Here is a 72,089-nt window from a genome sequence, read left to right on the forward strand (position 1 = left end):
GACTCCCAGAGCCCCACCTGGGGCCTGGATGTGGATCTCTGCATCCACTTCTGTCAGTCATTGGATGAGAATTCTAGCACAACAGTTAGGGTGCTTGGCTATACAATCACCAGAGTAGGTCAGTTTGGGCTTTCTCTCGACCATTGCCAGTAGTCCATTGTGGAGGTATCTTTGTGGATTTCTGGGGACCTCTTTAGCACTTTACTTCTTCCTATTCCCTATCATGATGGCTCAGTCAGGTTAAGAGCACTGACTGCTCTTTCAGAGGTCCTGAGTTCAATTCCCAGCAACCACAAGGTGGCTCACAACCATCTGTAATGAGATCTGGTGCCCTCTTCTGGCCTGTAGACATACATGCAGGCAGAACATTGTATATGCAATACATAAATAAATGATTTTTTTTTAAAGACACTTGATTTTTTTCTGAACACTTTGAGTTTTTCTCTATTTAGCAGGATGTTTGTTGTATATAGCCATTATTAGGTTAAGATATGCTCCCTTCATCCATGGTCACTTTATGAATTTTACAATGAAGGGAGGGACTTTGTGAAAGGCTTTTTTTTTCTTTTTGCTTCTAATTAGTTGATTGTATGATTTCTAGATTTGAATCTATTCATGTGATGGATAATCCAAATTAATAAATATAGAAATGAAAATGGGGACATTACAAAATTCATTCATGAAATTTGGAAAGTTTTAGGACATTAAAAAAAGAAACCCTCTGTTCCATTGCATTGAAAAATATAAAAAATGAATTTCTAGGTGCATACAACATACTAAAATTAAACTAGGATGAAATAAATAGCTTAAACATATTCACAATCAATAATGAGATTGAATCAATAAAATGTCTCCCAACAAAAAAAAAAAAAGGTCCAAGACGAGATGAATTCACTGCAGAATTCTAGCATAACTTCTACTAATACTACTTAAATTAATCCATAATATAGAGAAAGAAGGAAGCCTTTTACACTCTTTTTATGAAAACAGGATTACCCTGATACCAAAACCAGGTAAAGACATCAAAATTTGAAAATTACATGGATTAATCTCCATGCTTAGCATAGAAGCAAAATATCTCAATAAAATACTAGAAACTGAATCCAAGATATCAAAAATAACTTTCATCACAACATTGGCCTCCTCACTCTGGAGATGCACGGATGGTTCAACATCCATAGAAGGGAGCAATTAGGATCAAAGAAGATTCCTCCTGGGCCCAGGATACAGAAGGAAACAGCACAGTACATTATTTTAAGAAAAATGAAACTAATTATCAACGGAAGATACTATCTAGTGAAAAATATTGTTCAAGGATGAAGGCAAAAATCAAGACCTTCTCAGATAAAAGAGAACTAAGGAAATTTGTTAACAGTTGCTGTATGTTAAACATGACTAAAGGAAAATTTATGTAGATAAAGAGTCATAAAAATGGATACTAAATAGAAAAAAAAGCAAATTTAAGCACAAAAATATCACTACTTACATTAAGAATAAATTGTTTATGGGTAGAGAGAAGGCTCAGTGGTTAAGAATAAATTATTTAAATACACAAAATGAAAGGTGGGAAGTGTGGCCCAAGTACATGCTGTTGATAAGAAATTCATTTCAAATATAATACAAAAGCAAGTTGAAAGTAAAACCATGGAAGAAAGTTGTACTAGACCACATAAACAATCAAAAGACTGTCTGGCTATGATGGTGCCATATAAAGTGATTCAGACCAGAGAAAACTACCAAAAACAAAAAGGAATGTTATGTAATAAAGGGTCAGCCTTTAGGAGGGATAGAAATCCTAAAAGTGAAGCCACTAAACTGCAGACTACATGATGCAAAAGCTGATGGAATTGAAACCAAGAATCCATGCACCCCAGTCACAGGCACACTTGGAGACCTCAGCGCTGGCTGGACAGAGAGAAAGGAAGGATACAGAAGGATGTGACCGTACTATCACAGGTTCTAATCAGCCTTGATGGATGTTCCACCAGCCACCTGCAGAATACATACCCATTTCAAGTACCAGAAAACATATATGAACCATAAGTGCATTTAACTGAATGAAAACACAGTAAGTCAAAATTTCGAGGGCAGCAGCTAAAGCAGAGCTGAAGGGAAGAAACAGAGTGCCAGGACAGACAGCAGGAAGCAGAAAAAGACTCAAACCAACGGTGTTACCTCAAGAAGTCAGAAAAAGAAAAGCAAAATAATTCTAAGAGGAGTGGCATAAAAGGCAACAAAGAATGGGAATTTATGGCATTAAAACCACACAACAGTGGAGAAAATTCAATAAAACAAACAACAGCTAGAAATATCACAAAATTGTGAATATTCCAGAAAGACTGACAAAGAACATAGGGAATAGAAGAAATGACCCTGAATCAGAGCTCCACACTGCAGATACGGACACACTAATGAGGGATCTTAGGAGCAGCTTTCTTTTATGTACCAATTTGACATCTTACGCTAAATGAGGCACTTCCTTGGAAAGCACAATCAGAACTTACCCAATATAAAACAGATGCTTTGAATAGTCTTATAACTATCAAGGAAAAATAATTTTTACATTTGTAAGGAACACCCCAAGCAGTCTATATTGCCTGATGATAAAAAGATCCATTCTCTATAAATGAGTATATTTGTTTAAGATAACTCAAATACATCCAAGAGAGTTAATTTTGTTATATAGACTCAGATTTTTATTTATTTATTTATTTGCTATACAAAAGGCAATGGAATTAAAGTAGCCAAAAAACAGTTATGGGAAAGAGGACTAAATGGAAGGAATCACTCTGCCCTATTTCAAGACTCACTATATAGCCATAGCAATCAATACTACGAGGTATTGGTGGAGAGATAGAAACAGATCAATGGGAACACACACAGAAATTCCAGAGACAGACTCATGTAAGTATGGCCAGCTTTCTCCTCCTGCAAGTGCAAATGCAAATCAATAGGACAGTTCAGCTCTGTGAACAAACCACACTGGAGCATGGGGGACCCACAGGCTAAACAAATACAACGACCCTCTACCTAAGTCACATATCTTATATGATTATCTAAGCTGGGGTGTATATTAAACTATAAGACATGATGCTGGTTTTTAAGATAGAAACATGGAAAAATATGTGTAATACCCTCAAAGGGAAAGTAATATGGAGGGGAAGAAAACGACATGACAGAGAATGAAAGAATTTAATTTTAGTATTAGTACTAAACAGTGAGAACAAAGAGAAACTAGAGTGCTGTGGATATTGCTCTGTATAAATAAAATGCTGATTATCCAGTAGCCAGGCAGGAAGTATAGGCAGGACAAGCAGAGAGAGGAGAATTCTGGGAAGTGGAAGGCTAAGGTGGAGAGAGCTGCCAGCCGCCCCATGACAAGTGAGATGTAAGGAATCAGTAAGCCAAGAGCTATGTGGCAACTTATAGACTAATAGATATAAGTAATTTAAGATATAAGAACTAGATAACAAGAAGCCTGCTGCGGCCATACAGTTTATAAGTAATATAAGCATCTGAGTGATTATTTTATATGTGGGTTGTGGGACCATGGTGGCTTGGTGGCACCTGGAGAGAAGCTCTCCAGCTACAAATGGCACACAACGGCTCGAATTTCCCCCTTAAACCTGTGAATATTTAATAACCAATTCAAAATAGAGCTAAAAACAGCTTCTTAGTTGTCTCTCTTAAGTTGGCTGGGCGGTGGTGGTGCACACCTTTAATCCCAGCACTCAGGAGGCAGAGCCAGGTGGATCTCTGTGAGTACGAGGCCAGCCTGAGCTACCAAGTGAGTTCCAGGAAAGGCACAAAGCTACACAGGGAAACCCTGTCTCGAAAAACAAAAACAAACAAAACAAAACAAAAAAAAAAAGTTGGCAGGTTCCTGGTGTGCTCGTTTGACCAGGAGTATGGCGGGAAAGAGGCGTCTGCAAGTGGCACATTGTGGTGGATTTAGCCTTTGCTAGTTTAAAAAAAAAAAAAAGAAAGAAAGAAAGAAAAGAAAAGAAAAGGGAAAGTGCTGTGGGATGTTCAAGTATGTCAAATGCGTTGCTATGATTGGTTAAAATAAAACACTGATTGGCCAGTAGCCAGGCAGGAAGTATAGGTGGGACAAGCAGAGAAGAGAATTCTGGGAAGTGGAAGGTGAAGGTGGCTGCCAGGACAAGGGAGATATAAGGAACCAGTAAGCCATGAGCCATGTGGCAAAGTATAGATTAATAGAAATGGGCTGAATACAAGAGTAAGAGCTAGACAATGGTAGGCCTGAGCTAATGGTCAAGCAGTTTAAATAATATAAGCGTCTCTGTGTTTATTTTATAAGTGGGCTGTCGGACTAACAGGGCTTGGCAGGGGCTGGAGAGAAGGTCTCCAGCTACATTGGAGTTCTCACACATTTTTGGGGGGAGTTTGGAATGTTACATCCACTCAGGAAATCATTTTGGCAATTTCTTTTTTAAAAACAAAAATCTAATGTATGCAAATGGCATATGGCATAGCAATTATATTGGTGGGCATTTATCACAGAGAAATAAAGCCTTGTATTCATGTAAAAGCCGATACATGAAAGTTTATAGCAACCCTATTCCTAACACCCCACTTAGAATTGCCCAGATGTCCTTTAATGGGTAAATGGAAACAAGCTGTGATTTGTCCAGACCCTTGAATATTACAATGCTCAGTGATCACAATAAATTAGGTTTTTATACACGGCATGTGGACAGATCTTGAGAGAGTTACACTGAGTGATGAGAAGTCCTCACAAAACAATACATGTTGTGTGAGTCTATTTAAATATCATTCTTCAAATACTAATTTTTATAAAAATGGAGGATAGACTAGTGGTCACCCAAGGTGCAGGAGATGGTAGGAATGAAAAGTAAGTGTGTACAATAAGATAATGATGCAGGATGGAGTTTTGGGTTTGGAAGTGTTCTTTATTGTGACTACATCTATGCAGTACTCTGTTTGCAATATTAAATTGTAGTTTTGAAAGATGAAACTAATGGGAGAAATTATATGAAAGATATTAAAGGATTTTCTTTATATAGTTGTAAAGAACTAAATTAATCTGTAATTGTTTTAAAATAAATGCTTAGTGGCAAAATTTGTGACAGAAGCCTCCACATAATTAACAGAAAAATAAAAAAAAAAAGTGGCATCTTAAATTTAATTAACCAAATATCAGAGGATAGAAAGGAGTCAAGATGATGGGAGGTTAATCAGCGACAAGTTACAGGATAAAAAGAATGGACGATTGTTTTACTTTCAAGTATTTACTAATTGTATATAAAAACTGGTTGGGGGGTAATATTTATGCATGAGGTATCTAGGTGTTATCCTCAACCAATCCAGAAACAACAAGTACTCCTTAGCCCTGCCTTCCATCCCAGAACTTTTTCCATGCCCTTCATCCAGCCAACCCTCTGATCCATACCTCAAACAAGCTCAGCACATGTTTTTCCCAAAGCTTATGAAAGTACTCTTAGCTCTTGGTTCAGCTAATAATTTTTAGCTGTTTCCTAGCCATGTTTCTTATTCTGGATAGCTGTAAACCCTTTATTTCAGAGGCCCCTATGCCTCAGGAGTTTAGGCTTAGAAACATCATTAAGCTCAGAACAAATGGTTTCAGGACAGCCAATCCCTTCAGAACAACAATAAACATGGGTCTATTTGGAGTCCAGCCTCTTGGAGGCCTAATCCTGTAGTGCCCAGCTAATCGCAGGGCTTCTCTCTTCTTTGACTAGAGACAAGACAGAGCATCAAGCTTGGCTTAGAGAGGCCATCTGGAATTTGAAGAGTCAGTGCCTTGCTGTCTAGGCTGTTTCAAACCTTGATGGAGGGGAGGCCATGGCTTCAGCAGATTAAAGGACTGGTCAAGGAAATTTTCTTTGAGAAGGTGACAATTTGTACAGTGACAGGATGTTTAAAATCAGGTTCCAGTATAAGTGTCTAAGATGGGTTTTATGGACTAAGTAAGAAATGTCCTCCACAGGCCCATGTGTTGAGAGCCAAGTCCCAGGCTTCTGGTACCATTTTGAAAGGCTGCAGAAACTCTGAGGTAGGGCTTAGATGAAAGGAATAGGCTGCTAGGGGCAGGCCTTTTGGAATATGCTATCCCTGGTCTCTTTCTCCCCTTTGCAACCTTAAGCCAAAGTAAACAATTGTTCTCCTTGTTATTTATCACAACTCACCACAGTGATTTCTTAGTTACACAAGGAGGTGTTGCTGTTCCGTTGTGGAGGTGATTAAACAGGAAGCCTAGTGAGTGCTCTTGACGAGGAGTGTAGAGCAGAGTCCAGAGGGAAAGGTATTACTACCATGAACAGTGGCAGAGGCTAACAGCCACAATGAGCTCTGAAAATAGCCCAAACGAGGGCTTTAGCCACTAGAATCTCAAGGAATCCTCTTTATACAAAGAAATAATGATTCAGGGAAAGGAGAAGTTTGGTATCTTTGTAGTCACAGTAGCATCAGCTAGAGGCTGAAATCATAGCAAACACAGAAAGGTGAGGTCCCTATTTCCAGACTGTAAAATTGGCTGTCTGCTTCCTTGTGTGTGAGTAGAGGAGCCAGCCACTCCTTCAAGTGTGAGGTCTATGACTTCAGGACAGGACAAACCTAAAAATATGGACTATGGATGCTAGCTGCCTGGTCCAGAGTGGGATGATGAGGCTACCAGGCCTTCCCCAGCCAGGCCACTCAATCGCCAAAGCCTGAATTCAGTCCAGATCATTTAATCACTGAAAATCACATAAGCAGACACTGCTGGAGGAATATATTACTAAGACTGAAGATGAAAACGAGTAAAGCAGGTCTTGGGGAAAGGCTCCAGAACCACAGAGGCTCTCAGCCCTCAGCACTCAGCACAGCTTTACAATCAAGGCATTGGTGCTGTTTATGACCTCAGCCAAGACCTCACAGTGAACTCATGATACATGTGAGAGAAGAATCATAGCCACAGTTTTGAAGCCAAGGCCAGTGAAAACCACAGAAAAGATAAGTCTGCCTGTTTCTAAGCAGGAAAATATTTAAAAGCTTCAAGTGTCTGAAAAGGAAGGAACCTAACACTAGGAATTGTTTTGCCTAGATGATGGAGGAGTGGAAGTTCAACATGGCAACCCATATAAGCAAAAAGAAGACGTTTCTGTCCAGTTTTGGAGAGAGAAAGAGAGAGAGCAAGAGTAAGAAGGAGAGAGGCAGAGAGAGACAGAAAGCCTGTGGTACCAAAGACTCTCAGCAGGTCTTTCTCTTTTCAAAGAGCCAAAGCAAAGTGGATGCAGAGCCTTTGCCCCAGAAACCATCTGAACCTAGTAGAAGGACAGGGCCTGAATTTTCTTCTTGCTACCCACTTGCCTGCTTCTTTGTGCCTTGACCAAATCCAGTAAGAATCTGGTTGTCATACAAGCCACTGCACATGAAAAACTCTGTCATAATACAGTGCAGAGAAAGGAAATCCAAGAAACCAATATGAGGGCAAAAATGCCCAGAGTCAGCTGCACCTTGCATTGATGGTGGACTTTTGATTGTAGATTGTTCATAGATGTGCTGATAAATTGGCAACAAGACTCAGGAACAGAATTCTTTTAGTCAAATGCCCAGTGATAGGACACCATCAGCCCCAGGTTGCAGCCAGAAAGAACAGCAAGGGTAAGTCTAAGGAAGTTCAATTGACTTGCCTGCAGGTTGTGTTCCCTGTGAGCTGAGCCACTCCCTGACGTAGAAAAGCTGGAGTCCAAAGTTGATGGCTCTCATCTTGGGGAAAGAAAACAAAAAAGCCACAAGCATTCTCCCTACAGAATAAATGTATTAAAACACCAGTTTACGAGAGAATAGATACTAATGTGTTCATGACCAAGAACGATCAGTCTCTGAGGCTTTCCCCCATTTTTATTAAGATACAGTTTGCATACATTACATCCAACATGTTTCCAGGAGTTTTGACAAATGCATTCCGTGAGGTAACAAACACCATAAATGAGATTCCAAACTCCATCACTCTCACAACTTCTTTTGTGCTCCTTTAGAACCAGCCCCTAAACCCAACCATGACCAGGACTCATCTATGTAATGTCTCCAAAGTTTGGCCCATGACCAGATGATAGCTTATAAATGGACTCATTTAAGCTTTGTCCTCCTCACAGAAAGAATAATCCATAAATTTATAGAGGAGTGTTTGGAGATGCATGTTGCTTACTGGGCATGTATTTGACCAGTAACTCATACTATCTTTAGAAGTGTTTGTGTGGATATGTTTTAAGGTCTAAGTGGTACACTTTTCTTATGCAGTTTATTTTTAGATTATTTTCTTATTGATTATGTGTATGTGAATGTGTTTGGGTGTGGTTGTATATACAGGAGTACAGGTGCCTGAGGAAGCCTGAAGAGAATCCAATGGAGGGGGAGTAAAAGCAGATTGTGAGCCCTTTTGTGGGTGCAGGAACCGAACTCGGGGTGTTTGCAAGAGAACCAAGTGCTGTTTAATCTCTCCAGAACCAGTGTCTTCATCTTGTAGCTGGGGATAATAGTAGTGTCCATCTACTGAGCTTGCTGTGAGGCTAAGTAAGTTCATATGCACTTATGATGTAGCTCAGTAGCAGAACCCTGTGTAATATTTGAGGACCTGTAGGTTTGATTCCCACTACATTAGAAAACAAGACAAAACAAGATAAAATTAAACAGAATATTGAAGGGCTTAGAACTTAAGCCAATATTACTATGACGATTATAACTGCAACTATTTTGACTGATGTTTTCACTCTATAACTCATCAGGACACCACCAGGACCTGCCAACATGGGTGGACTGCTCATAAGTGCCACTTCGGAGATCTGACTCCATTACTCTGAGTCTTTCCTCCTGATATTGTGGGTATCTAAGGTTCTCTCTCTTCTCAGCACCCTCGGCTTCTGCTGGCACCAAGTAACTGAGTTTTGAACATCCATTTCTCATGTTCTTTGTCTTTGATCATGGTGATTGGTTCAAGCTGCACCTATGACTCAGGCCTAGCTAATGAGTCATCCTTGGAATGTTACCAGAGCTACCAGGAATATGATGCTTGTTCTTCTCTTTTCCTTGAACTGCTAAGTTTTGAACCTGGATTTTGCAGTAGATTTTTTTCTTGCAAAAACAATGGCCCCACCAATGAATTAAAACCCATATGGAGGAATGCACACTTGAAATGAGAGAGAGCTATTACAAAATTAGCAACAGACGCGGCTGAGAGGACCTGTGTTCTAACCATGCAAACAAACACGTGGTTTTTGTATTTGCTTCACCTATACCAGCTTAAATTAGATGCATTTAGCCATAACCACAAGATTCCTGACTTATGGGTCTTAGGATTGTGGGTAATAAACCCAAATTGTGGAGTATAAATGATAACATCAGGGAAACCCTAATACTTTTTATAAGTCTTATTAAGTTATAAGTGTTTGAAGTAATGGAGGCATACTTGAATCATACCCTAAAAACATCTGAGCCATCCTGAAGTCACTTAGTGGGTAAGCATACCTCATATGCTTATACCTCATGCCTCAGTCTTCCCACAGCAACTAGCTAAAATGCAATTACAATCACTTTTTTTGCTATAAAGAAGCATCTGTAAAAGGTGAAAGACTTATACGATCTGAAGAGAAACCAGAGTATGATGGCTTAGAGGTTAAAAGAAGCATCTTTATCTTTTACCTCTTTGCAGGGCATTAAAATTATGTGTGCAATGTGAACAAATACAGCAGAAAGTATGCTTAGCTCATGTCACAGTACCACAGCCAAGATTACAGTGAGCCACGAAGCTATGGTGTTCTCTGAATTTCAGCTTTCCTAGACTTAGTGGAACAGAGTGATCAATAACTTTTTTTTTAACTTCAAGATTACTCTTTGGTTAAAAGAGGAAAATGGGTAAGGACTTTAAAGATTGGTACAGCCTCATATGTGAGTTAGTTTTAAGTATTAGTATCTGATCACAGTGGTTTGTGTATGTGTCCCTCAAAATTTCAGGATGTCCCTAACAGAAGACACGACAGACCTTTTGGAGATGGGTCCTATTGAGAGTTCTTCATATCAATGGGAGCATGCCCTCAAAGGCGGGTCTGGAAACCCATTCTCTACTCCCGCCCTCTTCTCTGTTTGTAGTTTTTCAAGACAGGGTTTCTCTGTATAACTGCCATTGCTTGTTCTGGGACATGTTATGTAGACCAGGCTGGCCTTAAACTTCCAGAGAATCCTCTTGCCTCCCAAGTGCTAGGATTAGAGGCATGTGCCACCCTGCCTGGCTCCCCTCTTTTCCTTTTTTCTCTGGTACATGATATTAATGGTCTGACTGAATCATGAGTTCCCAGCTTGATATGCTTGCTGCCTCATCAGAGGCACATGACAATAGGCTACCCTGGTCTTGGGCTGAAACCTCCCAAACCAGGAGCCTTTTAAAAAATTGTAATTATCTGATACTTATTATAGTAACAGGAATCTCACTAACAAAATTTTATTATATAAATGTGCATTCATTTTCATTAGAATGACATCATTCTCTTGTTCTTTATGATGAATAAAGCTCCATTGTGTATATAGGCCATCATTTCATGTATCCATCAATTTGATTAGATGCCTAAACTTATTTGTAATTGACTATCATAATAATACTTCATTCAACATGGATGTGAAGATCTGACAGGGACTTTGTAGACTCCTCTATTGAGAGGGGTAATGGTACTTTCCCTTGAATTTGGGCTACCCTTTTTGGCTTGCTCTAGCTAACAGAATTTTAGTTCTGAGCCAAGACCTGGAGAGGGCCTGCAGCTCTCTTCCCATCTTGGGCTCAGGCAGACATCTTTCAATGGTCTAGGCTCACTGACAAAAACCCATTAGAGATTAACTGTGTATACTGACTTCACCCCAGGCCAGCCAGCTCTCAGAGGCTTTCCCTAGTACTCAACTGATCTCTACCATGACCCAGTGAGACCCAGTAAGCCACTATTTTACCATTCCACAGTGTGATGAGTTGAATGGAAGATTATGTTTTATGTTGCTATGTTTTTATGACACTAGATTATGTTTGAAAAAGTTTGTTATCCAGTGAAAGCAAATGAATACATTCCACAGAGGCAAGTTGTGGTCATATTGATCATATTATGCCACTTTCCAAGGACGATTGTCTGAGTGTCAGCTCAGTCATTTATTCTCATGTGACCTTGGGTAAGTCATTCTGTTGTCTTTCACCGTCTTTAAATTAGGATTAATAGTCTAATTTACTTCACATGATTTTGAAGATTCAACAAGACAAAATCAATGCCTGGAACCAGTAGGGTGGGCCTGGTGGAGGTGATGACCTTGGGGCTTCCTTGCAAAGTTGAGTGTTTGTAGGGACTGTGTAGATTCAGGCTATTAGTGTTGTCATTATGCACAGAGCAGACACTTAATCCATAATGATGACAGTATTGGAATAAAATTCCTCAGACATGAAAGTGAAAAGGCACAATGCTGCAGGCCATGTGCATAGTATTGAAAGCTGTTTTCTTCCAGGCATTCAAGAAAAATGAAGAACAAGACAATGACAACCATCCCAACCTGGATTCAAACACACATGTGCTCCTTGAAACCCACTGTGTTCAGAGAATATCTAAGAGGCAAACTGTTGAGAAGGTGGTCAGGGACATTCCTGACTCTCTGCCTCAGTCCTCGAGAGCCAGGACTGAGAATTTCCCAGGGCAGATGTAAATTGAGGAAGTGAGAAATAAAATAATGCTTTTTTACAGTCAAGCCTGGACACCAGCAGCACCTGGCCACTAACAAAGCAGAGCCTTTGCAGGGCTGCAGTTGATGGTGCTGTCTGTGTTGATGTGGTCCTAATGAGTCAGGAAACTGAGAGGACTCCATCCCCTAGAACCCGTCAGTGCCTAGCCATTGGCAGGTTATGTCTTTCTCTGCATCTTGTTAGTCCATTCCTTGTAAATGCTTCTGCCACAATGAAGTCCCTTAGGCTAGGCTGCTTGTAAACACAGGTTCACATTGATCACCCGCCATTCTGAAGCCTGGATGTCCACTCTCAGGACCCCAGTGATCGATGGAATGAGGGCCTTCCTCCAAATTGAAGATTGCCCAATTCTCTGTACTCTCACATGGTGAAAAGGGTGAACATCTACTCAGGGATTATCCCTATAAGGACAGTAATCCCAACTGGGAGGGCTCTACCCTCATGACTCAGTTACTTCCCCAAAGCTACATTTCTTATTATCATCACTTAGGGGATAGGAGTTAAGCATTTCTTTCTATTTCTTTCAAATTATTTTTTAAAATGTTATGCCTATGTTTGCCTGCATGTATGTTTGTGCTCTATATATGTGCCTGGTGCCCACTGAGGCCAGAAGAGGATATCAGATCCCCCAGAACTAGAGTTATAAAAGGCTATGAGCAGCCATATGGGTGCTGGGCACCAAACCCAGGTGCTCTGCAAGAACAGGAAGGGCACTTAATCTATAAGTCATCATTCCAACCCCTCTAAGTCTGATCTTTGTTTTGTTGTTGTTTTTCAAGACAGGGTTTCTCTGTGTAGTCCTGGCTGTCCTAGAACGCACTCTGTAGTCCAGGCTGGCCTTGAACTCAGAACTTAGAGAACTTCCTGCCTTTGCCTTCTAACTGCTGGGATTAAAGACATGTGCTACCATCACTCTGCCCAAATCTGAATTTTAATGGGACAAAAATTATTCAGTCCTTAAGTGTTAAGACTATATGGGTCTAAGGACATCTAGTCCTCCCAGAGTAAGAGTAAACTGATTCTTTAGTTTTTAATATGAAAAAGATTGTGCATGTGAGTGAAGTTGCAACACAGTGGCATGGCCTCTAAAACCAACATTCCTGACCCATCATTTTAGCTCGTCAGTCAGGAGCATTGTGGTTTGGAGTAAGTCTGGCCCTATAGAAAGCAATCATAATAATGGAAATAATAGTAATAATAATAATAATAATAATAATAATAATAATAAAATAACCACTTGGGTAATGATGAGGACTGAATTCATATGTGAAACGTGTGCAGAATCATGTGTGTGTACAAGGACTTGATAAATATATTCCTATTCTTTTATATATTGAGGTACACTATCTTCTGTCCTCAATATGAGATTGTCAGGCCATGAGAAACTACTGGCTAATTTTTATGTCAATTGTGGAATAGGGAACCGCAATTGAGAAAATTCTCCCCAAGAATGACCTAAGGCAGGCTTGTGCATTTTCTTGATTGGTGATGGATGTGGGAATTGAGGGAGCAGCTCACTGTGGGCAATGTCTTCCCTGGGCAGGTAGTTCTGGGTACAATAAGACAGCAGGCTGACAAGCCATGGGTAGCAAGCCAGTAAGCAATACTCCTTCATGGTCTTTGCTTCCTGCCTCCAGGTTCCTGCCTTGAGTTCCTGACTTAGATTTGCAATGATGAACTGTGATCAGAACATATAAGGCTAATAAACTCTTTTCTGCCCCAAGTCGCTTTTCGTTATGGTGTTTTATCATACCAACAGAAGCCATAATTAAGACTGAAATAAACTGTAAAATGTTCTTGTCTTCACAGGGTTCTAAAAGCAAAAGGGTGGTAAGAACCAAGTGAATAGCTGTGTAAATAGTTACAGATATCTATGGGTGCACTGAAGCACATGGTGGCAAGACATGACAGGTCAGTACGCAGAAGAAAACAGTTTATTTAGAGAGATGGCTTAGACAGTCTTTAGCTGAGTCCTGACACACAGAAGATTAGAGACACAGTGAAGAAAACATACAAAGGTCCTGAAGGACATTGGAAAAGAACAAAGAGTTCCTACGTGCAGTTTAGTGAAAGAAGGGCAGAATAGGGCCCTGCTGAGAATCGGGGAGCCAAGAGGTAGGGAGTTCATGCAAGATATGGGGAAAGTATCAGATTGGATTTTCAGTTCGTGAACTCTGGAGCACACATTCAAACCACAAATGTCATGCAGAATGACCAGTGGCCCAACTATAATGATGGAAGGTTATTTTCTGTCCCCAATGTCTCCTCCTTCAACAACAGCCTTTAAATACTAAACATATATAAAAGAAAAATCACCACATCTGTGCCGTAGGTTAGTGTCTCTGATCAAATATCTGTGAATAAGGTATCAGAGTTTCCTGATACATGCAGTCAGATTCAGAGTAAGGTTCAGATGCTGCCACTGTGACCTTGGGTAAAGCAAATATTTGACCTTAAGCCTCCTGAGGGAAGCTCACTGCTTTTTTCTGTTAGTTGTAATAGCTGTGAAATTAAGGCAAGCCACTCTTTTGGGAAGAATGAACACATTTTTGATATAAGAATCAAATTGAAACTTATATAAGACTGTCCATGACAGGATTTTTTGTTTTTAATTATGATTGTTAGCAGTATGTAACGTTATTCCACTAAAGCATAATTTGAGGGGGAGGAGGCAATTTTGCAGGCATCTGTACAATATCTTTTAGACTCTTAGCAATTTAGTGATTGGCTTTGACCAGAGAGATAGTTTAAAATATCCCAAATCACAAACAGTACTTTAAAAGTAACCTCTGCATGGTTTTTCTTAATTGCGGATCTGCTAAATTTTGAGCTGCTGCCATGTAAAAAATGTGTAGCTCTTGAAGTTACTGGTTAAAAACATGGCACTGTTGATTAAAGAGTGATGGTCCAATGGCTGTGTGGAGCATATCAGCATCCTCATGTGTGTGTGTGTGTGTGTGTGTGTGTGTGTGTGTGTGTGTGTGTGTGTACACGCGCATGCGCGCACTGGAAGGTAACGTTCTTCAAAAACATGTGAATATAGTGGGATCCATTAGGAAAGACAGTATCTTACTCATCCATTGTGATAAATAAGTGAGGGAGTCTCCAAATTCTGCTCTGTGTGGGAGTAACAAAAGAGTGATGTCCAGAAATACCACACAGGTGGATGTCATCAAGGCCACCACCAGTCACAAAGAGCTTAAAGACTTCAAAAGGACAGCTTTGTATGGTGAGCTCTTAATAAAGAATTGAAGAATGAGTAAATAGTTGGTTATTGATTATGATAGTTGAGGAATGACAAGGATATGCTGAAATCATAAAAAGAATGGCCCAAAGAAAGATCATATACTGAAGAATAAAGAGGGCTCAAGAGCTGTATGGAAATTTTCTTTAAGTAAGGTTGGAGGCTCTTCACTGAGGAACTGGATATAAGGGCATGAGATAATGTTGAGGTTCCCTGGTTATGACGATGCTGTAAAGACTGAATGTAGTTTCCTAAGAAGAGTTGAGGAAAGTTGAATCTTATTGGTTCCTTTCTGTAAGACCTTGTGATGTACATAATAAGAAAAATCAAACACTCAAAATGATCCAAGTTTTAGGAATGATTGGAATGTCTAAGGCATGATGAAACCTACAAAGCTGTAAAAGAATTTGAGAATTGCTTACCAAGCAATGTGGAAAGGACAATGGGGATAAGCAGGCACAATCTAGATACCAACCATCTAGTAGCTATTAATGGAATAGTGAAAAGAAGGTTTTAAATAATACATATGTATTTATAGGCAGAGAAATAAAAATTCACAAGTCTAAAGAAGAAATTCCAATGAGTTAATACTGATGATTGCTCACTACAAACTAAAACAATTATTCAATACAATAGCTCTAAGAATGAAAATGATGCAGATCATACCAATAGCAATGATGGTCATGATGGATGGTGCTGGTTGCTGCTGCCAGTTGGTAGTGGTGATATGACTGATGGTAGTGATAAAGATGATGATGTTAATAATGGTAATTAATGATGAAGATAGTGGCAGCAACTATGGTGATGATGGTGGTGATAACAGCAATGATGGTAATAACATGACTGTAATAGTGGTGGTGTGATAAAGATGATGGTGGTTGTGATGGTGATGTTTCTCTGTGGGTCTGCTATTCCTGGTGACTAAGAAGACAAATCCCCAACCATTTTTCACTCTTGTACCCCTTGTGCTTCTCACTTCTGTGATAATCTTTCTTGCCCTGCCTTATTGTATGTCCGGGTGTATGCCTTTGCTCACATCTCTCCATATGTACTGTCACCTCCTAGTCTAACACACTATTATTCCTCAACTAAGCTACAACAACCATTTTCTAGCTTAGCTCTCTGCTTCTAAACCTGACCCAAATCTATTCTTCAGAAGCCAGAAGGATTGTTCAAAGGTGTAAATCACATCTTGTTATTCACAAGCCCCAAACCTTTCATCTAGGAAAACAACAACAACAACAATAACAAAAAAAATCCACAAAATTACTGTCATAAGACAGCCTACCAAGCTTTATATGTGTCTCTTACTTAGTCTGCAACCTTGTTGATGCTGCTTGGTCCTCTGACCCCCAAGCCCAGCTACTCAGTTGTCTCTTCAGATCTCTGAACAGTCTCAGCTGTTATTATGTCTAAATATCCATCCAAACATGGTAAACCACATGGCCACTGCATGTATTTGTATGCATGTGTATGTATGTATGTTGGGTAAGTGAACAAAGTGGTAAAGTGAATGCTCTTTCCTCCATATCATAGGCATCTTCCTTGGTCATCCCTATTACAAAATTTCTGACCATAGGTTGTAATTTCATTTTTTTTTCTGTCCATTTTTCCCATCATATGGGATTCACTTCTACTTTTCCAGAAGTGAAGACAGCATCAGGAAGCTGACATGTTTCTATGCCATTGTAACTATGCAATCAATTGCCAGTGAGGTCAGAGTATCATGTGAAGGATCAGGTGTGTCCTGGTTAAGCAGAACAACAGAGCACCAGGAAACTGGAAGTGGGGGCCATGTGATAATGAAATGAATCTTAAGGATGGAGGACAGACCCACATGTGTTTACCCCAGGATGGTCTGTATCCTGCCTTCTTTGAACACACCTTGTGTATGTTCCAGGTTGTTTGAAACTTTCTGTTCCATATTTTCTCTCTGAAGTCAAAGGACAAGCAGAGAAATGACATTTTCTTTGGCAAGATCAATTTGAAGTTCTCAGCAGGAGCTCACATTAATCACCTTCTAAGAGGCTGCTCAGAAAGACCATTGTCACAGGCAAAGGGGCCAGGAACTCCATTGATTCCCTCCTCACCATGTATGAATAGGTCTTCTTTATCTAACTAAAGAGGTGGATTGTCACATGTCCCTGTATTCAGCCCCTAGTACTTTGAACTGCCTGTGGCTCCTTTGACCCAGAACAACAAAAGCATGCAAATTCTGACTGCTGGCTCTGGGAATAGATAAAGCCAAGGTCACACATTCATGTTCCCATATGGACCAATTAATGTTTCTTCTATTCAATGAACCAAAGCAGCACTCATGACCGAGTCTTCACTGTGATATAGGCTTGTGATAATCATAGACAAGGAAGAGATGAATGGCATGGTCTTTCCCTTGGAGGATGTAAAGCTATATCAGGGATAAAGAGATGAATAAATTGTCATGGTAGAACAGTGTTAAAGGGGAAGATGGAAGACAGACAAAAGAATTTGGAATGGTGACTGTGATTGGTGGTGCTGGCAAAGCTTTACCAAGGAAAATGTCATTTATGTTGGGTGAAAAGGGATGGGTTTGGGGGTCTTTCTGTATAGCCAGAAGAGGAGGAACCTGCAGAGAAAGAGAACATTCTTTATGCTGTGAGTGTGAAAAAAAGAGATTGGCCCTCCTGGTCTCATCTTTTCCTTTGCTACAGTCATTTACATGGCATTCAGAGGCTCTGTGGCACCCTGAGAAGCTGGTAAGAAGGCCAGTTACTGTGTGCAAGACTTGGCCCTTGTGCTTTGTGGACTAAGAAGGGGGCTGAGTATCCTTTATCTGAAATGCCTGGGACCAGGACTGCTTTCACACATGATTTTGTACTTAATAGAATATTAAGTTCTTCTACATAATAGAATATCTTGATTATGAGGCCCAAGTCTATATTCAAAATTAATTTGTGTTTTTTATATTTATATGGCAATTTCATATACCATTTTGAAATCATTTTGTGAGTGAGCAAGAGTTTGGTGGTAAGAAGTTATCTACTAATAATAGCCTGTGGATGCCAAAAAAGTTTGAGATTTTAGAGCATTTCAAATCTGGGTTTTCAGCGTAGGGATGCACAAATGTAGTGCCATCATCAAAGAGTAAAGCAGGAGGGAGCCCTCATTCTTCACAGTTGGACCACCATTTTCTACCTCAGTCATCTGTCCCAACATTGTCTATAGCTACAGAAAACCAAGTGAATAGGCTGGCTTAAACCAAGCAGCTTTGAATATGTGCTGGTTGATTTTTGTTAACTTGACATAAACCTACACATATCCAGAAAGGGAATATCAATTGAGAAAATGCCTCCAGAAGATTGGCCTGTAGGCAAGTCTGTGGGTTATTGTTGATTAATGGGTGACTGATGGAAGGGCCCTGCTGATTCTAGGAAGTGCTTTCCCTAGGCAGCTGGTCTGGGTGGTATAAAAAAGCAGCCTGAACAATCCATGAGGAGCAAGCCAATAAGCAGCAGTTTTCTGTGACTACTGCTTCAGGTCCTGCCTCCAAGTTCCTGCCCTGCCCTCCCTTGGCGATAAAATGTGGTGTGAAAAGTGTAAGCTGAAATAAACCATTTTCCCCCTAGGATGCTTTTGGTTATGATGTTTTAACACAGCAATTGGAAACCTAATTAAGACAGAAATTGGTACTGAGTCATGGAGTATTGCTGTGATAGACCTGACCATGTGTTTGCAGGAGGGTTATGGTGGCATTTTCACTTTGGTCTGGAAAAGCCACTGTGTGCTTAGTGCTGAGTGAACTGTTCTGGGGAAGCTTGGAGGATAAGAATGTTGAGAGTTATACAGATGATGAAGACCTGAGTTGTGGATATTCACAAAGAAGCAAAACCCTACTGGTCATTTGTGTGATATTTTATAAGAAGAATATGTGGTTCTGGTCATCTAGGTTGAAGAACTGGCTGTGATTACCAAGACTCCAGAAACACTAAAATGAAACCTTTGCTTGACTGAGACAGTTGATGCTGGTCAGCTGAAGATGAAGAGTCAGCTGTGATGAAGAAATCAGAATCACTGGGCATCATAAACCTGGAGTTATCTCCTCAGCATCAGCACATAGGCACTGTGGTCCATAGGGGCTAGAGGCTGCATTTCATGCTGGCAGTAGAACACGGTAATGTGTAAGAGTCTCCTAAGTGGAACTAGTTTTGGAAACATGAAAGGCTCATGAATAGCCACTGAGACTTAGCAGTGTAAAAGGCTGGGAGAAGCCATTGGTGAAGGTGTAGGCTTCATTGTGGTAGAAGTCCAGGTTCGAAGGGGTCATAGAGAGAAGTTGAGGTTTGGCACCCATATCATCAGACACCCTGAAGAGAACCCAGGTAAAGCTATTGGTGAAGGTGGATCACAGTTGCAGTAGAGAGTCCAACAGATGGGGAAATACCAGTATCCTGGGACAACAAACAAGGACAGTACAAAGTATGGAGTGGAGCCTGCCTGAGTGTATGCGTGTTGTTGATGTGTGTTGATGTGTGATGCTACGTGTGTTGTTGATGGCAGAGCTGGAGGAATGGAGCCATCTGGATCCCAGAAGATCTTGTGTAGGTCCCAGATGACAAGCAGAAATTTTTTTATTATTGAATCTGGTTTTTATTTGATTTGATTGTGACTATGCCCTAATTCTTCCCTCTGAGAGTTAGAAAGTATATAATATTTTTTTTTATTATTTTATAGGAACCCACAGTTAAGAGATTGTGGCTATTTCAGAAAGAAGTTTTAAAAATACTGAATTTTTAAGGTGGTAAAGAACGTTTCAAGACTGTGGGACTTTTAAAAATTAGAATGTTTTATATTATAATATTGATATTAATATGAGATCTCAGAGGTGAATGAGAAAGGAAAGGTTAGGGTTTAATAAGTAATGTATTTGAGTGTCCAGTTGACAAGTGGTCAATTGTGTTGGTTGGTTTTTGTTAATTTGATACAAGCCTAGATATATCTGGAAAGAGGGGATATTAATTGAGAAAATGCCTCTCTAAGAATTACCTGTATTTTTTTCTTTTTTTTTTTCCAGAGCTGAGGACTGAACCCAGGGCCTTGGGCTTGCTAGACAAGAGCTCTACCACTGAGCTAAATCTGTAGCCGGGTGGTGGTGGCGCACACCTTTAATCCCAGCACTCAGGAGGCAGAGGCAGGCAGAACTTTGTGAGTTTGAGGCCAGCCTGGTCTACTGAGTGAGATCCAGGAAAGGCGCAAAGCTACACAGAGAAACCTTGTCTCAAAAAAAAAAAAACCAAAAGAAAAAAAAAAAAAGAATTACCAGTAGGTAAGTCTGTTAGGCATTGTCAGGATTAGGATTAATAGCTAATGTGGGAGGGCCAGCTCACTGTGGGTGGCACTTTCTCTGGGCTGGTGGTCCTGGGTGATACAAGCAGGCTCATCAAGCTAAGAGGAGCAAATCCTAAGCAGCACTCCTCTAGGATCTTTGCTTCAGCTCCTGCCTCCAGGTTCCTGCCCTTCTTGAGTTCCTGCCCTGACTTCTCTCCATGATGGATTGTGTTGTGGAAGTGTAAGCTGAAATAAACCCTTTCCTTCCCAGGTTGCTTTTGGTTATGATGTTTCATCACAGTAATAGAAACCCTAGATAAGACAGAACGCTTTGTTGAAAATCAGACTACCTTGTCTTATTTATGATCAGCCCTCCCATTCTCTCAACCTAAATGATAATTCAGCAAAGTGTAGTGTACCCTAAGATAAAGGATGGGAAAATACCTCTGCAATTAAAACCATCTTTCTGGGAGTGGAGAATGTTGTTGTCTGACTGTGTATGTGAGGTTGGCCTCCTAGTTAGATGCTTCATAGTCAGTACCTAAATATCTTCAGCCTTCATTGTAGCTGTATGATCTGATTACCACTAACCCAAATTAAGAGGTACTGAAAATGAAATATATGCAATAATTTTGAATTTTTGGTATACAACCTGTAAGTACATTAATAATTATTATATTGATTTTGTGTTAAAATGATAACACTGATATGTTGTGCTAAAAAAAATACACTATTAAAGTCAATGTTACTGGTATATTTGACGTCACCAAATAACTCCTGGAAATTTTAACATTGACGATGTGGCCTGTGTTGTATTTCTATCAGTTGGTAGTGTCTATGGGATTAAATATATGCTCCTGTGTTCTATCAGACCACCATGGTTTAAAGTTAGATTTCAACAATAGAAAAAACTACAGAAATCCTACAATCTCATGGAAACTGAATAATGCTCAACTGAATCACCAATGGGTTAAGGAAGAAATAAAGAAAGAAATTAAAGACTTCCTAGAGATCAATGAAAATGAACACACCACATACCCAAACTTATGGGATACTATGAAAGCAGTGCTAAGAGGGAAATTCATAGCACTGAATGCCCACATAAAGAAGCTGGAGAAATCTCACGCTAGTGACTTGATAGCACACCTTGAACAGGAAGAAGCAAAGTCTCCCGGGAGGAACAGACGCCAGGAAATTATCAAATTGAGAGCTGAAATCAATAAAATAGAAATAAAGAGAACAATACAAGGATTAATGAAACAAAGAGTTGGTTCTTTGAGAAGATCAACAAGATAGACAAGTCCTTATCCAAACTAACCAAAAGACAGAGAGAGACAATCCAATTTAACAAAATCAGAAATGAAAAGGGGGACATAACAACAGACAAAGAGGAAATCCAAAGAATCATCAGGTCATACTTCAAAAACTTCTACTCCACAAAACTGGAAAATCTAAAAGAAATGGATAATTTTCTGGATAGGTACCACATACCTAAGTTAAATCAAGACCAGATAAACCATTTAAATAGTCCAATAACCCCTAAGGAAATAGAATCAGTCATTAAAAGTCTCCCAACCAAAAAAAGCCCTGGACCTGATGGTTTCACTGCAGAATTCTACCAGATCTTCAAAGAAGACTTAATACCAATACTCTAAATTGTTCCACACAATAGAAGCAGAAGGTATATTACCAAACTCCTTCTATGAGGCTACAATTACCCTGACTCCTAAACCAAACAAAGATGCAACAAAGAAAGAGAACTACAGACCAATCTCCCTCATGAACATTGATGCAAAAATACTCAATAAAATTCTGGCAAACAGACTCCAAGAACACATCAAAACAATTATCCACCATTATCAAGTAGGCTTCATCCCAGGGATGCAAGGGTGGTTTAACATACAAAAGTCTGTCAATGTAATACACCATATAAACAAACTTAAAGAAAAAAAACCACATGATCATCTCACTAGATGCAGAAAAGGCATTTGACAAAATCCAACACCCCCTCATGATGAAGGTCTTGGAGCAATCAGGAATACAGGGAACATACCTAAACATAATAAAGGCAATCTACAGTAAGCCAACAGCCAACATCAAATTAAATGGAGAGAAACTCAAAGCAATACCACTAAACTCAGGAACAAGGCAAGGCTGTCCTCTCTCCCCATACTTATTCAATATAGTACTTGAAGTTCTAGCCAGAGCTATAAGACAACATAAAGAGATTAAGGGGATACAAATTGGAAAGGAAGAAGTCAAGCTCTCCCTATTTGCAGATGACATGATAATATACATGAGTGACCCCAAAAATTCAACCAAGGAACTGATACAGCTAATAAAAACCTTCAGCAACATAGCAGGATACAAGATCACCTCAAAAAAAATCAGTAGCCCTCCTATATACAATAGACAAACAGGCTGAGAAGGAAATCAGAGATACATCACCCTTTACAAAAGCCACAAATGATATAAAATACCTTGGGGTTACTCTAATGAAACATGTGAAGGACCTATATGAAGAACTTTTAAGTCCCTGAAAACAGAAATTGAAGAAGATGTCAGAAAATGGAAAGATCTCCTATGCTCATGGATAGGCAGGATTAACATAGTAAAAATGGCGATCTTACCAAAAGCAATCTACAGATACAACGCAATCCCCATCAAATTACCAACACAATTCTTCACAGATCTGGAAAGAATAATACTCAACTTCATATGGAAAAACAAAAAACCCAGGATAGCCAAAAGAATCCTGTACAATAAAACAACTTCTGGAGGCATCACAATCCCCGAACTGAAGCTCTACTATAGAGCTACCATAATAAAAACAGGTTGATACTGGCATAAAAACCGACATGTGGACCAATGGAATCAAATTGAAGATCCTGACATTAACCGGCACACCTATGAACATATAATTTTTGACAAAGAAGCCAAAAATGTACAATGGAAAAAAGAAAGCATCATCAACAAATGGTGCTGGCATAACTGGATGTCAATGTGTATAAGGCTGCAAATAGATCCATATCTGTCACCATGCACAAAACTTAAGTCCAAGTGGATCAAAGACCTCAACATAAATCCAGTTACTCTGAACCTGATAGAAGAGAAAGTAGGAAGTACTCTTGAATGCATTGGCACCGGAGATCACTTTCTAAATATATCACCAGTAGCACAGACACTGAGAGAAACAATCAATCAATGGGACCTGCTGAAACTGAGAAGCTTTTTTAGAGCAAAGGACAAGGTCAACAAGACAAAGCGACAGCCTACAGAATGGGACAAGGTGTTCACCAACCCCACATCTGACAGAGGGCTGATATCCAGAATATATAAAGAACTCAAGAAATTAGATATCAAAATGCCCAACAGTCCAATTAAGAAATGGGCTATAGAACTAAACAGAGAATTCTCCACAGAGCAAGTTCAAATGGCTGAAAGACATTTAAGGAATTGCTCAACATCCCTAATTATCTGGGAAATGCAAATCAAAATGACTCTGAGATACCACCTTACACTTGTCAGAATGGCTAAGATCAAAAACACAGAAGACAGCTTATGCTGGATAGGATGTGGAGAGCAAAGGGAACTCTCCTCCACTGCTGGTGGGAATGCAAGCTTGTACAGCCACTTTGGAAATCAATATGGCACTTCCTTAGAAAATTGGGAATCCATCTCTCTCAAGACCCAGCTGTAGCACTCTTGGGCATATACCCAAGGAATGCTTAATCATACCACAAGGGCATTTGCTCAACTATGTTCATATCAGCATTTTTTTGTAATAGCCAGAACCTGGAAACAACCTAGATGCCCTTCAACTGAAGAATGGATAAAGAAAATATGGTACATATACACAATGGAGTACTACTCAGCAGAGAAAAACAATGACATCATGAGGTTTGCAGGCAAATGGATGGATCTAGAAAAAATCATCCTGAGTGAGGTAACCCAGACTCAGAAGGACAAACATGGTATGTACTCACTCATAGGAGGATATTAGATGTAAAACAAAGATGACTAGACTGCTACACATCTCCAGGCAGGCTACCTAGAAAACGGGACCCTAGGAAAGACCCAGAGATCACCCAATGACAGAGAAATGGATGAGATCTACATGAACAACCTGGACAACAGTGGGAGTAATGAAGGGCAAGATTTGAGGGAAAGAAAGCTTAGGGGAGCAGGAGATCCCAGCTGGATCAAGAACAGAAAGGGAGAACGAGGAATAACAGACCATGATAAATGAAGACTACATGAGAACAGGAATAGGCAGAGTGCTGGAGAGGTCCCCAGAAATCCACAATGTTATATCCTCTGTAGACTGCTGGCAATTGTCGAGAGAAAGCCTAATCTGACCTACTTTGGTGATCAGATGACGAAACACCCTAACAGTCATCTTGGAACTCTCATCCAATAACTGATGGAAGTGGATGCAGAGATCCTCAGCCAGGCCCCAGGTGGAGCTCCAGGTGTCCAACTGTCAAGAAAGAGGAGGGACTGCAAGAGTGTGAATTATTGAGACCAAGATTGCAAAAAGCACAGGGACAAATAGGCAATCGAAAGAAAGCACATGAATTATGAATCAACGGCTGTGGAGCTCCCAACTAGATCAGGCCCTCTGGATAAGTGAGACAATTGAATGCCTTGAACTGTTTGAGAGGCACCCAGGCAGTAGGACCAGGACCTGTCCTTAGTGCATGAGCTGGCTGTTTGGAACCTTGGGCTTACACAGGGACACTTTGCTCAGCCTGGAAGGAAGGGACTGGACCTGCCTGTACTGAATCCACCAGGTTTAAATGAATCCCCAGGGGTTTCTTGGTCCTGGAGGACATGGGAATCGAGGGGAGGGACTGGGGGGAAGGTAGGGGTGGGAGTAGGAGGGGGGAGGACAGGGGAACCCATGGCTGATGTATAAAATTAAAACACATAATAATAATAAAAAATAATTAATTCAAAAACAAACAAACAAGAAGGATATGCTTCTCTAAACTGCTAAATTTGTGGTAATTTATGCAATGATAGGAAATTACCATGTGACCTATGCCTTTTTTTTACTACCTGACATGAACAAGCTTCCATGAAAGTATGGGCTCTATCTAATCACCTAACCATAAGCAGATCCCTGATGCTTCCTTAACCAATGGGACACCATTGTACACTTGCTGTTTGCCTCTGAAAGCCTTGGAACACATCCGTGTTGGAAGTAAGCCCCCAGCTGACAGTCAGTACCTGCAGCTACACTTGTGATCAAATGTGACAAGTCTATGATTGCTAGGCCCAACCTAGGTCTTCCAGTTGAGGACAAAGGTGACACAATGTCAAGACCAGCCACCCTTGTGTGTCTCATCTGAATCCCCCTCCCCCATCTCATCAGTGTCATACCAGGACTTGAAATGCAGCCTGTTTGATGTCCGGGGGTAGTTGGTAAACCAGCAACGTAGCACAAGAAAAGTGACTAGATTATTTTCTCTACAATTTAAATGCCCAGCAAACTAAAACAGTAAGTCTTTAGAATTACAAGTCCTAGATGCCTCTCACATCATGTATATTTGATATAATATTCATCTCACAAGGTTTCCAGGCTCCCCTCAAGTCCTGGAAAGTCAAGGGTGTATCTTGGCTCCCATTCTCTTCCAGTCAAAAGACCGCATCTTAGCATTACCACTTTGGATAATTTTCTTCTACTCTGCCTTAGGCTTGGCATCAACACCTTAGTTCATCTTATCAGCTCCACTCACACAGTGTTTTACCCACCCATCTGTCTAGACACCTCAGAGGCTCAAACTTTCATGAGGTGTTATGGGCAAATTTCTTAACTTTTACCTGGTTGTGCCTCCTTTCCACTAGAGAAATTTGTGCACAACCTGAGTATCTAGGTTATGAAATAGATATACAAATCAAACACCAACTCATAATAAAGCATGACAAAAATTACTTAAAACAATTTTTGATGTATATAAAATATCATTTATTAAAAATGAAATCAAACTTGCACACTAATGAGATGGATGATTCTGTTTATGTTTACATAGATAATTAAATCAGATAAATAACTGGGATTGGAGACACGGACCATCTTCACTATTCTGAGTTGATCAGTACTTTGATTCTGGAATTGCCAGTGATGAGAAAGCCACTTCACAGAGATGCATAGTGAAAATGGCAGGAGTCGTTTAAGGCTATTTTAGAAACTCTTGGCAATTCTGTTCCATCCCAAGACCAAATCCACTTAATAGTGTTTCATGAAACCAGTCAGAAACTCCAATGGCAATTTTAAAACTCAAACATTCTAACACAATACAATTCAAAGATGCGCTGATTTGACACACTGGAGAATAATGATGAGAGAAAATACTCTAGGCCCTTGTTTTCCATAACTAAACTATCCCGCTTCTGTAAGAGCAGACACCCTCGCAGGCACAGTAAGAACTTCACCTTTTATTATGTACCATAGTTGCAGTTTGAGCTTAGGGGATTCCAGCAGCCTTCATTGGTATTGTGTGGCATGATGACATGCAGGGCAAAGTGTGCATGCCCTTTGTTCAGAGCCAGGCCTGCAGTGACGCACCGTGGATGAGCACTGCCAGAAACACTTTATATTCATGACCTGTCTGATTATCAAAATCAATTTTTGGTCACTGCTGTCTCAGAAATCTTTTACTGTTGCAATTTTGGGGGGATGTCCACATCCAGTTACGTGACCCCTGATGGGGAGTATCAGAATAAACCTTGAACAAAGTCATACCCTCACCAAGGAACTTTGCATTCTCCTAGGCTTCCTGACATCCCCTAGCACATGCTGAAACTCCAGCCCTTCCCCGCCCACAGTCGTTGCCTAACTCAATGACTCAGTATCACTCACATTCTGATAGTCTAAAGATAAAATGGCTGTGTCTGGATAAACAGTTACAGGGAATAAAGACTACAGACCCATGGGTAGCCCCCTGAAGCTGTATTTAACTTGCCATTCTCTAAGCCCCACCATGTATATTCCCAAGTATTCCCTTCCCTCTAGGCAGACTCCTTCACTTCCCACAGGAGAGAGGGTGCCACTTGATGTGTGTGTTAGTAAACACAGTCTCTTCTAGGGAGTTTAGACTCTGGTCCTTTCCTGCCTTCTGTCTCTGTGCTGTTTCAGAAATCGAATATCTGGTGCCAAGACCTGGGCACACAGAGCACTGAGCACCCCTGCCCTCCCACCTCCACCCCCACACACATAGGCAGACTTCCCTTGCCCTGATCTGCTTGCTGCCCTGAGCCCTGAGTAGGCCTGGCAGGGCTATCTGTCTGTCTCAGGAAGTTATTTCTTTCGCTCCTCATTTTCATCCTTTTCTCCTCTCCCCTAGTTTCGTTCTGATAGAGTCTGACCTCCAGGTGGGAGACCACTCTCCATTAGATCAGACCCCATCTCCAACACAGCCAAAATATCTGGAGAAGGTAACTCATGAGACCTAACTCTGGAATGCCCTGGTTAGATCTTGGGGGCTCTGGGAATCGCCTTCTGTCTTGTCTTGAGATTTGCTCCATTGAAAGTTCGAGGATCTTTTCACCAGTGACAGGTATCTTGGCTCCTGGAAACATATGAGTCAGGGGATACCTCTCCTGCTTTCCAGGCCTGTTTGCAGGCTAATCTAAGAGAGCTGCATTTGGGAGAGCCCTCAGAGGAATCACAGTTGGTTGGCTCGAGCTTCAAATCTGGCCGTCATATACAGGAAACAATCACCATCACTGGTCTGAATTAGAAACTTTGGGTTTTAATGACCTAAACTGATCAATATACCTTCATAAAATGGAATGGGGAATGGCATGAGGCCCCTCTCCCCATATAATTCCCAACTCATTTTAACCCATCTCCTCCCTGCCACTCAGCTCTTGCTTGCAATGGTACAGAAAGCCAAAACTGATTTAATTTCCACCGCCTCTCACAAAGGACTCCTCCATGCTGTAGGATGTGAGCTACAAAGATAATGTCCCAGCCATGACAGCCTGTGAAGCAAGCTGAATAATGGCTGTAGGAGCTGTGGAGTGGAAGGTATAAACTGTCCAGCATCCCTCCCACTTCTTTATACCTGCTGAGACCTTCTGCATCCTGGTAGCCTTGCCAGGTGATGAGTTCATAACTCCACCTCAGAATCACCATAGATACAGGGCAAATTTTTCTATGTAAGGCCAGTTTTCTCTGTGCCAGAGTCTCTTGGCTTTGTGGCTCAAAGAGAACATGGAGATGGAAGCTATAAAGGGCACTAATGCCTGCTTTGCCTGGGGTAAGATAGTCTTTCTGTTCTTTGGACTTCTTTAACTTACACCTCTAGCCTGTCTTTGTCTTTGCCACAGGAAGCCTGGATACTCTTGATTTATTAATACTTTTCAGTTATAAAGATACGGAACAAACTAGAAAGAAAGACTGCCTGATACCAACAAATGTCTGAGTTGTCTTAAATGTTTCATTTGTATAATTTTCTTTTTGATGGACTCTGGGTTATTGGTACTTGCATTATTCTGCAACTCAATGTCTTTTTAAGAGAAAAAAAATACTTGTTAGTCTTTTCAGGTTATCTGCCTCCATCAGCAAACACACACAAACTGCTTCTGGGTGTGTACATCACTGGGTTCAGCCTCACAGAGGCTCAAATGTATTTTGGGTGTGGATAATATTGGGAAATTGTCACACACTGGCTTTATTTCACTGAAAAGCTGGCTCTGGAGTTGTGAGTTGGCCTGTTAACTTAAGACCAAATTTTGCTCCAAAGCCTCTATCCCAGGTCAAGCTGGCCCTCTGACTCTGTAACAGGGAGAAGGAGAAAACAGAACAGTCCAGGGAAAAAAGGCATTTTGTGCTTGAGAACAACCAAAGTGTAAATCATTTCCAATAGAGGTAGAAAGGTGTCTAGAATAAAACTAGCTAACAGGAAGCTCATACATAGAAAGGATAAAAGGAGACCTCTGTATAACATCTCTCAGCAATAACGCCAACTGTGTTTTACAGTGGTACTTGCTCCACCCATGACCCTGGGCTGTAGGGCCCAAAGGAGGTTGTGGACCAGCCTTTGTATCTGACCTCTTAAAAGGGAAGGGTCAGCAGAGAGGAGGCTCAGCAGTTAAGAGCACTGACTGATTCAATTCCCAGGTCATCTGGAGTTCAACTATGCCAGGATAGTAAGTAAGTAAGTAAGTAAGTAAGTAAATAAATAAATACATACATACATACATACATACATACATACATACATACATACATACATACATACATATATACATAAGTGGACCCTGTGACTCCTCGCCCTTCCCTCCTAAGAAGTCACATACAAAGGCAGGAAGCACCTAGCCCAAGGTCATGGGCAGAGCAGATACCACTACAGTGTCTGCTTAAAATAATTACATCTGAACTTGTTAAATGTTAATATTCCTTCAAGAAAAGAGGAGCTAGGCAAGGTCATTGGACCTTCACCCAAGTAGCTAGTCACTCTTCCCAGATGGTTGTATGCACTTAGGCCTCAGTTGATGAGACCTGTGGAGCTTTGAATAGGTGTGGACCCTATAGACTCAAGTGTTTGAACGCTCTGCCATTGAGAGTAGTACTATTAGGAGGTGTGGCCTTGTTGAAGTAGGTATGGCCTTGTTGGAGGAGGAAGTGTGTAACTATGGAGGAGAGCCTTGAGTTCTCATATATGCTTAGGCCATGCCCCTTGGGACAGACTCCTCTGTTGCCTACAGATCAAGATGTAGAATTCTCAGCTCCTTCTCCAGCACCATGTTTGCCTACACACCATGTCCTGCCATGACGATAATGGACTAAACCTTTGTAAGCCACTCCCAATTAAATTTTTTCCTTTATAAGAGTTGCCATGGTCATGGTGTCTCTTCACAGCAATATAAACCCTAACTAAGAAAGACCTCAAGGTTTTTTGGACAAATTATGGTATACAGGCTAAAAGCCAAGAATTGGGAGGGAGTCCACCTATACAGCAACAGAGAAGCTGTAGTGTATCCTGAGTTAAGGTCCCAGATAGTGCCTAACACTTCCCCTTGGAAAATTTTCTTACAACAAATGATTAGTTTGTGATTGTTATGTCTCATGATATTTAAAAAATGCAATCAAGAAAGAGTTACATATAAAAGTTAAAATGGTTAAGTGTAACTACAGATGTTTATCTCTCTCAATACTCCCCCCATGTCCCTTGTTTACAAAAATGTTTCCTCATTGAAGATCATGGATATCTTTGAAGCTGTTGCAGAAACCAACATTTTCTCTCAGGTTTTGTAAGACCACACTGGGGGAAATGTCAAAGAGCTGTAAAATTCCAAGCACAGAAGAATTATTTTAAAACTTGCAACAAAATAGTTGATAGTGAAAAGTCAATGTACCAGCAATCTTAATTTGCTACAACATACCATGTATATAACTTGAATACAACTCTTTGTTATTATTATTAAGAAAAAATTTACATTCATTTTATACACCAATCAAAGACCCCCCTCCTCTCTCCTCCTGTGCCCCCCCAGCCTCCCCTCCTAACCCACTCCCTATCCTCCTATAAGACAAGGCATCCTATGGGGAGGCACAGCCAGTAGAGACAAGTCCAAGCCCTTGCACCTGCCTCAAGGCTGCATGAGGTGTCCCATCATAGGTAGTGGGCTCCAAAAAGCCTGCTCATGCACCAGGGATGGGTTCTGATCCTACTACCAGAGGGCCCCCCAAGCAGCTCAAGCTACACAACCGTATCACCATGCAGAGGGCATAGCCCAGTCCCATGCAGGCTCCACAGCCATTGATCCAACTTTTATGAGTTCCCACTAGTCTGGTTTGGTCTTCTCTGCAGGTTTCCCCATCATGATCTTGATGTGCTTATTCATAGCATCTCTCTCTCTCTTTCTTTGACTTGACTCCTGGAGGTCTGCCTGGTGTTTGGCTGTGGATCTCTGCATCTGCTTCCATCAATCTGAATAAGTTATACAAGGGTTATGAAGGATGGGACTTAAGGATGAGGTGTATCTGATGATTAAGGTTAATAAATTCCTAAGGTTATAATGGTCTAATCATGCTAACAAAACTGACTTAAAGATATATGTCTAATAACTTATGTCTCTGCTAACTTTGTTAAGATTTAACTATTTGGAGAAACTGAGTTGCATAAAACCATATTTCATAAAAATATGCTATAAAAGGATCAGGAAAATGAGGTTCCCCATCTCTCCATGAACTGCATTTATAGTTTAAAGTTTATTTTTGATACTAAAAGAGTTACAATTCAAAAATTATAGTTTTTAATGCTCAAAAATCTTAACACGGGTAAAGTTATAAAATTCTAATCTAATGAGAGTTACTAATTTATAGTAAACTGTTAAAACAAAGATAATTAAGACATGAAATTTAATGGTTGATCTCTTTATAAATGATCAAATTCTTTAATGTGCTTAGAACTTTGTTTGTAGTAATCCTAAGTATAAATGTAATTCATTTATAGAGAGAAGGTTGGAAGGAGGGACCAATTTATATCTCCCATTATAGAATTTTTTGTCTATGGTGTCAAAATTAAGTCTAAAGCAAGTAACTCTAGATAAGTTTAAAGTAAATGTGAAGTTTGTTCCATGTAAAATAATATTCAAAATCATGTGTATTAAAAACTGGTTTTGAAAAAAAAACTGGTTATGAAAAGGAAATGCTTGAGTGAAATAGGTTAAATTACAATATACTTGCATCAAAGGGCACACACAGGCTCAAAGAGTACCATTTCCTTCGAATAGGCCTCCAGAGTAAGTTGCTTGCTAACCTTAACCTTCCAGGATAAGAATGCATGTGGAAATAAGACCTGCTAGAAGTGTGCTGGTCCTGTCTCCAGCTGTGCAAGCCTGGCCAGCTCTGGTTGTGTAAGCCAGACCAGAAAATCCTCCTCCTTAACTATATGGAAGATGAATCACTCCTCATGTCTCACGTGACAGGGGTATGGATCCTCTTGCTTACTTGAAGATCTTAGAGTCAACACGCACATCCTAAGTGGCTAAACAACAGAGAAGAAAAGAGCAATCACTGTGTCCCCAGTGTCTCCTTAACTGACATATGGGTGAACAGGAGACAATGTACCTAAGCCTACCACCCGACTGGTATAGGACCTGCATGCTAGTTCACTTGGTCATCTTTTACCCTAGCTTTCATTCTTCCTTTTAAAAGCTAGTTCCAGGGCCCATACCCCAACCACCCATGTTCCCTGATTAAAGAAGGCTGCCAGATACTCTATCATCAGACTCACAGCTTAAAACTTTGCTGGACAATCCTATAAAAATTAACTCAATAGGGTTCTATTACTCTTTTAAATTGTCAATCAGATGCTGAGTATAGCTGACTTATTTTACAATGCTCCCAGGTGTTTGTTCCTTATGCATGAATCTGATACAACAAACAGCTAATTACAATTACCTCATCCTTCTACATAACTGATACATGGTTCAGCCAGTTGTGCAACTGTATTTCACCTTACTAAACAAAAATTTTGTAAATCATGATGTTAAACTCTTAATGTTTCTGATAAGGTTGTAAATGAGAAGATCCAATTCTATAATTCATAAGATGACTCTGAACTTATGCTGGCCAATAAAAAAAAAGTCTCAAGCTTTTCCAAAAATTGAGTGGCCTTCCATCCTGTTATCAACAACAGTGACACAAATCGCCAGTCTTGCAAATACTTGTGGCAATGTGTGTCAGAGATTCAATGGATGGTTTTTCTTGCTTGATTTCTTTCTGCAAGAAGGACAAAACTACCCTAACTATTTTCTTAATTATACCTTCAGCATATAACAGTTCTCATGGTCACACTTTTTATGTTACAGATACCACCTCCCTTGCATAGCATGCTCTCACTGAATGCCTGTCTTACGATCTGGACCATCTGTTAAGTTTTATTGTGGCCCTTTGGATGGATCTTCCTCTGAGGCACTCTAACTGCTGCCCTTTCTACATTGCCCCTTTTGTCAGCTCAGAGCACTTAAGAGAGATCAATGTCCTCAAACCCCTGAAAGAGTTTGGGTGACCTCTGAGAAGGGGGACTAATGGGCTGTGGACCACCTAAGTCATCTCTCTTCTTGGCCTTCTGGGCATGTTTTCAGGAGCTGTAACAGCTGGACTGAAGCCTTCTTTGCATCAATTAACTTCTCTTGCTCACCAGTTCTCAGAAATCCTTAAAGAAATTTCAAATCAGCTTAACATCATTCAGAACCAACTCAATATTTTTGGCTGCTGCAGTATTCCAAGACTAAATCTGACCACCGCTAAGGATGGATATTGTTCTCTCCTCCATGAGCCATGCTGTTTCTGCACCAACCAATCCTAACTGGTTTGAGATGGATCCCCAAAACACAGGGACCGGATGCAAAACTCAAGTACAAGTCTCCCCTATGTATTGACTTTTGGTTCACTCCCAGTCTGCCTCCTCCCCCTGATCATTTCTTTCCTCCTTATTATTCCCACACTTACATTTCTAACTGGTCTTTTAAATGTTTTACTTACTGAACCCTTCTTTAAAATAATGTTCCACATAAGCTCCCTCAATGGCTCTCACAACAGCTCCATTTTTTCTTGATACATTGGCAAAAAGACCTTTTAAATGCTATGGAAAAACCCTGGCAGCAAGGGACCATCATTCCTTTTACTCTTGGCCAGATACAATTCTTTACATAAGTCCTTTATTGTCTCTTGTTTCTCTTCCTTCAATGCTCTATAGCTCCCTGTTTCTTCTAGCTTAGTTTGGAGCAGTGCTCCTGATGGTAGGACTAGTCACTGTCACCCTGAATCGGCTCCAAACCCACGCCTTCTCCCTGGCTCCTGCCACCTCTGTTTCAGATGATGTTTCCTATGGAAACAGACACAAATGACTCATGACTCCATCATCATGCTGTTGAGGGACTCCACCACTTGGAACTGATCTCTGTACCTCATTCCTTAGCTGCACCAAGGACATTTGGACCTATGGGAGGGCCCCCCAGAGAACCTGTAGAAGGTCCTCACTGTGGGAGAGCCTATTAGTCCTATTTAAAATGCTGCTGCTTCACTGAGTTCTCCCTTCAGCAGAGGACACAAACCTTCACCATCCAGAGGGCCACAGACTTCTTCCTGGCAAGAGGATACCAACCATATCCTACCAACAAGACCACGCCTACAGATCTCTTCCAGTTCTAGGAAGTGGAACAAGACCGCCACCCACATTCAGCAGGGAGAAGACCCTTCCACAACTCCTGCCCTACTCCCAGAACCACCATCCTCTCTGACCCATTCCTAAGGCTTATTCCTAGCTATTTCTTATACCTTAAATTAACCCATATTTTTTAATCTACAGTCTTCTATGAGGCTCATTACCTTACCTCCATACCACCCATCCTGCTTCCCCTGTGTCTGGCTGGCAACTCTGCCTTTCTTCCCAGAGTTCTCTCTCTGCCTGGAAATCCTGCCTGTACTCTCCTGCATAGCTGCTGACCAGTCAGCTTGTTATTACAACAGTCACAGCAATACATCTTCACACAGTGTAGAAATATCCCACAACTCCTATCCCAGTAACTCTACATTCCCCTAAGTCTTGCTGAAATCCCTGACCTCTGTGTTGAAACTGGAAGCTCCTTTACCCTCACTGTCATTGACTAAATCGGTCACCCAGCATTACCTACATCCTGATAGCCAGGGCAAGGCAGTTTTTAAGAATGAAATGGCCTTGTCTGGACAAATACCTCCAGGAAGTGAAGACTACAGCCTTGCAGGTAGACCCCTGAAGCTGTATCTAACTCCCCATTTCCCCACCTCCTATATAAACCCCAAGTGTTCTCTTCCCTCTTGGCAGATCCCTCCAACTGCTATGGGAGGCTTCTTCTTGCTCTGTGTGATAATAAACAGTCTCCTTTGGTGAGGTTAGATGCTGGTCTTTTCTTGCCTTCTGTCTCTTTAAGCTGCTTCAGAAATCTAACAGGGAGTGCTCAGGAAAAAATTATAAAGCAACGAGTGTAAATGAGGAAAGGCTGAGACATTGGGTGAGGTCTGCTGCAGGCTGCTAGGTCATGCTGGGTGGAGATGAAAGCATGACAAGGAATTGTCCACCAAGGAGATGGAACACAGGACGTTTGTCCTTTGTTCTAGCCTCCACCTCATGGCACATCAGTTCTTGTAGGCACAATGACTATCAGGCTGGATGCTATACTTTCAACTTTGCCCACACAAAGGTATAGGGCAAAGAAGGAGAGATGTGACAGAGCTTAGGTAAGGTGCTACTGGGTGTCACCTGCTGCCACTACAAAGCCTCAAGTCAAAGGTAAGTTAGAAGACACACAAGACATCTAGTATGTCTCAACAGGCTCCCTGCTTCCCATACTAACAAGTGCCATTCTGAAATTCTCACTGTAGTTTCTACTGCATGCTCTTAAGCCCCCAATTATGTAATTTATCTGTTGCCTTATGGAACAGTAGAACAGTTCACCAGTTTTGCAAGAGATACTGGAGATAACAAGTGGATCCACTGCCTAAGAACTATTCTGTGCCCTTTATCACTCATCTTCCCTATTCCTTTCTCCACTGGTGAGTAACAATGCTTACTCTGAATTAGCATGCATGTAGTAGAATTTCACATAAGTGATGTCATACTTCATAGAGTAATTTCTTTCTTGTTTTCTACCCTAGTTTTGTTCTTGTTTGGTTAGAACCCTTCATTGCAAGTTCAACCAATGCTTTTGGATGAAACTGTTCATGTTTCTAAGATGCAGAATTAAGAATATGATTGAGATTGGCCAATAAGAATACTATCACCAATTGCCTAAAAAAAGATGTGACTCATATCCTGGAAAAGCTAATCAATTCTAGGTCTTGACCATGCCAGCACCAGGTGTATATCTAGGGTACATCCAGGGGTAAAAAACCATCCCTGATTTCAAGCTATACTGCAGAACTATAGTAATAAAAACCACATGGTATTGACATAAAAATAGACATGTGGATCAATTAAATTGAATCAAAGGCCCGGACATAGATCTACACACCTATGGACACCTGATTTTTGAAAAAGAATCCAGAAATACACAATGGAAAAAAGAAAGCATCTTCAACAAGTGGTGCTGGTATAACTGGATTCTGCATGTAGAAGAATGAAAATAGATTGATATTTATCACCCTGCACAAAACTCAAGTCCAAGTAGATCAAATACCTCAACATAAAAACGGACACACTGAATCTGTTAGAAGAGAAAGTATGGAATAGCCTTGAACACATCAGCATTGGCAGACAATGTCCTAAACAGAACAGAATACTGATAGCACAGGCATTAAGACTGACAACAAATGGAACCTCATGAATCTGAAAAGCTTCTGTAAGGCAAAGGACACCTTCAATAGGACAAAACAACAGCCTACAAAATAAGGAAAAGTTTTCACTCACTCCACACCCAAAAGAGGGCTAATATCCAAAATATATAAAAAACTGAAGAAATTAGACATAAAAAATCTGAATAATCCAATTTTTAAAATGGGGTGTAGATCTAAACAGAGAATTCTCAACAGAGGAATCTCAAATGGCAGAGAAAGTTCAACATCGTTAGCCATCAGGGAATAGCAAATCAAGACTACTTTGAGATTCCATCTTACGCATGTCAGAATAGCTAAGTTCAACAGCACAAATGACAGCTCATGCTGGCAAGGATGTGAGTCAAAGGAAACATTTCTCCATCCTGGTGGAAGTGCAAACTGGTACAGCTACTATGGAAATTAGTATGATGGTTTCTGAGAAAATGGGAATCAATCTACCTCAGTATCTAGTGATATCACTCTTGGGCATATACCCAATAGACACTCCATCTTATTACGATAACACTTGCTCAACTAAGTTAATAGTAGCTTTATTCATAAAAGACAGAAACTGGAAACAACCTAGATATCCCTCAACCACATAATTTATAAAGAAAAGGTGTCATATTTACACAATAGAGTATTACTCATTGTTAGAAAAATGACATCATGAAATTTGCAGGTAAATGGTATGGAATTAAAAACCATCATCCTAAACCAGGCAACCCAGACCCAGAAAGACAAACATGATATATACTCAATTATAAGTGGATATTAGCCATTAAATAAAGAATAATAACAGCACAATCCACAGACCAAGAGAAGTTAGTTAAAGTAGAGAGGTCTATGGGCAGATGAGTTTGCTTGGATGTTCCTGGGAAGGGGAAATAGATTAGATTTTTTTAGATAGACTGGGGACATATGGAGATGGGAACAGAAGGGATCTGGTTGGGGAGGGAGAGAGGGAGAGAGTACAGGGAGAAATGAGTGAAATAGATGGGCATTTAAGGGCAAAATGGAAACCAAGTGCAGTGGAGACTTTCTGGAACCTATGAGGTTGACCCTAGGGAGGACTCCTAGTAATGAAGAATATGGAGCCTGAACCAGCTATCTTCTGTAACCAGGTTAGCTCCTGGTGGTGGCATTGGGACACTAACCCAACCACAAAAATCTACCCACAACCTTCCTGGCTGCAAGATGTACTGAGGCAATAGTGGCTCAGAGCTTGTGGGAGTGGCCAGCCAATGACTGGTCTAACCTGAGACCCACACCAGCCAGGAGAGGGAGCCCATACTCAGTACTGCCTAGAGAGCCAGGATTCAGAAGCTGGAAGACTCAGAGATTTAGGATAGAACCAAAGACAACACACACACACACACACACACACACACACACACACACACACACACACACACACACACACACACACAGATGAAATGATTCCTAATGATATTCTGCTACATTCATAAGATTGGTACCTAGACCAGTTGTCATCAGAGAGACTTTCTCTGGAAGCTCATGTGAGCAGATGCAGAGACCCACAGCCAAACATAAGGAGGTCTTCAGGAACCCCAAAGAAGAGGGGGAAGGATTGTAGAAGCCAGGGGGTTTGAGGACACCACAAGAACATGGCCCACAGAATCCACTAAGCAGGGCCTATAGGGGCTCACAGAGACTGATGTGACTACCCTGAGCCTGTATGGGTTTATCCCAGGCCCTCTGCATACATGCCTTGGTTGTTAGCTTGAGGTTTTTGTTGGATTCCTAACAGTGGGAGTCAGTGTGTCTCTCATTTGCCTGCTTGTAGGACCCTTTTCTTCATACTGGGTTGTCTAGTTCAGCCTTGATATGATGGTACATGCCTAGTCTTATTGCATCATGTTATATCGTGTCTGGTAGATATCTCTGGAAGGCCTGCTTTTTTTCTGAAGGGAAATGGGTGAGCAATGGATAGAAGACTTACAGGGCTGGGGGGCTGGAGACAAGGGCTGTGGTCAGGATGTATTGTATGAGAAAAGAACTTTTAAAAAGTATGAAAATGAAAATAAAATACATCTGTTCCCTTAGTACATCTGATTCCTCAATAGGCAGGATGGGCCTGCTGATGCTCACACTTTACTTCTGGCAGACAGCCTACCTAAAAATGAGAACAGATTAGAAGTGGAGACAAGATACAAAGGGAGAAAGATCTCTGACGGCATTATTTGACACCTAGTTCCCATTGTACCTGAAGCAAAAACCTTTCAGTTACACGTGACAGTCCAATTTCTCTTATGATTAAACTAATTTGAATTCCATGTGGCCATTTGCAAATGTGTCTGATGGGATGTGTCTTAGTCCCCTTACCCTCTCATGCTTACACTGTCACCGCCCTCTGTGCATTTCATCATCAGTACTTTAGTCTTGCCTGTTTGGAATACCAGGTGCTTTTGTGGCTCCATTCCTATGGCATATGTTTTGATTTCTTCACACAATTCTACCTTTCCCACCAGAAATCCAAAGTGTTTCTAGATAATGCAGTGGTATCAAAAGCATTTATTTCATGGTGCAGTAGGTGGTAGATATTCACGTTGACCAAGGCAGATTCCTTCTGCCCTTATTAAAAGTACATTGAATCAAAGAAAATGCCCAAATGTTTCTGATGGATTATGCTTTCCATTGCAGACTTGGTTTCACCTTGGAATTTATTCATGAGCACATTCAGAGAATTTAAGATCAAATGAAGAAATGAAAGCAAGAAAGAGGGGACAAATCCTCTATCTCTTAAAATTATTTTACCAAGGAAGTCAGATGTCAGATATGGAAGCAGGTTCCCTTCCCAACCTCTGCCCACCCATAGCCCCTGCCCATCCCTTGGCCCCTGCCTACTCCTTGGCTGTTGCCCATCCCTTGGACCCTGCCCAACCCTGGCTTCTGCCCACCCCAGCCTTTGTCCATCCCAGCTTCTTCTCATGCCTAGCCCCTGCCCACCTCAGCCTCTGCCCATTGCTGGCCCTGCCCACCTCAGCCTCTCCCCATCCTTGACACTACCTAACTCAGCCTCTGCCCGTGCCTGGCCTTTTCCCAGTCCTGGCCCTGCCCACCCCTGGCTTCTGCCCACCCCTGGCCCCTATCCACCCCTGGATCCTGACTACCCCTGGTCCCTGCCCATCCCTGGCTCCTGGCCACCAATAGACCCTGCTCATCCTGGCCTCTGCTCACCAGTGGCCCTTGTCTACCCTAGCCTCTGCCCACCATTGGCCCATACCCACCCTAACTTCTGCCTATCCCTAACCCCTGCCCACTCCTGGCCCCTGCCCAGTTCCCACCCCTGCTCACCCATGGCCCATGCTCACCCTAGCCTCTGCCCACCCCCAGCCCCTGCCCACCCTGGCATCTGCCCACTCTGACATCTGCCTACTCATGGCTCCTGCTCATCTCTGGCCCCTGCCTTGACCTAGGCTACACTTTGTCTTCCTGTGAAACATGGTGAGAAATTACAAGGTCAAACCTTGGTCAGATTCTGTGGCCTAAAACACCACTCCTTTAAAAAGATGCTTTTGAGGTGTTTTATTTATTTGTTTGACAGTCATGTGGTCAATATCTTCGAACTGAATCAGCCTTTGATTTGTAAGATTTTCCTAACAAGTTTTAAGTATTCCTCCTTATACTGTCAGGCTGATCGAATCGGCTGTTGATGGTCTGGCCTATACCTTGGAACAGTTGATCCAACTGTAGACATTTTCTCTAAGCTTCAATGATTCTCTCCTGTCAGGTGCCTCCCAAATCCTGCACTATTTAAAATCCAGACACAGGCGCTCGCCGTAAGCCTTCAGCTGAAAGACTAACATGGTATTTAAAAAGTAAAAGACTTTGGTCTCCTTTGTCCAACAAAGTTCAAATTTCCCCTACAGCAATAAACACCTTATCTGAGGAGTATGCGGTATGGGCTAGAGTCTTCAACCATGAAATTATATGACTCAGCCTTGACCTCTGCTTTTCTCCAGTGAATCTCATGCATCGCATACAAACAGCAGCTCTGGGCTGTTTCTCTGATCCATCCAGGGAGCTGTGTAAATTTTTCAGGCCTGTGGACACCTGTATGAAGGCACCCCAGAGATGGGGACATCTTTATCTATCCTCACTTACATGGAGCAAGAGTGAGCAGCCTCTGGGGCTTGTGCTTTGTGATATATGTATCTGGGTGGATTTCTGCTCCTGCCTCAGGCAGGACAGTCATCTCCTGTAGAATGTTGGAGCCAAGGCTCAGCACAAGAGGCAGCAGCCACAATGGGAAGTTGTGTCAAGGCAGAATGTCACCTGCTCAGTCTTAACCACCACCAAGGCTCTGACACAGACTTGTGCAATGCCTTGATACTTGCAGACCGGTCAGCACAGTCATCAGAGTCCCATGGAGCTCCTTACAGATGCAGAATGCAAAGCCCCACTCTAGACAAGCTGAACCAGCACAGCTTTCCTATGCCAGCAACCACGTGCTGCTGTGTCCACTGGGGCCTGAGATTTTATTGTGTGGTGACTCTCTGGTATACTTGTCCCTCGACTTCTGTTAACAGTCTTCAGAATACCTTCAGGGAAATGGGTGAAGACTAACGATGTGGTCCAAAGGTGGACAGATGATTAATTGAGAGTAGAGACAATGAAGTTCAAGACAACTGTTTTAACTGTTGTGTAGGATGCTATCTTTACTTGTGGTCCCCAAACGACATAAACCTGGAAATATCAAGGGTGACCAGCACTCAGAAATTGTAATCAGGAAATGGAAGGAGGAGACCCAAGTTTTCACTTATCCCCTGGATCAAACATTGCCTGAAACCCAGCCACATTTATCTCATTAGCAAGAAATAATAAATTCCTCGGAGAATCACCACTTGTGATATTGCTGGATTACAATTCAGTAGTTGGGGTTTGAGTATTAGTCATGTATCTCAAAATCAGTCAAGGGGCCAGAAGAGAGAGGAGTGAGAAGTGAGAAGAGGGACTGCTTTAATCTGATGCACAAATTGGAGTTGGCAGGTATAAAATGTGGGATGAATGTGGGATAAAAAGCTGATGTCTCATATCACAATCTCAAGCCCTAAGCCTGGGATCTAAAGGAGACATCTTTCTCAGTTTGGACATGACATCCTTCTTAGACTTTGGACTTCAGACCCTCCAACTTATTGGGTGGGGCTCACCCAAGGTAGAGAAATCTATCTGCTCTGCTTAAAGTAAACAGATTGTAAATGACAATCACCTGTAAAGCATCTTCCTGAAAATGCAGAGTTGGCTAGCATTTGACCAAAGAGCCTGCTGTCATACTAGCATGACTAAGTAGACAAGTCACTGCAACCAGGTTTTCTGAACCCTGTAACTAAGATGAGGGCGGGTGGGGTGAGAATCCTTAGAGACAGGGCTTCCACACAGTGGAACACACTGACTTTCCACTTTATTTTGAAAGCATGATCTTTGTTCAAAAAATTCAGCAGAGCATTGAAACCCCATGGTTGGTTGCATGGAATCGAAAGAGCTCAGAGTTGGGAAAGACTTCAAGGCCTTACCAGCGGCTGTAGGCCACTCATGGGCTTGGCACTAGAATAATGTCTTTCTCCTAGTTATGGTTCACCACATAGATCACTTGTGCCTAGGTGTATTTCCTTTTAATCAATATGGTTCTTTTATAAGGTAATCAATTTATAAGAGTAATCACTGTACTCTGCCATAAATACAACCCCACATTGCTAGCCTCAAATGCATAAATGTATATGTAAACAAATGAAGCAAAGTGACATTGATAAAGTCCCACAAAACTGTCACCTGTATTCTTACAGATTTATCTCCCTTCCTAAAAAGAACAGGCCTGAAGTACAAAAGTCACGGGAGGAGCTCTCCTTGAAATTTTGAAATAATAGAAAGAAAATGGAACAGGAAAACTCTCATTACTGCTTGGGTTGCCCCTGTTTAAGGACTCATCTGTGTGACAACCATCATGACTGACTGGGGCTATGCTGCTCCTCTGGGCAACAGGAATGTAGCCATTGCCTGACATTCATCTACAACAACCACAAGGCAGTGCCCAGGATTTACCTGAACTCTTCAAGTCACTAGAAACACATGAGCCACCGATGCAGACTGCATCCTTGGCTACAGATATGAACTAGAAATATCTGTTCTTTGCTGAGCTGATCAACCATCTGTATCTACCTCCAAGCCTATTAGAAAAGCTTCTTGGTACACACACCTACTCACATTCTCCAGGCCAGCTTCCCAGAAGGATAAACATTGACTTTTGAGGATGTTAGGAAACTCTGTGGCTGTGCCTTCAGTTGCTATCCTCATATCCTCTGTGCATAATAATCATGTCAGTCAAATTCTAAACCTGACCTAAGAACCAAAGCATTGCAGTATAAGATGCTTTGGGACAATGAATACTACCTCTGTAGGACAGATACACTCATAGGTGACACTCAGTCCAAACCTCCTTCTGTGTGGTACATATTTGTTAGCATCACACACACACACACACACACACACACACACACACACACACACACACACTTTACCTTGTGCACACTTGAATAAGTTTTCACATTTTGCTCCTGCTCCCCAGGACACTGTGGTTCTTTTGGAGACTTTCTTTTTAGTTAAATCCCATTTCAGATAGCACTACCTTGGAGAGAACTGCTTTGAATAATGGAATGGAAGAACTTTTGATCCTCCAGACAGTTCCTGCTCTGGCATCCTTATCTGTTTCCTTCACAACACACCATTCTCCCAAATGACCTTATTCATTCACTTGGTTTTATAAACATAAGAGCCATGAACTCATGCTGGGAGGCCATAATCTATCTAGTAATGATTTGTTAAGTCAGGGATAAAAACAAAGTACAGGATGGATATTTGCAAATTTTTAAAACAAACTCCCCTCTTATTTATGCATCCATATATGTGTTACTGCAAAGTACAGTAGTCTCCTCTTACCCAGAATTTTGGTTCCTACTACTACCTGAATTGTCTGAGATAAGTCAAAGTCTGGAAATATTAAATGGAAAAATAATAGAAATATTTTGGTATTGGATGGATGAGGTAATTGTATACTGTTCTGAGTGGTGTGGTGAAATCTTGCCCCCTCCTGCTCCATTCTATGCAGGCTGTGAGTCCTCAATAAGTCCAGTGCATTCACACTCCTTTACACTACCCCTACTTAGTCATTCAGTAGACATCTCCATTTTCAGATTGACTTGCATAATGGTGTACTTATGTTCGACTATCCCTGATTGTACTTACTAATGGTCCCAGAGCTCAAGAGTTGAGTATGCCAAAGGGGAGCCATAAAGCACTTTCTTTAAATAAAAAAAGGCAAATGCCTTTGATTTAATGAGAGAGAGAGAGAGAGAGAGAGAGAGAGAGAGAGAGCGAGCTGCTTGCTGGAATTACTAAGGTCCATGCTAAGCTGTTGGGACCCCTTTATTATGCTTAGTTAATGGGTTAACTTTTGTCTTCAGCATGGGTGCACAAGAGACAGCAGTGTGTACAGAATTTGGTATTCTCAAGTTTCAAGCAGATGCACTCTGTGCTGGGACAGGTCCTCAAGACTAGGAGAGAGTCACGTGTCATGTGTCACTTTAGCATATCAGGTTTTCCTATAGTGATGGCCTCTGGCCTCTGGCCTCAGCTGATCAGTGTGACTTTTCCAGTGTCTTCTGATCCACTTAGGGTATGTGCACAGCTGTCTTCACTGGCGGTGCTGCACTCTATGCATTAATGTTGTCGCCAGCCACAGCATATTTCCTGGCATCCATGTCACTCTCACTGTACTTATAAGCTTAATATAAGGAAAAAAAAGACTGAGTTTTTAAGAGGTATGTTCCTGCTAAGCTCCATGTCCTTGGGCAGCTGGCTTTTAAATAGGAATCCAGGGCCTTGCATTCATCCTTGTTAAATTTCATCATAGTGCTGACAGGTATCCGTGTCATCTTTGTGTCTCTCAATCTGTAGCCTGATTTGCTCTGGAGCTGCCTGTGTACCAAATGATCGGCAGAGCTGCTTGGCTGCCAGTGAAGGTGACTGACACCTGAGCAAACCATCTTCTGTTTGTTCACTGACTTCAGGGTGGGTCTAACCAAGGCAAAGGGGAAAAGGAAACACCATGGAAACAGTTTTAAAATAATGGCAATCACAATATTACTTATGGCTGGGTAATAAATAATATTAAGATGTCGCTGCTTAACACAGTTTGTTTCCCATACTCTGTGACTAGATGGAGCTGTTCTCCTGGTGATATTGGTGGGAGCACGCTAGGTTTTGGGATTGCTCAGCCCACACACAAGCACTCACCATGGAAAATGTTCTTCTGCATGCTCAACTTTCTACACAGCTGCTTGGCTTCTTCACAGCAAGCAGACTGGGTGCCAACGTCAGTGTACAAAGAGATAAAGGTGAATACTGATACCCTCCAAAGATCAAGCTTGAGGGCTGCTCAGCTCCTTCCCACCATACATCATTGACTGGTAACAATCAACACACATACTTACACACACACACACACACACACACACACACACACACACACACACACCCTTGTGTTACATTGTCTTTTCTCATTCAAAAACATGCTGTGTGTTTAAGAAAATGAAAATACTGTGTACCCTGATTTGACATTAAAAGACATATAATAAATTTTCCTACTGTGCATCATAAATATGTGTAATTAAGAAAAGAAAACTTTGCCAACAAGTACGTATAAATAAACATAAAGGAAAAAACATTTAAAAAATTTAAAGATGTGTCACCAACATCATCTACAGAATAGCACTAAATGTTCATTTCTTGCATGATTTTAGTGTCTTGCATATTATTTCATCTACTGGCCCCCATTTTAGGCATTTGGGTTGCTTTATTTATTTGTTTTTTTTCACCCTTTGGTATCTCACTGCCGAAGGGCAGGTGGGATGAGAGTCATTGGGAGCCAGACTCAGCAAAAAGCCACCCTATGCTTTTCCAATCTTGGTCTCAACAATTCACACTCTTACAGTCCCTCCTCTTTCTCAACAATTGGACTCCTGGAGCTCCATCTAGGTCCTGGCCGAGGATCTCTGCATCCACTTCCATCAGTTATTGGATGAGAGTTCCAGCACAACCATTAGGGTGTTTGGCCATCTGATCACCAGACTAGGTCAGATCAGGCTTTCTCTTGACCATTGCCAGCAGTCTACAAAGGATGTATCATTGTGGATTTCTGGGGACCTCTCCAGAACTCTGCCTATTCCTGTTCTTATATGGTCATCATTTATCATGCCCTGTTATTCCTTGTTCTCACCTTCTGTTCTTGATACAGCTGGGATCTCCTGCTCCCCTAAGCTTTCTTTCCCTTGAACCTTGCCCTTCATCACTCCCACTGTCATCCAGGTTGTTCATGTAGATCTCACCCATTTCTCTGTCATTGGGAGATCCCTGTGTCTTTCCAGAAAAGCACTGAGACAAATAGCCAAACGATGGAAACACATGAATTATGAACCAAAGGCTGTGGAGCCCCCAGCTGGATCGCCTCTGGATAAGTGAGACAATTGAATGGCTTGAACTGTTTGAGAGGCACCCAGGCAGTAGGACCAGGACCTGTTCTTAGTGCATGAGCTGGCTGTTTGGAACCTTGGGCTTACACAGGGACACTTTGCTCAGCCTGGAAGGAAGGGACTGGACCTGCCTGTACTGAATCCACCAGGTTTAAATGAATCCCCAGGGGAGTCTTGGCCCTGGAGGAGATGGGAATGGAGGAGATGGAAATGGAGGGGAGGGTCGGGGGGAAGGTGGGGGCAGGGGCGGGAGTGGGGAGGACAGGGGAACCCATGGCTGATGTGTAAATTTAAAACAAAATATAATAAATAAATAAATTAATTAAAAAGCCACCCTATGGCTATAGCTTATATTCCTTTGAAATTCCTTATATACCTTTGTTCATCTCAAGAAGAGCATTGGGCCCAGTCCACTGTGGCCTAACCTCAGCCTCAGATTTTAAATGAGAGTATTTGGGTGCTGTTCTTCAGAAGCAGTCTCTTTTCGGGCCTGTGGAGCTGTCCCCCACACAGTCACGTTAAACTGTGAGGCAAGGGCAGGTGCCTTGGAGCTCATGGTCATCACTGGACCAGAGCGACTCTGAAATCTCCTGCGCATGTTCTGAATTCTCTCTGCTCTGCAGGCAGGAGAATGGGGATGGATCAAAGCCCAATGGTGTTTGCTGGACTTTTTCTCGGCAGCGCTGACTGCCCCTTGAGCTCTGGATCTTGCCTTCTGTGTAATTCTCTCCTCCTTCCCATTAGAAATGGCCTCTTATAGCCTTGGTGCAGGGAGGAGAGGACTGGATCTGCCTCATCTGAATCTACCAGGCTGGGCTGACTCCCCTGGTGAGACCTTGCCTTGGAGGAGGTGAGAGTGGGGAGTTGATTGAGGGGGAGGGCTGATGGATGGCAGGAGGGAGGACAGGGGAATCCGTGGCTGATATGTAAAATTAAATTAATTATAAAATAAAAATATTCATTTAAAAAATCACACACACACACACACACACACACACACACACACACACACACAAATGGCCTCTTTCCAGCTGAGTAGCTCTTTCCTCCCATTCTTAGAAATAGGAAAGATCAGAAGGATTTTTTCTTTTCAATTTTGTTTTTGTTTGTTCATTTACAAATGTCTCATGGCTGAGGAGAGGGCTGCTCAGCAGTTAAGGTACTTGTTGTAGGAAGAGTAGGGATTGGAGTTCAGATCCCAGAACCCAAAATGCCTTGGGGTAATAAATTGTCTGTGATTGCAGCCTCAGACGATGGAGACAGGAAGTCCTGGGAGCAGGCTAGATAGCAAGAATAGCCATGTTTGTCAGTTAAGGGTTTGCCTGAGAGACCTGACCCATAGAGTCATATAGAAGAGCAGTTGAAGCAGATTCTTGGCTTACACTTCAGGCCTCTACATGCACATATATGTGAAAGCATTCATGTGCACCCATAGCACACATTCATGCAACACACATGTAAACACATCACACATGTAAACGTAAAAGCTAATAAAATTATAAAATGTCCTTGAGTCTTTTAGCTCAAGTCAATGTCACCTTGTTCTTAAGAATTTTTTGAGAATGTCATGCATGAATATTATATTTATATCATCTCCACTCCTCCCTCTCCCACCTATGACTCATTGCTTCTCTCTCTCTCTCTGAAATCCAGGACTACTTAAATTGTTATTGTTACATGTACACATGTGTGTATATAATTATGTGCATATGTACAACCTCCTTAGTGCATTTAGTGTTTGTTGCTCATATATTAATGTGTTCAGTGCTGACCACATGGGATTAGATAACCTATCAAGGGGCACATCCCTGGAGAAAGCAGATTCTTCCTCTCTTATCAGCCATCAATTGCCTGTAGCTCTTCATCTATGAGTAGGACATTGTGAAACTCCCCCATCTTCCTTGGCATGCAACTGGTGTTTTCATTAGTCAAGTCTTATATAGGTGACCATGTAATTGAGATTTTTGTGGGTACAGCTTCCTTGTCATGTATAGAAGATACCATGTGGCAGTAGATATTCTGGTCCTCTGGTCCTTACAATCTGTCTTCTCCCTCTTCTATGGTATCCCCTCAGCTTTAGGTTTAGGGATTACAACACAGATGTACCAATTGAGATTTGGCACCCCATGGCCATGTGTTCTTTGCACTTTAAATATTTGTGGATTTCTGCAATAGTCTCCATTTGCTGCAAAAATAAGCTTTGATTAGGGGTGAGAGCTACAGTTATCTGTGGGCATAAAGATAAGCATTAAGAATACATTTAGAAATTATTTTGTTTTAGGAAAGTGGTAGTTATAGGTTCTCCTCTAAAGCCTGTAACCTTTCTCCTGGGCAAATGGCTAAACTTAGTACCAGGAATAAATTCTCTACTATTGAGAGGGCTGTAAGTCTGGTCTAGATGGCTGTTGGTTATGCTCAAGATAAAAATACCACTATTACATTACTGGGGATATCTTACCAGGATTTTTTTTTTTTTTTGGTACATGGGCTTTATAGTTGAATATGACTATTGATTGATTTTTCTCCCTTGGCAGCTTGAATAGTCCCTTCCAACATCAGGAGAGCTAGTTTCACAGTGAGAAGCTTCCAGGTGAGTTCCAGGCTGACTTTTTCAATACTAAAAGCAAGTGATGTTTTTCCTTTGGGTTGAAGTTGAGATTCTAGGCCTCACCACTCTCAGTGATTTTCTAGGTGCTTTTGTTTAGATTCTGGGCTCTGGAAGGTACTATTTTTGGTTTATCTGAGGCCTTAATATAGAATACTGTATTCATACTTTTTCCTTGATCTTAAACAGGAGGCCATATTTTAGTGGCATTCCATGGTATTTGATCATTTCCTTTCAGTGTTTTACTTACTTCAAGACTCTTTTTTTCTTGAAGGAGAGACTGGAAATGAAACACCTTTTCTAAACCTCAAGTTCATGTTTGACAGTATTTTATATAAATTCTGCTTGAATGTTGCACATTTGCTTCTTTCTGCTTTCTTTCACTCCATATTTTAATATAGTAAAAAGGCCAATTAATAAATTTAGCATTCTCCTGGAAATATTAGCAATTCAAGATTTTCACTCCAGTGTCCCACTTCTCACCTTAGGTAAACTGAAACCAAGTGTTGGTCCATCATGTGGCACAGGTTTCCCTGTTCAAGACTCCAGCAGTCATTTCCTTATTGTCCTTCACACTTTGTAACAGTTTCGCTGACGCCATTCATCCTCTACTTGGTGGACACAACATAAAACCAGTACCACACGGAACCTCCTCTGCGTGACTGGGCTTCCTAAAGCATGGAGGTTAATCGCTAAAATGCAGTACTCTAAGAGGTGGAGATGGTAGCAGAAGGTCTTTTAAAACCTAATTATCCGGCTTTCTTCTACTGTGATCTAGTGAACAGAACACACCACAGGGTGAGCCCAGGTTTAAAGCAAGAGATCACAGACCAGTCCTTTAGGAAAGAGCGTCACGTTCGTGGTGCCCTAGAGCATATGAAATGAAAACAATGCTGTAGTCATCTTCTGAGACATAGCCTACATCATTTGGAGACGTAACCTGCATCATTTATGTTCGCATTCTGAGTCCTCAGCTATGTTCTAAGAACACCCCTTTGAGATCTATTTATTTTTTTATCCCCAGTTTTACAGATGAGGAACTAGAAACACAGATAAAATAATCAACACAGGTTGAGGATCTCTCATCCAAAGTTTTGAAATCCAAATGATAATCTAAATATTTGAGCACTGGCATAGTGCCAGGAGTAGACAATTTACATTTGACTTCCAGATGGATTTCACTTAAAATGCAGGTGTAATGAAAGGTCTCATTCAGCATTTTCTTCATGCTATATGTATGAGGCATCTATGAATCAAAAATTTATTTTATGCTTTGACTTGGGACCTATCTACTAGATATCATATGCTAAAACTGCAAATAAAATACTTCAAAGACTGAAAAATTCAAAATCAATACTTCTAGCCCCAAGAACTTAGGTGTACTCAATCTGTGTCCTCAAGGTTATAATCTTAAATGTCACACAACTGAAAGTCAACCTCAGGCCAGTTGGCTTCTGAACCTGTTTCCTCAATGTCTGTTTGGACAAAACAGCATATGATCTCTAAGTGGTTAACTCTCTCTCAGGGTGAGTAAACGATCTTATAGGGAATGTATCTCCTGCCATACTGCATCAATTCATCCCAGACTACTTACTGAAAGACTGCTAAATACCTGGCACTGTTTTGAATGTTGGAAATGCAATGATGAATAAGTCAGAAATTATTCCAGCATTCAAATAGCCTATAATACAGATTAGGAAAATAGCTATTATGAATTTGAAATAATTACTGTTATAGTTTCCCTATGTATCCAAAGAAGCAGTAAAGAGCACTGTGGGGGAGTTTTAAATACCCGGTGATTCATGATTTGGCACAGGGTCCAAGAAATTTAAACATCTAACATTTAAAATCATATTTCCAAGATTGATCAAATGCCATGCCCTTTCTGCTCAGCAGCTTTTCCCTCTCTGAACCTCCAGGTGTCACTAATCTCAGAGAGTGCAGGTGCTGTCTGGACTGAGCATCCTTGATGTCTGACAGACAGAAAGAGCTGTGCCCGTTCTGTGAGTCACTGGCTCTTCACAGCAAAGGTCCTGCCTGCATCCCTGTTTTCATGTGCTTGAAATCCCCATTTCTTCCCGATTTTCCTCAGCACACATTGCATATGATTATGCTATGAGAGAAATGGAAATAAACTCAGAAATCCACAGAATGTTCCTGGTGGAGGTGGCACTTAAACACACATGAAACTTTATGATTTTTGTTGGCTATCCATGAAAAAATGTCACACTGATTGCTGTCTGTGGTGCCACTTTTGGTACCTGTGGGCAACACATTGGGCATTACAGCCTGGCCCTATGGTCAGAGGCCTGTCTGAATCCTCTCCCTGAACATTCTTGTAGTAAGACAGCAAATAAATCACCCAAGCTCTTGGAATTTGGTGCTTGTCTTCTGTAGAATGGTGGACAGAGAATCTCAAAGATCCCCTGGGATGTCACTAAGTATGTGGTAGCATCTATTTGTTAGGCTAGCAGCAGTCTTTGGGGGTCAGCATAGACGAAGGCTGGTAGGGAGAGAAAGGGTTTCCTCATATGCTTTTCTGTGTACTGTGCAGAAATGGTGGCTCAGCAGGCCTGACTTGACCGAACCTGCACATTCTACAGGTCCTGTGGAATAACTCGTGCCTTACTCCTGGGAGACGGTCTGTGACCTTTTGGAATATCTTCCTCAGTAGGCATGTCTTTGCATATCTGGAATATTTTGCCAGGTCAGACAGTTCACGGTGACAAAGTGACCTACAGTGAATGATCCTTGTGTATGCTTTGGCCTAGGACCACACTAGAGTAATGTCCCACCATGCTTCACATGATATCTAGAAACCCAATAGCTAAGGCCAGACATGTTAGTATCCCATGCCTATGAGTGACTTCCAGGAAGCCCCTCAATGCTAGGGCTCAGTTGAGCTTCCTTGGCTGGGTGTGGTTCTCATGGATCACTACCTGGAGAATTAAGTGTTCTCTGTGTGACTCCACTGAGACACACCATACAGACCAGCAGTGTGATTTCCTGCACTCCGATCTAGGTGAACTGGAATGTCTGTCCTTTCACCTTACCAAGTCACGACTGTGAGCAAACAGGATTTTCTTAATTCTGTGAGCCCTAGTACTCTGAGGATGGTTTTTGAGGTATCCTGGCAGACATGAGGAGCTTTCTTTGTGATATCTGACTTAGCCTGATCTTCAAGAACACTGTGATGAAGCAGATCTTCAGAAGCAAATTCCAAGGAGCAGATGCAAAGCGTTCAGCCACAGTTTGAGTGGGAACTGCTGGATCTCAGAGAAACAAGTGTTGTTTGTGCCAGGGATTTCTGAAAGAACCGAGTAGAGACACACTACCCACGTCCAGGCACTAATGGCACCCAGCCTTATAGACACACCATGACTTCTTTTTTTGTCAGAAAAGAAGCATTCGGTACGAGAGAGAGGCAGAGAGACATACACACAATACCAGAAGCATGCCAGCACCCCCCTCTCCACCACCACCTGCTGAATTATCTATGAGCTCCTCTGCGCACTGGAGAGAGTGTGCAGAGGGAAGCAAGTGCCCCTCACAGACCAGAGCAGCAAATAGGCTGAGTCTCCAGTCTGATGAGAGGCTTCTGATTTCCTTCCATATTTTATATTAAATATTTTTTTGAAGAATAAAGCTTATCTGTGTGCACGGATATGGGAAGGTTTCCAATATAGGCTGCTGTGGAGAGATTAAAAATAAGATGTAGGAAAAGGATCAGTGGATGGCTATTTGTGTAAAGCAAAGCAAACACACACCTATATACACACACGATACAATCTCTTTTTATATAAGATACTCACGTATGTTTCTTATGCTTCTTGTTCTCTCTCTTTCATTATGAATATATATTTCATCATATGTATCTCTCTCTATCTGTCTCTGTCTCTGTCTCCCTCTGTCTCTGTCTCTCTCTCTGTCTCTCTGTCTCTCTGTCTCTCTCTCTCTCTCTCTCTCACACACACACACACACACACACATCTATGTATTGAAGGAAACATTTGCTACGAATAAGTATTGCAAGGTAACTCCTTCAGAAAATATATGGGCTCTTTTTTCAATGGATTTTTTTTTTCATTTATTTTACATACTGACCACAGTTTCCCCTCCTTTCTCACTCTCTGTTCCTTCTCCCTGTCTCCCATCTGTTCCCCTCCCCATGCACTCCTCTGTTGTCTCAGTTGAGAAAGGGACAGGCCTCCTATGGGAATCAACAAAGAAAGGCACATCAAGTTGAGGCAGGACCAAACTCTTCCCCCTGCATCAAGGATAGATGAGGCAACCCAGCATGGGGAATAGGTTCCCAAAAGCCAGCTCAAGCTCCACAGATAGGCCCTAATCCCATTGCTAGGAGCCCCACAAACAGACCAAGCTACACAACTGTCACACACATCCAGAGGTTTAGTCAAGCTAAGACTCCTAACAATAGTGGAGAGGGTCCTGAACTGGCCATCACCTGTAATCAGATTGGTGACTACCTAATTGTCACCAGAGCACCTTCCTCCCAGTAACTGATGGAAGTAGATGCAGAGATCCACAACCAAGCATGGACTCGCTAAAGCTAACAGAAAGTCTTTATTTGACCAATGGTCTGCAGGCTCCACAGGGAACTTGCCCAAACTGTGTAGCCCCGAGTCTCATTCTTCTTTACTTCTTACCTATGAAAACCACATTCTGGTTCACACATATCCATTAGCAAGAACAGTCAGTGAGAAGCCAACCCACAGAAGCTAAAAAAAAAAAAAAAAAAAAACAAGGTTAGTGCATTTAGGAACTTACCCAGATCCCAGAAATATGGCCTAGGTCTCTGATGGATTAGATCATTGTTTTGACATGCATTGGGGCCTACATTCTGGGTTCTGAGGTCAGCATGGTGCCTCTGATGTGGAATCAACAGTACTAAGTTCTGGGGGGCTACTAAGTTCCAGGAACCTGTTACATGAGAAGGTTGTGGGGAGGGAACTGGATAGCATGGACAGCTTCAGACATTGGACAGTACTGCTACAAAACAACCTTGGCTTAGAACCCTAAAGCAAGAAAGCACATTACTTGATGCTTCTAATGTCAGAAGTCCTAAAGTGAGCTGGCACAGCAACACCCTACTGGGTCCTTAGGAGAATGTCCCCTCCTGGCTTGGCTCAGCTCCTAGAAACTACAATCCACATTCTTCTATGGAGGACCCCAACTTCTTTCTCTGGAGAGCCTGCATTCTCCATCCTGTTCCATCCTGTCCCTGTGATCCTTTGCTCCCTAGAGGGACCTTGTGACTGCCTGGATTCTGCATCTCAGTGTGGAAGTCACTTGCCGCAGGGCAAACCTGCTCTTCTGTTGTGTGGGCGGCACTGTCACAGGCTCCAGGCCTGAGGACTTGGACTCCTCTGGGACAATTACTCTGCCTTGGAAAATCACTGTCACTGGGCACAGCTGTCATTTCAAAATGTTTTCCCATGTGTGGTATTGTGCACTCACACTGTAAAGCTGTACTTATATTTGATAAGGCAATTCCTATAGTTGATTAATCACAAAACAGGTTCTTTACAGTCCTGAGAATCAAACCTGGCTCCTAGTGCATGCCCTGCTTCTGACCTACATCCCTAGACCACCAAGATTATCTGTGTGTGTGTGTGTGTGTGTGTGTGTGTGTGTGTGTGTGTGTGTGTATGTATGTGTGTGTATGTGTGTGTGTGTATGTGTGTATGTATGTGTGTGTATGTGTGTATATGTGTGTGTGTGTATGTGTGTGTGTGTGTGTGTGATGTTTCCCTTCTTCTCAGAAGCAGCTATATTGCTTTTTATTGTGACCCTGTATTTCTGGGAGGGGGTGCTGCAGCTCTAAGTGAATAGGGTAGGGCACGGCACACTTCTGTAATGTTTAGTGTCTTGTAGGGGAGGGGGGCTTCTTTCTGTTCCCTTAGGAGGTCGGTCAGTTGTCATGGGAGGTGCTGGGTACAAGCTACACAGGGCCTCAGACAGGTGTCCTGGGGGAAGCAGGCAGTACACATGCTCAGTTCCTTCATTTCTTCAGCCTCCAAGCTGTGGGCCCTCCCCCCAATACAGCTGGGTCCTGGGAAGGACATTGGGCAGTATCTCTTGCCAGGAACACACTGTATATCTTCCAAGATGGCATCGTTTTCCGGCTGTGTATTTATGCCTGAGCTAGTGTTCCAAGAAATACCATGATCAACCAAAGCATGATTTCCCTGGGAACCACGGGGGCATAAGGCTGTCAGCCCAGCTGATATAGGGACCTCCCTGGCTCTTCTGAGAGCAGCCCACAGCCATGAGGCAAGAAGGCACCAATGATGCCTAGGTCTCTAGTTCACTCCTTTCCCCTGGGGCTTAGCTGATTCATCCTAGTGTCTCCAATCAGGCCTGGAGCCGAGGCCCTCATTGGAAGAGAGGGTCCCCCAAGACGGTAAAGGGGCACTGTTAAGGCAATTGCCCTTAGTCTGGCACCAATCATGGGGACTTGCAGGGAATGTCTTTTCTCTTTCTTTTATCTGGCTGTGTATTTGAGATGCTTAAACACCCCAAATACATCAAACACCCACTCAATCTGTAAGCCACTCAGGTCAGTGAATCTTAGACAAAGGAAAGCAGAGAAGAGAGGAGCAGGGGCAGATGGGGAAGCAGATGCCCAAGGCACACAGTCTCCAAAGAACAGGCCTGCTATGGTCATTGAGGATGGAGCACTTACTGAGAAATGCCATTCTCTGTTGGCAAAAGATCCTTTAGATTGGTCACATATACATTTTTTTTTTTTTTTTTTTTGCACAGAATCTTCCTACATGTCCCAAGCTGGCTTTGAACTCCAGATCCTCTTGTTTCAGCCTCTCTAGTGCTTCTATATAAGCATGTGCCATCACACCCAGCTCACTTCCGCAATTCTTATTTATAGTACACAGAGTCATGTCCTTTCAAAGACCTTTCTGGAATAGGATGAGTTCCCACTGTCCCATCCCCCACTTTTTAGGTAGTCAAACATTCTACTTGCAGACTTCAGGGAAACATATTACCTGTGACACACAGATCCCGGTCCATATAGAAGAAAGATGTGCAAACAGGCACCATGGAGTGGGCCTGTAATCGCACTCAGCAGGCAGGAAAATAATGAGTTCACAGGACCTGGGTTGTATAAGCCAAACCCTAGCTCACCCCCCTGTACACACAGCAATAGGAGGCTGCACATTTACAGAATCGATTTTCATGGGAAATTTTCCCTTCCACAGCCATGCAGCAACAATTTAACTAGAACCACAACCAAAGAGGCAGAGATCAGCAAAGGCAAGTCTCAAGTTGTCTCGTAGCTCAGAAGACAAAGGGCATAAAATCCAGACAACTCACCCAAGAAGCTTCGGTGGAAACTAGACACCTTTGACTGTAGTGTAGATTTTTGGGACACTGGAGTTTTTCCTTTCCAGTGAGTGTCTCATTCTGCTGTAGGAAAAAAGAGGTGAAAAGCTAAGTCCCAGAATTCAAAATCATTGTCAAGAGACCTGGGAAGGACTTTGAAAGGTGATCATAATTACTTCCTTCTTCTTGATAGCACACAAAGGGACTTCCCCATCTAACACCCCCACAAGACCTTGGCATAAAAGAGATGAGTTCAGTATTGTTCCAGTGCCTCTCTGGTATTTAAAGCCCTTCTTGGGGAGAAGAATTTATTAAATATTGTAGTCAGTTCAATGTCTCCTGTTGAAGCATGTGCTTTAATGGGCTTATTAAATTTAGATTATGATAAAAAAAAAAAGAGAATAAGAAAGGCATTTCTCCCACTCAGAGGTCCTGGATGCCACAGGATGACTAGGTATTGCTAAAGGAAAAGCTCCCAGCCTTGATTTACCCCTGTGGTGGGAGAAAGAGAGTGACTCTTCAAGAGGATACAGAGGACTCTGCTCTGTAAACATGCTATGCTGGTCACAGCCTGCCTCTCCTCCAGAAAGAGCAATGAGAGCCTTTCTTCTCTTTCCCTTCTTAGTCCATCCTTTTCCCAACTGGTATTAGAAATTGTTTAATAATATGAAATGCACTGCTCATAGGTAGCATTTAATGATGGCTCCCTCTGGGCTAAGCATGGCTGCACGCATTGTAGTGTTAACACCTTGAATCCTTACAGCCTCCTATGAGATGGTATTATTATTGTCATCATTATCATCGCCATTGTTTTCGACACTGATGTCATTGTTATCATTGCTGCCTAGGGATGAGAAAGGTGAGACACAGAGAAGCTATGCAAAGTCCCCAGGGCCACACAGTAAAGGACACATCAAGGGTTCTAACTCAGAAATCCAGATAGATTTTGTATCTGTCTAACTGCTGGATCACATAGAATATATTTATATGTTCTTCTATCAAGCCAGATATTTTCCATAAAAAGCAAAAGTCTGCTCTTACTACCAGCCCGGTTCCTGAGCCTCTCTCTCTCTCATGCCTTAAGTTAACCATTACAACCCTCTTGGGAAATAATTTCTCACACATATGAAAATAAATAGAATCACTGTGTTTCTGATGCCAGAACCATCATCCTCAGTCTTTCCTATAGCTACATTTTCATTCAAAAACAGCCCCTAGTGACCATCTAACATCCTGTTCAGCTTTATTTAGGGGTTCCCTTCTTGATAGACAGGTTGCTTTGGATATTTCACTAAATTAAACAGCACTGCATCACTGCCCAGGGCAGAGGGCAAATGCAGCATATTGGGGCCCTTTATCCTTTGACAGATAGAGCCAGCTTACACTCTTTACCTGGATGTGGGGATCTCTTTAGCCTTTTGTCACTTCTGTCCTGTAAGGTGAGCTTTGATGACTCCTTGCTTCCAGTCTTCTTATTGATTGAGTTCGTTTGTTTGATTGATTGCTATAGGGTCTCAGTATATAGCCCAGGCTGGCCTCAGACTCACAGCACCCTGTCTCAGCCTCTAGTATGTAGAGTGCTAGGATTTCAGTTGCTACCTGCTGTCAATGAATCCTCACCTTTACCTTCCAGGCCTTGTGCTCTCCACCCATAGAATGCAGTGGAGATGCAGAGCACAGTGTGGGCTATGGGGAAAATTTGCTTCTGAGCAGAGGAAGTGCACCTTCTAAGGTAAAAGCTAACAGTGGGGGAAGGGCTCACAGCTCTGACCTGATTTTGCTGCAGACTGGTAGCTTCTCCAGGGCTGTTTTCCTGTCTGGGTGCTTGACTCACAGGGGGAGGGCCTTGGTCCCTACCAGAGAGCCACTGGGTGAATAGTGCTCTGTCAGGGCTCACAGTTGGTCTGCTAATGACTTCCAGGCAGTGCTAACAGCCTACCTCCACCCAAAGCCCAAGATAGGACTGAGTAACTTTTTTTCAAGGGCCAGCCCCATGACTCCCTGCTCCTGTCTGGCTCATCACCTACACACCACCACACTTGGCTTCCCATCACTTTAAAAACTAAATTTGCCTTGCTTGTTGACCTTGACCTTGATATCCTCCCTATGCTAATTCCCTGAGAGATACCATTCAGAAAAAAAAGAAAGAAAGAAAGAAATTGCAGACAGCCATGTTCTAAAACAGGAAGTGGTGATGGTGTCATGGGCCTATGAGGATGCTGGACTGAAGTCTATCAAAGTGTGCAAACAGGAAAATTATATACTGTGTGAATTATCTATCAATAAAGATCTTATATTTTTAAACAAGTGAATGCCAATCACCCTGGATAAAAATTCAGAATTTTTGTTTTTATTTATCCTACTGTTCAGGTAGGCCCTTGACCACTAGGTCCACATTTGCTGCCTGTGTCCCCACACAGCCAGGCCTATTGGAGGCTGACCTTCGGGTTTCCTTGACTCTTAGGCAAATGTGGTGAACACAGAATGTTAATGAACTTTGTACTCTGACCTGGAAAAGCTGTTTGGTTTCTAAGATTCCCCAATTCCCCCCCCCCCCCACCCCCCCGCAACCAAAAACAAAAGAACAAACAAACAAAAAAAAACTATAGAGGCAAAGCCCTGTGCTGAGAGAGGTTTCTCTCCAATCCTATATCCAGCTCCTAATTCAACAAATAATTGGTGAGGAGTCAGTGTGCTGGCTTGGCAGCAAGTGCTAGGGAACAGAGATGTCACCACATGCTACTGTCCTGTCCCCACAGAACTGCAGGGCCCTGGCTACCTGCTCCCTTGACTCACATGTCTACTTTTTCCTCTAATTTCTGTTGCTCATCTCTTTCCCAAGAGCTTCACCGCACTTGTGTGCTGGCCTTTGCAGAGATGCCAGCTCCTGCCTGTCAGGGTTCTCTACTGCTTCAAACCTCCATCCCTGCCACAAGAACTCTACACGGTGTATCTGAGTATTTTGGAAATACAGTCAATATCTGCATTTACTGCAACTGGCCCAGATCTGTTAAAATACTTCAGAATAGAGGGTCCTGAACTTTGCAAATACACATCCACTATTCTTCCCTAGAGATTTCATGGGCCTCCTCCATGTCTGCATTTCTTGAGGGCACAGCCTGACTGATTTTGTTGGGTACTGTCTAATGGTAGAAGTTTCATCTTCCTCCAGTGTGGAGGGCATATTTACTCACACACTGAGAAGCAGAAATCCCATGGGATAATTTAAAAATTCATTATGTATTTGTTTCTCTCCCCCCACCTCCTTGGCACAGAGCTTCTAAAACACTTAAGATTTCCTGAGTGACAGGAGTATCTTTCTGTCCACCAAACCTGAGACTGTGATAATGAGGGTTATCATGGTGGGCACCTGTAGATTCAGGATGGAGACTGGTTGCCAGAGAAACCAACCATGTGAAAAGAGGGTTGAATATTTCTACCTTGTTTCTGTTTTATGAGGAAGGTAGAGACTTAGTTGATCATCAGTATGATGTTATTTGTTATTCTTAGTAGGCAAGTTATAGAATAAGTATGGATATCAATAAGTAGGTGAATGGATGAAGGAAGGGTGGTGCATATACACTATGGGGTTTGATTCAACTGAAAAGAAGGAAATGATGTCATTTGTAAGAGCATAGATGGAACTGAAGACAATTACGTTGAAGGCAATGGGCCAGACTTGAAAAGAGAGTATCACTTATTTTCTTCTATGTGTAAAATCTATACTTAAAAAGAAAATACACAAGTGAAAGGGCACCATTTCAGCAGAAGAGGAGCAAGGGGGTGGGCAGGAAAGAGCCATGGGTGAAAAAAAGCAGTGGGCGGATATGATCAAAGCACATGATACTTGTATGAACGTGCTAATGAAGCCTGCCATACTTGCTTAGATTTTTAAAATCCCTAGTGGTCAATGATCTAATCAATCATCCTGGCATAATGCCATCCATAAAAACCCTAAACAAAGTAATCTGGGGCCTTTGGGGTTGGTGCCGAGAGATGTGAAGAGGCTGCCACCACACCCATATCTTGTGCTTTGCATCTTCTCTATTCTCCATTGGCTGCTTCAGAACTGTATCTTTAAAAAAAAAAAATTGGACCATATCTTCTGTAATAAATTGGTGATAGTGAATGAAGTGGCTCCTAGAGAAAATTACCTGGCCTAATGAGGGGCTGGTTGGTCAGGTGTGCTGGGACTGGAGACTGTCTTGGTGTGAGCCTGTGGATTTGTGCTGACTTCTCATGATGCCAGAATTTAGTTTAGTTGATGGATGCTCTGTTAATTAATTGATGGATGTTTTGTTTAGGTTAGAGAATTAGAGAAATGGAGAATTGGCCAGTGTCAGAAAGCCCCCACAAGAGATAGCTTTCCTCTGAAGCAAGAAGTGGAGAAGATGCTTGCTGTGGAGATCAGCCCAGGGGCCCTCTCCTGCAATGCTCCATCTGCCCGTGCAGGTGTCACTCTGGCCACTCTGCATCAGCCTGTGAAGACATGCCCAGAGACTCACAAAAGATGCTGATGCTCTGAACTGCCTGCCATCTGGTGAACAACACCTTCGCCTTCATTTCAGGTCCAGGGTTTGTATCTTCCCACGGCATCAGTGACAGTGTGGCAGGTTAAGTTGCTGCTTGCAAATGGAAATATCTCAGGCATATCACAGTTCTTGATTTGTGTATACCTCCAATCAAACAGTTAGTGAATGTTGGCTGAGTGTCAGGTACTAGGAACACATGGGTAAAGTACTCCAGTCTTTCTTAGGACATTGTCTGCTAGTGAAGAAGATGTGGAAAACAAGCTTTGGCAGTTAAGCACTGCAGTACCATAGGAAGGCAGTGCACAGGCTGAGGGAGGTGGGCACTGAGAGGTGAGATGGTGCCTGCCATCCAAGTATTCAAGGAAATGTGTGCACAAAGATGTTGAGGCAAGGTGCAGCTCAGGGGCACTCATCAGCCGAAGCTGATGCACACTGAGGTGGGGTAGGACAGCAGCATGTTGGTGAGGTGAGAGAGGTGGTTGGAAACACAGGCTGTACCTCTGTAAAACAGGGCTGTGCTTTTATGCCACATGGAAACCAAAAGAATTGGAGTAGCAGAGAGTATGGAGGGGCAGAATCCAATTCGCACCTTTGACGTCCCCTCCACACCAGAATTAAACATCCTGTACCTGGGTCACCCACTGCCATGTTTGTACCCAAGTGTAACAGGCCCTCATCCCACACCCTGCCTGATGAGTGTGTGTCTGACTAGTCTTGTATTCTTCTTCCATTTGTCTTCTTGCTGACCAGAGCACAGTTTTTCCACTTGAGGCATGAAAAGGATAAAAAGTGAACCCAAGTATAAAAATGTGGGCAACGCTTCAGAACAAGCCACTGTCCCACTGAGACCAGAAACATCTTTACAACAAACAGAAGAAATCACTGCCCCCTTTGCCAGGGAGAAATCATACACCCGTTCCCAAGTCTACTAATTCAGAGCATTCAATCTGGTATCACTGACACAATGGATGGGAAAAGGTGTGGACATCTGGAAAACAAAGTATGGCAAACTGAATGTATATCATGAGGAAAGAGATGGACCAAAAAAGGCATGAAATTGGTTGCGAGTTCTCATACTACCAAGTGTGATGGGCAAGTTGCATTGTTCACAGTGTGGTTTGTTTAAAGAAAGCAGTGATTGGGAAATGCAAGCTTGTGCCCCTGTCTAGCCATAGAGATCGGTATAGACAGTCATCATTTTGTTGTTGTTTTACTTGAGGAGTTCCACTGTGTAGCCTAGGCTGGACTTGAAACTGAGACTCTCTTGCCTCAGTCTTCCAGGTACTGGGATTATGGATTTGCACCATCTTACCTGGCTTAAGGACAATTTCTTACCCCTTGATGGAGAAGCAGTTCACAAATCTGATTAACTATTTGAACCAATAGGAAAGTTTCTCCCAGCTGCCACATAGGCTAATGCTGTACTACTGCCATTTTAAATATATCTCTAATTTGGAAATAGCTCCAGATTTTTAAGAAAGGATTTTCCAGAGAGAAATAGGCCATCCTGGGTATCATTCATACCACTACTCCTATTTCAATAACACATTCTCTCTCTCTCTCTCTCTCTCTCTCTCTCTCTCTCTCTCTCTCTCTCTCTCACACACACACACACACACACACACACACACACACACACACACACACACACACAAACCCTAGAGTGACAGTGAGTGGTTGTAATTTCAGCTACCCGGGAGGTTGAGGCAGGAGGATCAGGAATTCTGGGCCAGCCTAAGCTACATATTAAGACCCTGGGGAAAGCCAGTGTGAACAGTCCTTCCCATCATGTGGCTTCATGGAATGTGCACCCAGCAGTTGCTGGCAACTTATCCTCATTTCATGGAGTGCAGAGGGTAGAACTCCAGTTCTTGCTCTTACCAAGCAGGCATCCGCTTCTGGCCAATCTCCCCAGATCTTACCTTGTTTAAAGCTACTATTTCTGCTTTGCTTTGGGGTGAAGGTAGTGAGCCCAGCTCCTGTTCATAGACAGGGAAGTAAGTCCCATCTCTTAGTTGGAGGAGGGGCATGAGTGTGCTTGGCAGTCCTCTTTAAGGAGTCTGTTCTCTTCCAGTCTTTCAGATAATCACTAACATGGGATGAGATTCAGGCCAGGGGCATTTAGTTCACGCTTTGGCTCATGGTCTATGATATGTCACTTATTTTCTTATTCAAAAAAATCCAGCTTCCTCAGTGGGATTTCTTTCCAGTTGGTTCCTGTAACCCTCCTGCATGAACCGGCTTAGTGTTAGTTTCCTGAGAACTCCCTTCTTCTGTACTCCAGTATACACTAGGCTTCTATGCCCAGTCCTAATGTCGGGCATTCCCACACAAAAATGTTCTTAGAAACCAAGACAGGGCAGCAACAAGTCTGGTCTTCCTCGGGATTGCACTGCTGTGAAGTCCCCTGCCTCCCTTGGTCTCATCTTTGGGTGTTTCTCTGATGTGACTCTGTACTGATTTCTCTGTCTCTCACTCAATGTTCAGCCTTTGCTCTTCCCTCCTGGATTAATTTTTGTTTCTCTACTAGTGAGAAACTGGACTCTCATCATCTAGGGTGCACATGCTTGTGCGCTCAGCCCTAGTATAGGTAAAACGCTTTGGGAACCGATGACATACACTTTTTTATCTTTGTGAAAATTGCATTTGTAAGAGAGAGTTCAGGGTTCCTATGACAATTTTAATGTCTTTAAGCTCCAAGTTAATAAAGTCTTCCCGCTCCCCATCTTCCCTCTCCTTCTCTCCCTCCTCCTCCTCTCTTCTACCTTCCCCTCCTCCCCTTCCTCCTCTCTCCTCTCTCCTCTCTCCTCTCTTCTACCTTCCCCTCCTCCTCTTCCTCTTCTATCACCTCTTCCTCCTTCTCTCTCTTCCTCTTTCTCTTCTTCCTCTTCCCGTCTTCTAGCTCCTCTCCCTCTTCTCTCTCCTCTTCCCCCTCTTCTCCCCACTTCTCTTTTTTCTCCTTCTTTACCTCCTGCTCTTTTTCTTTCTCTCCCTCCTCCCCACTTTTCACCTTCTCCTGTTCCTCCTCTCCCTTCTTCTCCTCTTCCTCCCATCCTCCCTTGGAAATGTATGAATCCTATGGATCCTTATATCCTATCCTCCAGCACTCCTGTATCTTGGGAGTAAGTCCCTCCATTAGGGCTTTAAAAATAATCGCCAGGATAAAGAACCACTACTTCACAAATCAGAAGCTGTTAGTAGAGTTTCAAGTATTCCTTCCATAACTTCCACTGCTTTACTAGTTGGTAAGAACACAAATTTTTCTGCAGTTTAAAACAAAGTAGAGAGAATCGTTTGGGGTATAAGAATGGTAGTCTCCAGTTCTATTTCTGTTTTTTGTTTGTTTTTTCTGTTTTCATGTGTGACATCTAAAAAAAAAAACAACTTGGTCATCCTCTGTTTGTTGACTTTCTCTGTTGGCACCATTTAAAAAAATCTTTCTTACAGGACTGCACAATGATCTTAGAGAACTGTTTGAATTGGAGAAGCTGTCATCCCCGAGTCATGCCCACACTAATGGGTTTTCTCTTGAGGAAAACCACAGCTGTGTTGTTAGTTGCATCCTGGCGTGGCCATGACCCTCACCAATTGACCGGACCAATATTCAGGACATTGGCCTGCCAGAAGGAAGATAAAACAACAGATGTATAGAAAAAGAAAAAGAGAAAGAGAAACATCACAAATACTAGCCTACAAAAATATGAGATGAGGAAAACAGTGGTCCGGCTCACTTCCAAGCAGCTTTTAGTCATCTGTTATGCTCTGAATCTCCCGGATACACACTACAGCCACCCTGCCTGGTGCTTCTCCTCACCATAACAAACCACCTCCTCTAAAGGAGGGAGGATTCATTTTGGCTCCTGGTCTCTTTTTGTCTTTGTGGGGTTTTTTGGTGAGAGTGTGTTCACATATATGTGTTGTATATGTGCCTGTTTGTGTCACTGTGTGAGTGTGCATGCATATGTCCAGAGTGTACACACATGTGCATGATGTCCATGATATGTGTGAGTGAGTGTGTGTGTGTGTGTGTGTGTGTGTGTGTGTGTGTGTGTATGTGTGTACATGTTCATGGTGCGCATGAACACATGAGCATGGTGTGGTGTGTGTGTGTGCATCTTGCTCAGTCTGTCTAGCATTACTTGTATCTATATGATTTCTGTTTCAAAAACTTGGTATTGGATAACCAATAACTGGTTTGGGGCTCTTCCCTGGGGAGGAAAACGTTCCTCCCACTTTCTCACTTTAAGATTCCTTAGCTGCCTGTAGTTCTTTGTCTAGTTGGAGTCCAGTGTGAAACATTCCCTTCCATATTAATGTGTTCACTACTGACATCACCTTATTTTTTGAGATACATCTAGAGCTGATCCTGGAGCTTATTGATTTGGTTATGCTGGCTAACCAATGAACTCCCATGACCCACCTGTCTTGCACCACCTGCCTTCCACCTGCACCAGACTCCATCACTGGGGTTACAGATACATGGCACCATTCTGCCTTTTGCATAAGTGCCAGGGATCTGAGAATTCAAGTCTTCCTGCCTGCAGAGCAGACACTTTACATACTGAATCATCTCCCCCACTGCATTCCATGGTCTTTGAGTTTCTGGGCTACAGTGAAGTGGACAGCATGGGCTGGAGCAGAGATATTTCACTCACTCAAGGTGGCTGGGGAGAAGAGGTGGCAGATGAGAGGTGGAAGGGAGAAGTACAAGCCACACCATGGCAGCTCACACCCCTAATGGCCCACTCCCCAATTCCTAATAGCCCATTCATCTATGATCTCACAAATGGATTTTTTTTCATTGACAAAACCAACACCTTCATGATCTAGTCTTCTCCAATGGAGCCACCGTTTAGGTAGTCACCATCACCATAGGAACTTTTGAGGTGGCATTTCATACCCAACTGCTACTAAACATATTACATTCAGTGACCTTTAACTTAATAGCTCTGGGCTTTTCTGATTGGGAGATGATGAGAAACTTCAGTGTTGAACCTCACCTATCCTGGTTCAGCCAGGATTCATCCAGGTGAGTGGTGAAATCACAACCGGGATCCAGGGCAGAGGGCCCTCAGCTGTGGCCTTGTAGGAACTGGAGGTGCCATAGTCTCATGGATGTGCCAGGTACAGGATACTAGCAGCATCTTCTCAAGTCCTGGTCTTCTAGGGAGGCCAGCAGCACACAGCTCTAGATATCAATGGTGCCTGCAGGCACAGAACAGCCCCTGGCTGAGAAGACTGCTCTAGTGAGGACAAGCATTTTTGTTCCTACTACTAACTAATGAGGTCTCATATCCTTGTTTTATTATTTTAAAAATCATCATGAACCTTTCAAAAACTCCCCCCACTCAGAATGCCAACTGATCACTGAGTGGTTGGCTGCTGAAGTGAGATCAAGAGGTACATCTAGAGATTTGCACGGAACTTTTCAAATGCTGTCAGGATGGGCTAGGGGAATTGTCTCTTCTCACTATGGAAGACAGTAGCCTGTCATGACATGTTTGTGTCAGCCATCTAGTGCTTATTGCAAGAGGGGAAATACTCAGAGGAGTTACATTCTTGCTCACTTCCGGTTTTCACATTTTCTTTTTTTAGATTTAGGTCAAGTTCCATGTTCTTTTGAGGCTTATCTGTGTTATCTGCACAATGCTAACAGCATCAGTAAAATCATATTTAGTTTTAAGTGAGAGAACATTCAAATCTACACATTCAGTTTGAGCGGAACTGAAATAGGTTCACATAATATAAAACTGAGGGTCGTGCCTTTGGGCATAGCTGGGTTCAGGAGCTAAATGGTGTAACAAAAATGAGGTTTTTCCTCTGTCTTTCAGTTTTCATATTGCATGGAGCCTGGTAATGTCAGGCTCAATGAGGAGGCCCTCCTTCAGAATGGAGTATGCTCAGCAATTCTTGTGCACACGAAGAGATCACCTTCAGATAATGGGAATATGCCTGTCCCCCAGCAGGTGCTCTTTGTTTTACTATTTTGTTTTCAGTTCTGTTTGGGTCAAAGGCTATGTGCATGACCATCTTTGAAGCATCTTTGATATACTGATTGGTTTGACTATAGTTTATGTGCCAATTCCTGAATCTGGATCAGAAAGTTGGAAGGGAGAAAGCTGTTCAAACAAATCAATGGCTGCTATTGAAAGTATAATAATTTCTGGAAACAGACAACAGAAGTGAGCTACACTGACCTTCCTATAACAGAGTTCTAGAAAATCATTAGACTTAATAGTAGAGTGGCTCTTGTGTCAATCAGATTTGTATTATTAATAACAAAATGCTTGAGGTAATTGACTGATAAAGATAAAAAGTTTATTTGGGCTCACTGTTCTGGAGGTTCTAGTCCAAGATCAAATGTCCCAGATGGATCTCTGACAATGGTGGTATGTAACAGGGGAAGGATTCAATAGACATATTGCTACATAATGAACCAGGAAGCATAATGAGACTGGAAGGGGGCATACCTTCTCCATGATGGTAATTGTTCTGTGACCTAGGAGCATCCCATCAGATCTTGGTTTCATTTTTTTCCCAGTGGTGTTTGTTCCCTGAAACATGTGGGTACCTGGAGAACATTCATCCCCAAACAACTGTCACATTGTAAACAAAGGAAACAGATCCTAGGAGTGCTGAGACCACTAACTGTTCTCAGTAAACATCAAAACCTCACTTTTAGATGGCATCCAAGTTTCCAGGATATAGCTAGAGAGATGGACATAATCCTGGACCAAAACAAAAGTGAAAACATTTTTATCATACATTCCTGGGATCACCTTGTTCCATACTCTGTGTGTGTGTGTGTGTGTGTGTGTGTGTGTGTGTGTGTGTGTGTATACTTTAAAATTTTACTTGCTTAAAAAATAACCTGTGGTGCTTGTAAAAAATATATAGATTCCCTGGTTACCATCTCTTTGATTAAAATTTACAATGCCTCCAGTTTGGTCAAGGAAACTAATTCCTTATTACTATGGAACTTTGTAGAAGTTGCTGATGCCAGTAATTTGAAGTCAAAGCTGAATTTTAACGTTTACTGGATGCAAGTGGGATTTGGAATGTTTCGCTGTTTCCCGATGTTTCTAGCGTGCAGTCACATTTGGGAATCAATGAATTAAATGGTGTAGCAGCTGGGACCTTTGTATCAATAGAGAAGCTACTGTCCAATTCTACCTTATCAAGTTTGTGTGTACACTCTGTCAGAGTCCTATGTGAACCTTAAACACACCAACATTTGAGAAACAGTGCTACTACGCAGCAGCATTGGTACTATCTGAGAACTTTCTAGAAACATACTATCAGGTCCCACTACAGACTACTGTCAGGATCTGCAGAGTATCAACATTTCTAATAATTTGTGTTCACTCCAAAGTTTGAGACTCTCATCCATAGTTACTTCTTCTCTCACTTCTAGAAACTCATTTGGAGATGTGTTTAAAAATAGCCACCAGGCTGCTGAGATGGTTCATGGGTGAAGATGGCCTGATGCTCAGGCCTGATGGCCTACATTTAGTCCCAGGAATTCATGGAAATGTGAAAGGAGAGAAATTACTTCACAAAATTGTTCTCTGACCTCCACACCTGCACCATGGCACATGCATGCCCACACACATTACACCACAAAGCTAAGAAATAAAAATACATAATTTTTAAAATAGCCCATTCCCAGTCTCACTTTGGTGGGGAATCTCTTTACCATCAATTTTCTTTTCTTTTTATAAAAATATTTTTGAGTTTACAATACAAATGTATCATTTTTCCATCTCTTTAACCTTCTGCCAAGTCCTTCCAAATACTACCACCCCCTTTCTCTCCTTCAAATTCATGGCTTCTTTTTCTTTAACATTGTTGCTTACCAATCTGTGTATATGCACATTCCTAAAGACACCCACAGATACTTCCAATATCCAGACAGAGCTGAAAGTACTTTATAAAATGAGCTCAGCTTAAATGTCAGATGCAACACTTATCAGTAACACCAGTCACCTTGTCTGTACACAGCACAGGCACACAACACTGTGTGCAGACAAATCTTACAGCCAGAGACTCTACCTTGAGTCCAAGCTGCTGGGAAACTTCTTTGTATGCCCATGTTCAAACACCTGTAGCCAAACAGACACTGAGAAATTGGGAGTTAAACTCCAGGATTTTTGTTGTTGTTGTTGTTTTGTCTTATTTTTGTTTGTTTGTTTGTTTGTTTGTTTTTTGACACAGCAAAGAGGATTACAATTTCCCTCTGGGATCCTGCTTGCTCCTTTCTAATGAGGTGGGGTTCTTGAGGGGGGCCTGGCTAGGCAGTCTGTCTACCTTTCTGGATCCTGCAATTGTTTAAGTTCCAACTTATCCTCCCAGAAGGTATAAATGGTGCTTTATGCAACAGTGAGTTTTGTTATTGGCTTAGAAGGAGGTGCTGGGCTCCCTCAGATTCTTTCTGAGTCCTTTTCCTCATTAGGTGTGCAAACAATGAGCCCTCTGCTGTGGCCTAATAGGCAAAAGGAGCTCTGGCCTTCATGCTAGGTTGTCAACAGACTGGCTTGATATGCCTGCATTTCTGAACTAATCAGCAGCCAGTGGTCTCTTTATTGAGTTCCCTTGGGGCATCAGAGCAAGCTATATTCACAGTCTCACAGCTTAAATCAGTTCCCCTCTCACAGGGCAGAGCCTAAAGATAAAGAATGTTGAATAAGGCTTGTGTATGCAAGACCCTTTTTGATGATGGCAAATTTGTTTGCACAATCTGCTCTTTGCTTGAAGACAGACCAGAGCTTCCATCAATAGGGCCAGAGAGACATTCATGAGAACATGTGTATCTAAATTCTAACTAGATCCTCAGGTCAGTCAACACAAACTTGTTTGACTGGAGAGCTTCCAAGAAGGAGATGTTGCCAAATATTTCATGAAAGGAAATACTAACTTATGGGTATGTGCTTTACTCTACTTCCAACTCTGGCTAATATTGGCTTCCATCTTTTTCCAATTATTTTTTTTATAAACTGTTGTTTTGATCAGCACAAGATGTTTGTATACATTTATGGCTTCTGTTTGTATTGCACATGATTAGTCCCAGATAATTAGTACATATATCTAGCATCTTAAATTGTTTACATATTGTGATGAGTTCATCCCAATTCTTATTTTACTTTATTTTTGGGGTGTGTGTGTGTGTGTGTGTGCAGAGAGAGAGAGAGAGAGAGAGAGAGAGAGAGAGAGAGAGAGAGAGAGAGAGAGAGAACATGTGTAAATGTGTGTGTGATGTGATAATGAAGTATCTTTCTCAGTCTCTCTCATTTTTGAGACAGGGTCTCTCTCTGAAGCTCTGATTGGCTAGCTGACCTGTCAGCTGACTCCAGAAGTCCATCCACTTTTCTTCCCAGTGCTGGGGTTACAAACACATGTTGCCTTGCTGACTTTTTATATGGGTGCTGGGGATCCAAACTCAAGTCTTCATTCTGTGTGGCAAAGACTTTACCAAATAAGCCATCTCCCCGGGCCCCTCCAAACTTATTCAATAGATATGCTGCATCATTGTTCGTCGCATGTACTCCACTGAACTGTAGAACATTGGTTGGCACTTCCTTCTCCTATCAAACACTAACACTGATCCTATTGCCTGACTTCTCCTGTCCCCTCTACCTTGTGCATGGGCTTGTCCTTGTTTGACTAAGCCTCAGATTGGAGTATGTGAACTATTTTTGTCTAAGGCAATGATGATTTCAGATGTTGTTGTTGACTGAAAACTAAGCAGAGTGGGTTGAATATGGACAGAATGTATGGGCTTACCTCCCAGGGAGTATCCAGGTTTCAGGTAGGTTTCCCAGTTAGTGCCCTTTAGTTTCTGTCATCTGCCAAGCTTGGCTCCTGACATTGTCTTCTTGGTAGTCAAGTTACTGAAGCAGGTATTTGCTTCCTATATGCACAAGCCTTGGAAGAACCCAAGAGAGCATCTTTTCCCAAATGTTAAAATAGTCCTAAACTGATCACCAAGTGGTCTAACTTAGTTGACCTGCCTAACCCCTAAGCCAATCACAACAAGGAGTAGAATAGTATATATTAATTAACTGAAGAGCAAAGTTAAATTCATCCAAACCATGAGCTTTTTCTTAGTAAGACACATGAATGTTGGGGAGGATGCCAACATTCTCAAAGTTGTTTCTTTCTCTCAATGTCTAATAGATTTTTTTTTAATTAGAGAGAATGTGAGCCAGTACAAGTTAGACTCCTAAACCAGTTCAATATGGGCTTTGCAGAAAGCTAAAATCCTTCTTAAAAAGAGACAAATGGAAACCCAAGTGGATTCCAGAGAAATGTATAAAGTGTTGTAAAGTGGTAGGACTTGATCTTGTGACTGAAAAATCTGATGGTGTTTATGGTTGTGTGTTTCTATATGCACTTAGGGAAAGCGAGGCAGAGCTGATTTTGATGGTGTATTAGCTGCTGGCTTGGAACTTTTCTCCCCACCTTAAACTCTTCTCAGTCTAGTGGTTTGAAGTGCACACACGTGACTTGTCAGTTGGACTTTTGTCCTCCTTTCTTCAATCTCTTCATCTTCTAACATACCCTAGTCACTCACTGCAATGTTTATGCTGTGAACTTTGCCCCATGGAAATTTTTACCCTTTCTCTCTTTCTAAGATATATTTCAAACAAGCCAATATTAGACTATATTATTCAGTTCCCCTGCTCAGTATTCTCAGTTATCCCAGGCTTGGAATGACCAAGGGCTTTGGATGGAGCACAATGGTGGAGTGCTTGCTTAGCATGTGAAAGGTCCTGGGTTCAGTCATCAGTCCTGCAAAAATATGAAATTGAGAAATTAAGTAAATTTGAGAACTCAATGAACAATTTAACAACAGATTAGAAGAAACTAAAAGAAAAATCACTGAACCAGAAAGTAGGACTTGTATAGAAAAAAAAAAATCAATGCATAATATATCAAGAACAGACCAAAAGGGTTGAAATCAAACAAACAAACAAGCAAACAAAAGCAGGCTTGTGAGGTGGCTCATTAGGTAAACACACCTGCTGCAAAGCCTGACAACCTGAGTTGAATACCTTGGTTCAACTCATATTGTAGAAGGAGAGAACTGATTCCTGAAAGTTGTCCTCTGACCACCATATTTCACTTATGCCATGACAAGCATTCACACACGTACATACAACACACACACACACACACACACACACACACACACACACACAATGTAATAGAAATAAGATAACGTAAGAGATATATGGGGCAAAATGAAGTGAATTAACATTTGTGAAATTTGAGTTCCACAAAGATGAGAAGGACCTCTGTGTGTTTATCTACCTATCCGTCATCAGTCTATCTCCTCTCATCCCTCCCTGGCTACTTACCTGAAAATAGGACTTGTATAGAAAAAATCAGCACATAATATATCACATTATGCTTTGTTCTGAGGAATAAACTCCC

Source organism: Onychomys torridus, chromosome 1 (assembly GCF_903995425.1).
Source record: "Onychomys torridus chromosome 1, mOncTor1.1, whole genome shotgun sequence".
Lineage (NCBI taxonomy): Eukaryota > Metazoa > Chordata > Mammalia > Rodentia > Cricetidae > Onychomys > Onychomys torridus.